Source organism: Haematobia irritans, chromosome 2, assembly GCF_050003625.1.
Source record: "Haematobia irritans isolate KBUSLIRL chromosome 2, ASM5000362v1, whole genome shotgun sequence".
Lineage (NCBI taxonomy): Eukaryota > Metazoa > Arthropoda > Insecta > Diptera > Muscidae > Haematobia > Haematobia irritans.
This window is the reverse complement of record NC_134398.1, coordinates 147,582,146-147,640,961: the sequence shown is the minus strand read 5'-3', so window position 1 is coordinate 147,640,961 and position 58,816 is coordinate 147,582,146. Positions and strand designations below refer to the sequence as shown.

The 58,816-nt window shown below is 32.9% G+C and overlaps 3 protein-coding genes across 5 annotated transcripts; 2 read left to right on the top strand and 1 right to left on the bottom strand.

Moving 5' to 3' along the window:
• The first annotated feature begins 9,237 nt into the window (after window positions 1-9,237).
• Oscillin (glucosamine-6-phosphate isomerase Oscillin) lies at window positions 9,238-25,445 on the top strand. 3 transcript variants are annotated; one of them, XM_075296536.1, is made up of 7 exons: window positions 9,238-9,371; window positions 9,744-9,897; window positions 17,640-17,746; window positions 17,823-17,950; window positions 18,015-18,556; window positions 20,641-20,713; window positions 25,239-25,445. In XM_075296536.1, the coding sequence occupies exons 3-6, from the start codon at window positions 17,649-17,651 to the stop codon at window positions 20,695-20,697; spliced, it is 825 nt and encodes a 274-aa protein (XP_075152651.1). In that variant the 5' UTR covers window positions 9,238-9,371; window positions 9,744-9,897; window positions 17,640-17,648; the 3' UTR covers window positions 20,698-20,713; window positions 25,239-25,445. The 3 variants fall into 3 exon arrangements, with proteins under 3 accessions (XP_075152651.1, XP_075152652.1, XP_075152653.1); XM_075296537.1 differs by lacking the exon at window positions 9,238-9,371 and adding an exon at window positions 9,374-9,494; XM_075296538.1 differs by lacking the exons at window positions 9,238-9,371; window positions 20,641-20,713 and having other exon boundaries at window positions 9,563-9,897.
• A 3,195-nt stretch (window positions 25,446-28,640) lies between these two features.
• On the bottom strand, window positions 28,641-30,071 carry LOC142224199 (uncharacterized). Its single transcript, XM_075293981.1, has one exon. It carries the CDS (start codon window positions 29,996-29,998, stop codon window positions 29,165-29,167), a length of 834 nt encoding a protein of 277 aa, XP_075150096.1. The 5' UTR covers window positions 29,999-30,071; the 3' UTR covers window positions 28,641-29,164.
• A 10,378-nt stretch (window positions 30,072-40,449) lies between these two features.
• On the top strand, window positions 40,450-41,234 carry LOC142225105 (uncharacterized). Its single transcript, XM_075294878.1, has one exon. The coding sequence runs from the start codon at window positions 40,491-40,493 to the stop codon at window positions 41,232-41,234; it is 744 nt and encodes a 247-aa protein (XP_075150993.1). The 5' UTR covers window positions 40,450-40,490.
• Window positions 41,235-58,816: the final 17,582 nt, after the last annotated feature.

Below are 58,816 nucleotides of genomic sequence, written 5' to 3'. Positions count from 1 at the left end.
TTAGCCACCAATTAATCAAAAATATCGATTTAAATCAGAAAAATGTATTAATAATTGCCGTATTTATTCAAAAATTTTAAACCTTCCACCCACAATCAATCAATATCACGGTGCTATAATAATTTAGCAAAAATTTAGCTCAGGAAATTTGAATGCATTGTAGTTTGTTTGTAAGATTGGTTGTACAACTAATACTTACAGAGTCCTTATAAAGGGTGATTCTTTTGAGGTTAGGATTTTCATGCATTAGTATTTGACAGATCACGTGGGATTTCAGACATGGTGTCAAAGAGAAAGATGCTCAGTATGCTTTGACATTTCATCATGAATAGACTTACTAACGAGCAACGCTTGCAAATCATTGAATTTTATTACCAAAATCAGTGTTCGGTTCGAAATGTGTTTATCGACAAATTTTGTCCAGCGATGAGGCTCATTTCTGGTTGAATGGCTACGTAAATAAGCAAAATTGCCGCATTTGGAGTGAAGAGCAACCAGAAGCCGTTCAAGAACTGCCCATGCATCCCGAAAAATGCACTGTTTGGTGTGGTTTGTACGCTGGTGGAATCATTGGACCGTATTTTTTCAAAGATGCTGTTGGACGCAACGTTACGGTGAATGGCGATCGCTATCGTTCGATGCTAACAAACTTTTTGTTGCCAAAAATGGAAGAACTGAACTTGGTTGACATGTGGTTTCAACAAGATGGCGCTACATGCCACACAGCTCGCGATTCTATGGCCATTTTGAGGGAAAACTTCGGAGAACAATTCATCTCAAGAAATGGACCGGTAAGTTGGCCACCAAGATCATGCGATTTGACGCCTTTAGACTATTTTATGTGGGGCTACGTCAAGTCTAAAGTCTACAGAAATAAGCCAGCAACTATTCCAGCTTTGGAAGACAACATTTCCGAAGAAATTCGGGCTATTCCGGCCGAAATGCTCGAAAAAGTTGCCCAAAATTGGACTTTCCGAATGGACCACCTAAGACGCAGCCGCGGTCAACATTTAAATGAAATTATCTTCAAAAAGTAAATGTCATGGACCAATCTAACGTTTCAAATAAAGAACCGATGAGATTTTGCAAATTTTATGCGTTTTTTTTTTAAAAAAAGTTATCAATCTCTTAACAAATCACCCTTTATTTGTTTTAAAACCTATTTTTAATATCCTAAGGCATGAAAACTTCTTATTGAAGTATTTTAGATATTTTTATAATAATAATTTGCAGGCATATGAAAAACGTTTGAATGCAACGCGTTTTCAAATTGCTGTGGCTAAAATCGAACTAACCTACAATAAAATTTGTAAATAACCCCGATTTTAATATGTGAAATCCAACTGGCAATACACGCCTACACCCTCAAAAAAAATCGCTTCTCTAACATATGTTCCAAACCTATTTTGAAGGAAGCACATATATTATTGGATATTGCCGAAACAATATTATATTTGATATGTGTGAACATATTGTGTGTTTGAAAGCATTTTGAGCCCAATAATATTATATGTTTGGAAGGATTTTCTCCTAAAGAAGATTGCCCTCAAAAAAAAAAATATATATATTTCCGCCTAATTGCATATTCCCTCACATCTTTATCACATCCATGAGATTTTTTAGTTCTTAGCGCCTTTTCTGTAATAAAGGGTGATTTGTTAAGAGCTTGATAACTTTAAAAAAAAAAAAAACGCATAAAATTTGCAAAATCTCATCGGTTCTTTATTTGAAACGTTAGATTGGTCCATGACATTTACTTTTTGAAGATAATTTCATTTAAATGTTGACCGCGGCTGCGTCTTAGGTGGTCCATTCGGAAAGTCCAATTTTGGGCAACTTTTTCGAGCATTTCGGCCGGAATAGCCCGAATTTCTTCGGAAATGTTGTCTTCCAAAGCTGGAATAGTTGCTGGCTTATTTCTGTAGACTTTAGACTTGGCGTAGCCCCACAAAAAATAGTCTAAAGGCGTCAAATCGCATGATCTTGGTGGCCAACTTACCGGTCCATTTCTTGAGATGAATTGTTCTCCGAAGTTTTCCCTCAAAATGGCCATAGAATCGCGAGCTGTGTGGCATGTAGCGCCATCTTGTTGAAACCACATGTCAACCAAGTTCAGTTCTTCCATTTTTGGCAACAAAAAGTTTGTTAGCATCGAACGATAGCGATCGCCATTCACCGTAACGTTGCGTCCAACAGCATCTTTGAAAAAATACGGTCCAATGATTCCACCAGCGTACAAACCACACCAAACAGTGCATTTTTCGGGATGCATGGGCAGTTCTTGAACGGCTTCTGGTTGCTCTTCACTCCAAATGCGGCAATTTTGCTTATTTACGTAGCCATTCAACCAGAAATGAGCCTCATCGCTGAACAAAATTTGTCGATAAAAAAGCGGATTTTCTGCCACTGATTTTGGTAATAAAATTCAATGATTTGCAAGCGTTGCTCGTTAGTAAGTCTATTCATGATGAAATGTCAAAGCATACTGAGCATCTTTCTCTTTGAAACCATGTCTGAAATCCCACGTGATCTGTCAAATACTAATGCATGAAAATCCTAACCTCAAAAGAATCATCCTTTATAAACAATGTTGAAGAAATTATTCAATTTTATTAAATTTTACCTTTCGCCTGGACGGAGAATCGAACCGAGGACCATGCTTTTATTTTTGACAGTGTCCGTCAACTCTTCTTCGACTATTATTAATAAAGAGGAACTAAACTTTGTTTTTATAGATTTTATCGTTCAATTTTTCACTGTTTCCCCCTTTTTTCATTTTACTGTCCCAACTCTAAAAAGAGTAACGTGTCCTTTGGTTATTTTTTTTATGAAAGTCCCTTTGTAATTTTTATATATTTTCCACTGTTTTTATACCCTTCACCACTACTGTGGTACAGGGTATAATAAGTTTGTGCATTTGTATGTAACGCCAAGAAATAGTGGCCATAGACCTTTCTTTTAGTATACCGATCGGCTTAGAATTAAATTCAGAGTCGATTTAGCGATGTCCGTCTGTCTGTCTGTCCGTCCGTCTGTCTGTCTGTATAAATATTTCTTTCTCTATACACTCTCTCTGACATTCGAAAATAAATGAAATTAAAACAAGTAAGACATAAATACTTATACTATACAAATTCTTATATTGTCAAAAACTAAGTATTTTACGAAGGTTTACGACGTTTTTGACGTATAGTAAAATACGTCGTAAATGTATGTCAAATACCTTACAGTTTACGACAGACCATCTCTGACCGATACTGATTTCCCCCTCCAAACCAATATTTTCGTCACCATTGATTAACACCTCGCAATAGTGGCAACACTGCTGCACATAAATGTTGAAATCTCTTTATTTTAAATTTCTTTCTCCGCTTCTCTTGTTTCTCTTTTTGAGTTATACTCTAGTTGTTGTTCAATGCAAATGCATGAGATACTTTTTGCCTTTGGGTTGGCATTGTTTTTACCGGCACAAGAGTTCAATCACCTCAACGTATAAGATATTGGAAGCGAGGAATACAATTCCGTAACCAGAATATTGAGTTGATGTTAATTCAATCTCTTTAAGATAATAATTGAATTAATTGAAACAACAAGTGATAACAGTTTAATCAAATTTTGTTTTTGGAAAAGTGGGTAGTAGTGCTTATCAGGTTATCAATTATGCCAAAGCAATCGTATGTAGCAGTTAACCTAGTTATAATCTATTAATTGTATATTACACTTAAGATACACACATTTAGAGTGTCGCTCAAAATAGTTGCAGTTAAAATTGTCATTAAGGGGCATGCATAATAAACATCTAGTTTCTGAATCAGCTGTTCAAGATGGGAGTACAGCACGGGGAACAGGCATACCCGGTTCCAAAGATTTTGTTTTTATTTCGAGACAAAGAAACAATGAATTACACTAAGAATGAATTAAAGTCGCAATTGTTCTTTAAATTTGAGTTTTGCTTAGTTTATATTGGGAAACAAATTTGAATTTATTTGTTCGTTTTTTTTTTGCATTTTTCATCATGTATTTTTTTCTGTTAAATACAATTTGTATGGTAAAATTTAGACTCAACTTGAGTTTTTAGTACAAATTGACCGCAGTTCAATAGAATTTTCTTTTAGGTAAACATACCTAACTCTAAAGAACAAACGCCTTCATTGAAAAGTTGATCGAGTTTTGGTCAAGGAAAAAGATTTTGGATCAAATAAATGCGTCTTCTTCTGTGATAAGGTGAGTATTAAGTTCGAGTTTAGCCGCTAATTTTCACTAAAGTGAAAACTAAATCAGTAAAAAAAAGTTATAAAATTATACATATTTGTTGCAGATTTTATTATAACTTGATGGGGAATATCCCAAAGCAAATTTTCACAAAGTTTGTATTCTTTAAAATGGATTATTAAAGAAAGGTAATCGTGAAAAAATGACGATTTTAGCGGCTAAACTCGAACTTAATATCCACCTATAAGCAAAACTCGCATTCGTATTTTAAGGACATGAAATCTTTGTGCTCAAGACAAAGTTTTTTTCCAGTGCGATCTCTAGGTTTCACTTGGATCCAAAGATTTTGACCTTCCCTTAAGGATTTTGGTATTAATTCCGAGCCAAAGATGCGGCTTCTTCAAAATAAAGACATTTTTTAGCGACCTACCTGGCTTTAAATCTAGGATCAATAAAATTAAAATTAGAATACAGATCTCATTTATCAAATTTTCATTCCCTTTTCGGGTTATATAAATAAAACTATTTATGTAAAAACAAAGTTTAAAAATCCAAATTATAAATTATCACGGCTATTTTCATGTATCTCCGTTAACTCCCAATTAACAGAAAGCAAAATGGCAATATCTTTTCTCCGGTTAACATTAACTGAGAATTTTTCAGCAGTTAAGATCCATGGCATATGGAATATATAAGCAAGATGGCAGATATGTCCATAGGTTAGGTTAGGTGTCAGCCCGATGTATCAGGCTCACTTAGACTATTCAGTCCATTGTTCACATTGGTGAACTTCTCTCTTATCACTGAGTGCTGCCCGATTCCATGTTAAGCTCAATGACAAGGGACCTCCTTTTTATAGCCGAGTCCGAACGGCGTTCCACATTGCAGTGAAACAACTTAGAGAAGCCTCAGAAATGTCACCAGCATTATTGAGGTGGGATAATCCACCGCTGAAAAACTTTTTTGGTGTTCGGTCGAAGCAGGAATCGAACCTACGACCTTGTGTATGCAAGGCGGGCATGCTAACCATTGCACCACGGTGGCTCCCAGATATGTCCATAGTGCGCTTTAAAGTTCGTTAGCTAACGGAGCACTAACGGGGATTCATGAAAATGAGCGAAGGGTGTTTTTGAAGAGTTTTTATCTTAAATCTAAAAATTTAATATTTCAGTAAATTTAAGGATTTTATGTATTTCTTTACTTTAAGTAAAATTTGCCTTGGTCCAGAGTCATACGACTTTAAAGGAGGGGCGAAAATTTCCAAAATTTGTGTCCAAAATTTAATAAAAAATGTAGAAGCTAAGATTATAAACGTTATTTTAATTAAAATTTCATAACTTTAGAGAAATTTGTCCTTAAAATTTTGTAAATTGCGCATCCTAAAATTTCGGTTGCGTAATCTGTAATATAACGTAAATATTATTTTCAGTGTAGGTAGACGGGTACACTCAAAAAAGTTTACTTGCATCCAGCGAGTTTGACCTTCCCTTAAGGATTTTGATTCCGAGCCAATGATGCGGCTTTTTTAAAATAAAGATATTTTAAGGGGCCTGTCTAACTTTAAATCTAGGATCAATCCACACATAAATCATACCCTATATTTGAAGTGTTTTTATCTTAAATCCAAAGATTTAATATATCAGTTAATTTAAAGACGATTTCTTTTAATCAAAAATGTTTCTCTTTACTTTAAAGACAATTCTCCCAAGTCCAAAGGCATACGACTTTAACGGTGGGACGTAACTTTCCAAGATTTGCGTCCTAAATTAATAATAAAAAATTTTATAGCAAAGATTATAAACTGTTTTTCAATTAAAATTTCATCATTTTAATGTGTATATTGCGTAATCTAAAATTTATGTTGCATACTCTTTCATATTGTCAATATTTTTTCAGTGTAGTCGGAAAATATAATACTCGTATCGATTGGTACTTCGATTAGCTCGATTTCATTAAATCAGAGTCTTGCATCTTGATTCTGGTTAGTCTATATATGTTAAATCATCTCACCAGTAATCTAATCTGGCTCTAGCGCACGTTGAGCCACCTCTAACAGTACATAGACATAACATTAAAGTTATTCCCGACAATGAAATCATCAACACCTGATAATGATAAAATTGTTCTGATGCTAAGTGCGGCTAAAACTACATCTGATTATATTACCTACGTCGATAATGTGTATGCTATTTTATATGTTCCCTCCAAAGACCAAAAATTAACTCTGGGTGTAAACCAATGGAGTCGATAATTGAATCAACTAAACCATTCTGAGTGATCATGCCTGACTTATGTAAGTAGGGTGTATGCATCCATTTCGCAACTTGAAGTCAGTATAAGATAAACTCGCTCCAGTAGAGATTGGAATTTAAATATTGGACGGATAAACAATTCAATTGCTTTGCAGCTTCAATATATTTGAAGTGGTATCATGAAACATTGTTTTCCAAAATATAAAATTTTAAAGGCGTTTCTGAGGTGGTTATATTTCGTGTTGGTTGCTGAAATCTACATGAAAATACTCAAGTTCGATTACACTTATAATCCGTTTCGTTTAATTTGAGCTCTCGTTCTAGATTCTAAGAGAAGAATACCCCGATGCCAGTAATTTTATGACAACGCGAAATGCATGGACGGGAGATAATAATCTCTTCAACAAATCAATTGCTTTAATTGGTTATACGTTATAAAGAACAACAAAAATGTTGATTCAATTGAAATTCAAGCTGAATTCTTATTTGGACTTTTGATTAATTTTGGCCAACATAAACTAATCAATCTGCTACCGAAAAAATATTAATAATTCAATAATCGATCTCTTTTTAATAATTTGAAAATTTAACATTTCTAATATCTTTAAACTTTTGTCCATGTGTAAAAATGCCCTTTTTATGAAAATATTATTATGAAGAGCGTATATATCTTGAAAACTGTGTTTGCTAGTCACATCTATATTAACTCAGGAGGCAATTAAAATCAAACGGCTCAAAATGTAACCGCCAAAAAAGCTAAACCGAACATAGTATCCACCTTAAGATAATACCGAATTCGTACTAAAAATATAATGAATCATATATACATCCGAACTCCCATCTCTGATGACATTCGTTTATTCTATATTGTGTTGTTGTCTTATTAATATTCTCCCCATGACAATTCGAGAGTGCACTGTTGCGTTGTGTTAATGTGAGTGTCATACTGTAGTATTGACATTTAAATGGTATATATTTTATTTGTGGGGACATTGGGTATTTTTTGTGTGTGTTTTAAGAAATAATTATTTCATCCAGAGATAATAAAGAATCCAATTTCAACGAGTTTTATATGGCCGTGAAAATAGTTTTGGTTGAAATCATTATTCGAGAGATCGTTTGCATGCCGAGATCATTTCTTTGATAGATTCATTTGGTACACAAAGACAATAATGATAATATAGTTCAAGTATAGATAAAAAATTATATTATATAATAGTAATGATAATGTAGATACATACTTTAGATAACCTATACGGACGAAAAAGTCTGTTTTTCATATGTTTCGATGTAAAAATTACATATTTGGAACTCAAATTTTTAGCATATAAGGCCCAACATGAGACATCTCTCTCTCCCTGCTTGAGCTTAAATAAAGACCAAAGAAAAATACTTTCCTTACACCCAAAGTAATTTGTTAGTAAGGACAACAGAAAAGTCTGCTAAAACAGCAGAAAGTCTGATGAAAAAGAGACAGCAGACACTGTTTGCTGAAATAGCAAACATTTCCTGCTATTTTTAAGCTCGATTACACTAAAACTTGTTTTAAATAAACAAATAAACATGTCAACTTACGAGCTATCCTAACATAATTAAAACAATATTTTATGAATATCTATAGTATTTGAAATATGCTTTGGGAAAAAATTTATAACTTAAAAATTTTATAAATTGTTGTTCATTGGGCCCTGAAGTACAAACATATAACAGCAGACATCGACTGCTATTTTAGCAGACTTTTTTCTATGAGTGTAGAACGAAATTCTCTTTATTTATAAAGTAGTTTCTTTAAAAGCAAATGTAATCGAATTTATTATAAACTTTTACAACAATTGTATCTAATTGTTTATTTGCTTTTAACAATTTTGTTTCTTAGAAAGGATAGGTTTAGATAGTGGCAACTACACTGAAAAAAGTGAACCATATGTTTCACTAAAGACGACTTTACTCTATTTTAGTTCATGGAATTATTACGTTTTAAGAAAGCTTCCATGACTTTAATAATTTTTTGCATACGTTAGTTAAATTAACTAAAACAGAGGAAAAAATTATACACAAGTGAAGTACAAAGATTAACTAAATTCGTGTCTCCCAATAGTTCAGAATTTCTTAAAATTTGTAAATTTTATCAATAATGCGGCCATCATGAACTTCGTATGGGACTAAAGACATTTTTGCAATTTTAAACTGTTTTCTTTCAAACTACGAAATTTTCTTTAAAAAGTGAAAAATAATAATTTTATCCAATAATTTTCCTTGAATTTGTCGAAAATTATTTACCTATTTTTGTGAAATCTGTGTGACATCTGCGCTTCAAATACAGTTTAGTTAGAAGTTTCCAAAATTAACTAAAATTTTCTCTCTTGGTGGGTTCACCGTTTTTCCAGTGTAGTTATTTCAGGTGCACTTCAACTACCCAGTCATTCGCGATGCCGCAGGTGATGAACTGCTCCCTTATCATTAATTACAGCCTGATTTAACGTTAGGTCAATGACAAGACGTGTTACATTACATGAGGAACCACTTACAAAATTTTAGCAACATACAGAAATATCTCAGCATTACAGAGAACAGATAACTCTTTTGGCGCTTGGCCGAAATTGGGGATATTGTGCAAGGACTCCAGAAATTTTTAGGTTATGCTTTGCAACCGCCCCGCCACTCAGCACTCCTAGTTACAAATATGTTCTCACAAATTCTGTTTTAGTCTTGATATTTTATGAATCTGATCGTTGTGGGAAATCGTTTTGCGACCTAATCATCCTTACGCATATCATGCACTATGGATATGTATAATTACAGAATATGGCAACCCTAGAACGAGTGTATCGAAGTCGTGAAACGAATAAAATGCACAGGATTTCCAATTCAAATTTTAGAGTGTATTAACAGTTGTTGTGAGCGGAGGTAATTTTTTCGCTCCAAAATATTTCGTGGCTTTTTAGTTTTAAAATATTTTCGAGATATTAGATTACTAGAAAAATGCATTGATATAAACAAAATACGGCCGCTTTCATTACACAAATACATGTAAATGAATACAACAGATGTTTGTATTTATCTATAACATTGCTTGTTTTGAGGGGTGTATAAAGCGATTGTTATGGTTGGGCTGGCTTATTTATCATTGAAAGCAAACGAACTTTAATCGGTTGTACTGTAATCATCAGTAATGTTAACAAAGAAAATAAAGCATAGAGCTTTTGTGTGTGCACCAAATTAAAGAAGTTATTTAAAAACAAAATTATTAAATAAATCATTGTGTGGTATATTTTACAGCAAATAAAAAAAAACACGAGTGATACAACTACATAAACATCCATACGTTACTAAGGCGTATCTACAAGTAGTCCGTCGAACCTTTAAAACAAACCGCAGGAACTTTACCTCGTGCACTTGCCAACTGAATACCTCCTCTCCGCGACTCATAAAGGTTCGTATATAAATGTGTATATATAAACATAAAAAAACATCAAATACAAATACATTTTTTCATAAATTCCTTTGAAAATTGCCACAAAACGTCGTATTATTTTTGATATCGAGTATCCTGAGCCCGGTTTTTGCTAGTTTGACCACCCGTTGATATCTTAACTGTTCTATTAGCACTTTTGGCATATTTAGTTAAGAAGATCATTTTTTATATTTATTCAATGGCAGACAAAAATTCAACGTTTTTGTCGCAAGTAACTTCGATTCATTCAATGTTATATTCAATTCATTCAATGTTATATTATTGTAGTATTAGCTGACTTTTGAATGTTAAGTGGATCCAATTGAAAAGTTGTTTTTTCACTTTCATATAAAATTGATGAGAAAAAGTTCTTCTGAATGCAACAGTGAGAGATTCGGGGAGAAAAGAATATTTGTATGTTCTCTTAATCCGTCATTTAGGAGCAGTGTTGCCAGTATTGGAGATTTTACCTTAATTGGAAGTTTTTCTTCAGGAATGGGGATGAATTTTTTTAATTGGGGATTTAATGGGGTGTTTTCAGATACTTGCAGAAATGGTCTGTCGTAAACTGTAAGGTATTTGATATACATTTACGACGTATTTTACCATACGTCAAAAACGTCGTAAACCTTCTGAAAATACATAGTTAAGAATTTGCACAGTACACTTGTTTTAGAACCGTTTATTTCGGTCTTTTTTTCAATTTACGATAGGCATTCGTTTCAATAAAAGAAAATGCTAACCTTCGTAAAATACTTAGTTTTTCGCAATATAAGTATTTCTGAACAGTATATGTTTTTTAGAACCATTTATGTTTTACTTGATTTGAAAAATACCTTTTTCCTTATTAAAACAAATTTTAAAGATAGGCGTACTACTTTGGATTTCACATAGCCGCATTAAATTCGGAGTAATTAATAAATTTAAATCTGCGTGGTTGGTATTTGTATTTACGATAGGCATTCGTTTCAATAAAAGAAAATGCTAACCTTCGTAAAATACTTAGTTTTTCGCAATATAAGTATTTTTGTACAGTATACGTTTTTTAGAACCATTTATGTTTTACTTGATTTGAAAAATACCTTTTTATACCCTCCATCATAGGATGGGGGTATATTAACTTTGTCATTCCGTTTGTAACACATCGATATATTGCTCTAAGACCCCATGAAGTATATATATTCTGGGTCGTGGTGAAATTCTGAGTCGATCTAAGCATGTCCGTCCGTCCGTCCGTCTGTTGAAATCACGCTAACTTCCGAACGAAACAAGCTATCGACTTGAAACTTGGCACAAGTAGTTGTTATCGATGTAGGTCGGATGGTATTGAAAATGGGCCATATCCGTCCACTTTTACGTATAGCCCCCACATAAAGGGATCCTCAGATTTGGCATGTGGAGCCTCTAACAGAAGCATATTTCATCCGATCCGGCTGAAATTTGGTACATGGTGTTGGTATATGGTCTCTAAGAACCATGCAAAAATTGGTTCACATCGGTCCATAATTATATATAGCCCCCATATAAACCGATCCCCAGATTTGGCTTGCGGAGCCTAAAAGAGAAGCAAATTTCATCCGATCCGGCTGAAATTTGGTACATGGTGTTAGTATATGGCCTCTAATAACCGTGCAAAAATTGGTCCACATCGGTCCATAATTATATATAGCCCCCATATAAACCGATCCCCAGATTTGGCTTGCGGAGCCTCAAAGAGAAGAAAATTTCATCCGATCCGGCTGCAATTTGGTACATGATGTTGGTATATGGTCTCTAACAACCACGCAAAACTTGGTCCACATCGGTCAATAATTATATATAGCCCCCATATAAACCGATCCCCAGATTTGGCTTGCGGAGCCTCAAAGAGAAGCAAATTTCATCTGATCCGGCTGAAATTTGGTACATGGTGTTGGTATATGGTCTCTAACAACCATGCAAAAATTGGTCCACATCGGTCCATAATAATATATAGACACCATATAAACCGATCTCCAGATTTGGCTTGCGAAGCCTCAAAGAGAAGAAAATTGCATCCGATCCGGCTGAAATTTGGTACATGGTGTTGGTATATGGTCTCTAACAACCGTGCAAAAATTGGTCCACATCGGTCCGTAATTATATATAGCGCCCATATAAACCGATCCCCAGATTTGGGTTCCGGAGCCTCAAAGAGAAGTAAATTTCATCCGATCCGACTGAAATTTGGTACATGATATTGGTATATGGTCTCTAACAATCATGCAAAAATTAGTCCACATCGGTTCATAATTATATATAGCCCCCATATAAACCGATCCCCAGATTTGGCTTGCGAAGTCTCCAAGAGAAGCAAATTTCATCCAATCCGGTTGTAATTTGGAACATGGTGTTAGTATATGATCTTTAACAACCGTGCCAGAATTGGTCCATATCGGTCCATAATTATATATAGCCCCCATATAAAACGTTCTCCAGATTTGACCTCCGGAACCTCTTGGAGGAGCAAAATTCATCCGATCCGGTTCAAATTAGGAACGTGGTGTTAGTATATGGTCGCTAACAACCATACCAAAATTGGTCCAATCACACAAAAATTGGTCCATATCGGTTCATAATCATGGTTGCCACTACAGCCAAAAATAGTCTACCAAAATTTTATTTCTATAGAAAATTTTGTCAAAATTTTATTTCTAGAGAAAATGTTGTTAAAATTTTATTCGGTTCATAATAAAATTTTCGTCATTGTCAAAATTTTATTTCTATAGAAAATTTTGTTCAAATTTTATTCGGTTCATAATCATGGTTGCCACTCGAGCCAAAAATAATCTACCAAGATTTTATTTCTATAGAAAATTTTGTCAAAAGTTTATTTCTATAGAAAATTTTGTGAAAATTTTATTTCTATAGAAAATTTTGTTAAAATTTTATTTCTGTAGAAAATTTTGTCAAAATTTTATGTCTACTTTGTCAAACTGAATTATATACGTATTGGATCGATCTTTTTTGATTTAATATATACCACGTATGGACTTCCATACAATTTAGAAGATGGTGTTAGGAGGTTTGAAGATACCTTGCCATCGGCAAGCGTTACCGCAACTTAAGTAATTCGATTGTGGATGGCAGTGTTTAGAAGAAGTTTCTACGTAATCCATGATGGAGGGTACATAAGCTTCGGCCTGGCCGAACTTACGGCCGTATATACTTGTTCCTTATTAAAACAAATTTTAAAGATAGGCGTACTACTTTGGATTTCACATAGCCGCATTAAATTCGGAGTAATTAATAAATTTAAATCTGCGTTGTTGGTATTTTGCATACCCACACGGACGAAAAATACTGTTTTTCATGTGTTTGGGTGTAAAAATTATATGTTTGGAACTCAAATTGTTTAACATAATATGTTTAAGTGCAAGCATATAATGTTCATAACTAGCATAACATGTTTGCGACATATATGTTAATATGTTAGAACACACTATGTTTGGGACATAAAATGTTTGTAAATATAATACGCTTAGATGTAAACATATATTAATTAAGAAATGGCCTATAACATATATGTGTTTAGAAAGAGAGACCTAGAGAGTATGCTGCAAGTAAAATAATGGAAGTAACCAATTGGCGCCTTAAAAATATATCCACACAAGGAAGATTTCATTAAAAATTTTTTCTACCAGTGTATGCCCTAAGGTGAAACATAATATGTTTGAACAATACAAACAATATTTTGTTTGGACCAATCCTGAAAATATATATGTGCTTGAAGCAAAATGTGTTTGGGGTATATGTTACAGAATCGATTTTTTGAGGGTGCACACGTTGTACCTAAATCCGATTTTTGCTACAACAATTTTCACAGTTTCAGCAATTTGAAAACGCGTTGCATTCAAATTGCATTTGAGTAAAAATTTCAAAATATTATTATAAAAAATTCTAAAATACTTCAATATGACGTTTCTATGACTTAGGATATTAAACATAGTTTTTGAAATCAAATCTAAGGATGTTTTAGGTGTTTTTGACATTTACTACGTTTTTTACGTTTTATACAGGTATATGACGTTTACAACTTTTTGACAGGAAAAAAACTAAAAAAAAATGCTACTTGGACCATCTCTGGATATTTGTCTGTTAAGCTTAGTACTAAAAAACGTTTGGGCGGAATAATCCTTCACTGTTATGTTTTTCATATGTTCCGATATAAACAAAATGTGTTTCGGGCATAATTTTTACACACTATATATTTAAGTGCAAAAATGTAATGTTCCTAAACTAGCATTAAATATTTGGGACACATATGTTAATATGTATTATTATGTATATAAATATTATGTTTAGAACAAGAATGTTTCATAAAAATAATATGTGTGAATGTAAACATATATAAATTTACAAATTTCGAATAAACATATATATGTTGTGATATTTTATTCAGAGAGCCACATAGAGAAAGAGAGAGTATAGAGAAAGAAATAGAGATGGAAACCGGGAGGGTTGACGAAAGATATCAACATAACACAACGAGAGAATGAAAAGAGAGCAATTTCTGTGAAACCGCTTGTATGTTGTTTCGGAAAACTGTTTTATGATAAGGCCAAAAATTTGATATGCTTAAGTCTAAATATTATTTAATTTGAATATTAGAATGAGTATTCGCAGTAAAGAGAATAGACATTCGGAACCAAGAGAATAGAATAGAAAAAAACAACATGTGTTTTCGTCTTGAGAGCAGCATTTTATGTATGTGTGGACATGCCTTTTGTTTATCATTTTGGCATTATGGGCACAATTTTTTTCTTGGTTCGTTAAAAGAAATCAGGGGGTCTTCATAAAAATAACGAAAGGGCACTATACTCTTTTTAGAGTTGGGACACTTTGGAATTATGGGCACAATTTTTTTTCTTGGTTCGTTAAAAGAAATCGGAACGTATGCTAACCACTGCTCCACGTGGCCAACAAATGTATGTTTCTGTTAAATAATGTTATGTTTGCATGGGTTCGTGGGCGCTGCAAGCTATGCTATATAAATGCTATATAAATGTAACGATAATTGTCTATTGGTGACTATAACAGCTACGTAGCCCAGTGGTAGTGTGTTGGTTTACAAATTGCATGGTTCCCGGTTCGATTCTCCGTCCAGGCGAAAGGTAAAATTAAAAAAATATAAAATTGAATAATTTCTTCAGCATTATTTGTATTACAGAAAAAGGAGCCAAGAACTAAAATTTTCGTGGAAGTGAAAATTATGTGAGGGAATGAGCACAATCTTCTTTGGTGAAAATTCTTCCAAGCATATAATATTTTTGGGGTCAAAATGCTTCCAAACATATAATATGGTCACATAAAACAAAAATAATAATGTTTCGGCAATATCCAATAATATATGTGCTTCCTGCAAAATATGTTTGGAACATATGTTAGAGAAGTGATTTTTTTGAGGGTGTTGTTTTGAGTTATTTTCGAACAGATAGTAATTCAATTTTAGCACGAAAAATAGGAAGGCATATTTCTTCACACAAATAAGTTAATAACCCTTTGATTTGGACCTGATACACTGTGATAAATGTTGATATTAGTTCTTCGCATAAATGCATTATAATAAAAATTAAGCATTATAATAAAGAATAATAAATCAAGTTTTTAATATTATTTACATTTACATAATGTGAATACCAAATACTTTTTTTCTACATGCCCAAAAAGTACAGTGAATCAATTAAAAATATAAAAATAACTTTGCTCTTCTTTACACCCTAAAAAAATCGCTTCTTTAACATATGTTCCAAACATATTTTGCAGGAAGCACATATATTATTGGATACTGCCGAAACATTAATATGTTTGTTTTATGTGAACATATTATATGTTTGGAAGCATTTTGAGCCCAAAAATATTATATGCTTGGAAGAATTTTTCCCAAAGACGATTGTGCTCATTGCCTAACATACTCGTAATTTTCACTTCCACGAAATATTTTAGTTTTTGACACCTTTTTCTGTAATACAAATAATGTTGAAGAAATTATTCACTTTTATAATTTTTTAAATTTTACCTTTCGCCTGCACGGAGAATCGAACCGAGGACCATACAGCTGTTATAGTCACCAGTAGATAATTATCGTTATAAGTTACATTTATATAGCATAGAAACATACATTTGTTTGCCGCGTGGAGCAGTGGTTAGCATGTCTGCCTTGCATGCAAAGGGTCGTGGGTTCAATCCCTGCTCCGACCGAACACTTTTTTTTTTTTAATTTATTTATACTATATTAAATTTTTATAATGAAACTTCGAAATGTGGGTTATTAAAGATTTATAGTCAGTAACAGTGCTTGATATAAACGAAATTGACTGATTTTTGGATAAAATATTATTTTTTTTATTGCAAAAATAACAATTTTGTAACAAAAATCTGTTTTTGGTACAAAACTTTAAAATTTGGAAGGAATTCAAAAACTCTAACAAAAGAAGAACGTGGAGTCGAGTATAAACATACATAAATAATTTTATAATATAAACATAAATTTATTTAGGCGTGAACAGTTTTTTACTAGCATTTAACACCATCGCTCTAAAATGCCTTTTATTTTTCTTTAATAATTCATTTTAAAGAAAATAAACTTTTTAAATTGTTTTAGCTGCAAAACTCGAACTTTATTCATTCGCTGTGTTATGTTGATATCTTTCGTCAACTCTCCCGGTTTCCATCTCTATTTCTTTCTTTCTCTCTCTGTCGCTTTGAATAAAATATCACAACATATGTATGTTTAGTCGAAATTTGTAAATTTATATATGTTTGCATTCACACATATGATTTTTATGAAACATTCATGCCCCAAACATAATATATTCTAACATATTGACATAGATGTCCCAAACATTTAGTGTTAGTTTAGGAACATTACATGTTTGCACTTAAATATATTGTGTTTTAAAATTGTGCCCGAAACACATTTTGTTTATATCGGAACATATGAAAAACATATTTTTCTAACAGTGTATGTTACTCCATACAGGATAGCTGATATGTAATGCGACAAAGCAAATCGCTGTACTTTCTCATGGTTTTTAGATTCATTGTTCAAAACCAATATTTTTGGATTCAGTTTAGATTTGTTCGAATTGGCTACCTTTGGCACGAGTTCTTGTCTTCAAAGACCGGCGAAGCGCCTTTTTGAATCAATTAATTTCAAAAGACATAATGACTAAACGAAATGAAGAAATGAAATCAAGGGTTATAAGTGTCGTTCGTGGGCGTGTGAGAGTACATTTTCTCTCGTGAGTGTAATATGCCGTTAATAATTTTAAAACTATATTTCTCTGGATGTAAGTATGACAATAGACTATAGACTCATATAGATGATTTATTTCTCTCCGTGAAAACATGTGTCAGTTCAAAATTTCAATTTTCTGATATTTCGTTTTGATTTTTTCGTATGAGTATTACGACCAGCTCGTACTTCGGAATTATGATGTGTTGAGACCACTTTTATGTCGTATAGTAGGGGTTTTGTAAGAATTGAGATGAAATAGGAATACTGAGACGACACGGAATTCTTAAATTAGATAAATATATTAGATCTACATATATGTCTTTGACGATATAAGATGGATGTAATCTAACTTATCTTCACCATCCCCAAGTCGTTGGATCTTTGTTTTTAGCGGCTCCTAAAGTTTCTGTATAATTATTACTCGATAAATAAAAATTATTATTCAATATTTATTTCGTTTCAGTAAGTCAATATGAGATTAGTAATTTTGGATACCTCTGATTCAGTTGGACTATGGGCCGCCAAATATGTAACAAAGAGAATAAATGATTTTAATCCAGGACCTAATAGGTAATAGAATTTTATATACGATTCAAGAAATTTAACAAATTCTAATGTAAAATAATGTTTTTTTTTTATTTTTTAGATATTTTGTATTGGGTTTACCAACAGGTAGTACTCCCATGGGCATGTATAAAAATCTAATAAAATTCTATAAGGAAGGCAAGGTGTCATTTGAATATGTGAAAACATTCAATATGGACGAATATGTGGGTAGGTATTGCGTTTCAGTGAAAACTGGGTAAACTATAATATAAATGTTCTCCAAAATCCTAAGGTCTAGCCCGCGATCATCCAGAAAGCTATCATTATTTTATGTGGGAGAATTTCTTTAAGCATATCAATATTAATCCTAAAAATGTTCACATTCTCGACGGTAATGCTCCAGATTTGATAGCCGAATGTAATCAATTTGAAGAGAAAATCAAAGAAGCCGGTGGCGTTGAATTATTCATAGGTGGTATTGGCCCAGACGGTCATATTGCTTTCAATGAACCTGGTTCCTCGTTGGTATCTCGAACTCGAGTCAAAACCTTAGCCCAAGATACTTTAGAGGCTAATGCCAGATTTTTCGATCATGATATGAGTAAAGTACCTAAACAAGCGTTGACAGTTGGAGTAGGCACGGTAATGGATTCCAAAGAGGTGATGATTCTGATAACTGGGGCCCATAAGGCATTTGCATTATATAAAGCCATCGAGGAGGGTATAAATCATATGTGGACTGTCAGTGCTTTCCAACAACATCCTAATACTTTGATGTTGTGTGATGAGGATGCCACCTTGGAATTGCGTGTTAAGACTGTTAAATACTTTAAGGTAAGTAATTCTCAAAGTTTTTGTAGAATAATTTTATGGAAGTGGTATAGTAATATATTAGAGATGGTTCCGGGAATATAAATATGGTTCCGGTATTGAACAAAACTCTGTTTATGGAATATGTATTTGCTGTACATACATTTTAAATGCTTCGATACTGCTGTCAGTAGAAAAATATTTTTCTATCTTGGTGATGTGGTTTTGGCTTTTATTTGGTAATTTGATTAACGCAAAGTATTTATCAATATGTATATTGAAGCTTTTCTCTATGAAATATAGATAAATTACTAAAAATGGAACGATGCACTCTTTAACAACGTATTGATTAAATTAAAAAAAATCTCGCTGTTACAGCTCACGGAAAAGTTTCCGGGCCGTCCTCGACCAAAAATTAATCTATACTAAAAATTATGAAAATTCGAATTAACCAACGATGAAACACGTGTATAGTAAGGCTTGTGTAGATTGGTATCAGCCATTTTTTTTCAATAATTTAATAAATCCAATAACTTAATTTTCATTTCCATATAATGTTTGGCACATTTGCTTAAATGTTTTTGGTTGCAAACATATATTAATTTAGAAATTCCATACACTGAAAAAACAGTGAACCCACCAGGTTAATTTAAGAAAATTTTGAATATTTGTAGAAAATTTTAACTAAACAGTATTACAAACGTTGGCATCACGCCGATGTCATAAAAATAAGTAAATATTTTTCCGACAAATTCAAGAAAATTTATTAGACATAACTAAGTTTTTTCACTTGTTAAAGAAAATTTTGTAGTTTGAAGAAAAAAGTTGGAGTTCAAAATTGCAAGAATGTCTTTAGTGACATACGAAGTTCATGATGGACGCCTTTTTGGTAAAATTTACAAATTTAAAGAAATTCTGAACTATTTTGTGGAAGACACGAATTTAGTTAATATTTATGCTTCATTTGAGTATATTTTTTCCTCGGTTTTAGTTAATTTAAACAAAAAATTATTAGAGTAAAGGAAACTTTTTCCAAACATAATAATTCCATGAACTAAGATAAAGTTAAATTGGCTTTTGTGAAATAGAGAGTTCACGTTTTTTTGAGTGTATAAACATATCTATGTTTAGAAACGTCAGAGAGAGTGAGACGTCAGAAGAGTGAGCCATTTAAACAACTCCGTTATCGCTCCGGTCTGCGGCATGGGGACCACGGTTGCCACAGTTGGTAGAATTCTACCAAAAATGGTAGAATTTTTACGTTAGAATTTTTGATGTTTTTGTTGATTTTGTAAAATATTCCTCTTCAACTAAGATTTAATTCATAAATTTTTATAGAAATCAAATTGTCTCTAGAAATAAAAGTTTGCTAAAATTTTCTATAGAAATAACATGTTGACAAAATTTTCTCTAGAAATAAAAGATTGCCAAAATTTTCTATAGAAATAAAATTTTCTATAGAATTTTGGCAAAATTTTCTCTAGGAAGAAAATTTTAATGAAATTTCCTATAAAACCAAATTCTATAGAAATAAACTTTTTACACATTTTTCTATAAAAGTAAAATTTTGACTATATTTTCTATAAAGTAATTTCATCAGTTTTTTTTGAATACAAATATTTTTTCATAATAATCACAAAAAAATGTATACAAATCTGAACGATTTTTTGTATTTGGTAGTTTTTTTTTTTTTTTGGTAAAATTATCTTCGAAATTTGGTAGAATATTTTTGGCTCGAGTGGCAACCGTGATGGGGACCCTTATTATGGATCTTACTATCAATTGTAATATTTTTCCCAAATCGTATTGATTTTTTGTTGTTATTTGAATGAAATCTATATTTTAATATAAAAATATATACATAAAAATCTATCAGATAACAGATTTCTGTAAATAACTTCTTTAAAAATGATGTTTTATTTATATTTAAGTCTACTACTAAAATCCTAGAAATTTTTTTGTAATTCAAAAACGGGCTGGTGACCTTCCATTTTCTTTGTAGCATAATATATATTTGATTTTAGTCTATCGTACTTATATGTAATACACAAACTAAAAATATCTTAAAATCATTTATGTCGTTTATCATTAATGTTATTATAATCTAGGGTATACAAGGAGATTACTCGTCTGCTGAAGCGGAATCGAAACCGATTGAAAATTAATAACATTGATTTATGTGTATGTACAATTAAATAAAAATCGTATTATTTGTAATATTTAGATGTGTTAGGAATTACAATAATTACCATGATGCAACTTCTCAAAGTACTGCCACAAAATCCAGTTACATCGAACATCCAGTTACATCGAACTGGCAGGCACATTAGAGTTGCTCCACAGAGGCAAAAAGAAGATTAGCATTGCTTGCAATATTAGGGGAAGCCCTATTTCTTCTTGTCATCACGAAAATTTTTCCAATTAAATAGGCGATTGAAGTTGAAAAATCAATTAAAGATTAATTAATACAATTAACTTTTAAATCTAATTAAAAAATAAATTCAGTTAAGAAAATGATGAAATGAAATAAATGAAATTATTGTATTTTTAATTAAAATTAATAAAAAAAATATTTCCAATTAAAATATCAATGACAATTTTGTTCGGAAATTATTAGATTCGCACTATTCTCAATTAAAAAATTAAATCTAACCAAAATCAATTAAATTTTTAATTGAACCAATTAGAAAATGAATTGAAAGTGCTGAATAAATCAATTAATTGTTTACTTGATTTCGAAGATGATTGTTTATGACTACCTGTACTAATTAGTACAGGAAGGCAAGGCCGTATTCAGGGGGGGGGATGAGGGGGATCAAACCCCCCCCGAAATGAATGAATATTTTTATATAAATAAATATATATTTTTAGCTGCATAGAAAAATCTTATCGAAGATGTTGAAGAAAAGCTGGAGGTTTTATTTTGAAAAATGCTTACCTATAAAACTTGCACAAATCATAGAATACTAGTTGAAAAGCCCGTCAAACGATGGTAAAAAAACAAATTGTTTTTGTTCTCGCACCACAAATTTGGTTTTTGGAAAATGTATTTCTGCTTTTTATATGTGTTTATTGTTCTTTTTGTGAACATGACTCGCTTTGTTTGGCCATAGCAACAACAACGAAACAGCCAAACACACAAGTGTAAATGAAATGGCGCAAAATCTGCGAAAAAACCTGCCTAATTCAGCGATGGAAGCAATAAAGAGATATTTCCAAACGTGCATATTCTTTTAAAAATTTTTGGCCACTTTGCCAGTTACTCAGGGATGGAAAATACAATTTTTAAGAAAGTACAAAAAAGGTATTTTTTGAGCGGAACGATTATTGTCAAGAGACTGAATTTTAAAGAAAATAAAATTTTGACAAAATTTTCTATAGAAATAAAATTTTGCAAAAATTTCCTATAGAAATAAAATTTTTACAAAATTTTCAATTGAAATAAAATTTTGACATAATTTTCTATAAAAATAAACTTTTGCAAAAATTCTATATAGAAATAACATTTTGACAACATTTTCTACCGAAATAAAAAATCGATAATATAGAATCGCATACTTTTTTCGACTAAAACTTTCTTTAAGTTCAATAAAATCCTATTTTTGACTATGTCTTACAAAATCGAGATTTTCTTCCCACATGAACATGTCTTTTTTTCCATATTTGTAAAAGACTATTAGCAAATAAGGTTGATAAAGACTTTCTCAAAATATTAAAATATTTTGTCAAAGCTATTGTACCATAAATCTGATATCGACTCAAAAATGTCTACACAAAAGGTACTAAATCATTCGCGGGGGTACTACGGTACTGACCGGGGTGAAAAAGGTTTGAAAAAAGTACTATAGTACTGCATTTTCCATCCCTGCAGTTACTACACAGAAAAAATTTTCACGAACATTTTTCCAATTAAAATCTTAATTGAGTTTTAAAAAATATTCAATTAAAAATTTAATTGATTCAACAAATTTTTTAATTGAAATAAAAATCAATCACACAAATTAATAGTATCAATTAAATATTTAATTGGATCAATTAATTTTTTAATTGACTGTCAATTAATTTTTTAATTGATACTATCATTTCTGTGATTGAAGACATTTCAATTAAAAAATTAATTGGATCAATTAATTTCGTGATTGAATCAGAAAAAATTTTTTTTGTGTGTACGTGCTCATCCGAACGTTCATTTTCAACAATGAAGAGATTAAAGACGTATCTAAGAAATTCGACTAGCGAGAGTAGACTCAAAGGATTGGCATTAATGTCGGTTCATCGCCGAATAAATGTGCCGACTGAAGAAGTCATTGATTTATTTGCTGCCCAAAAAGCCCGTCGGCTCAATTTAATATTATAACCAGTGAGTAAAGTAGAAAGTCGGACGGGGCCGACTATATCAAACCACCCCTACTGAATTAGTAAACATAAGCATTTGTGGGGTATCATTGGTATAGGTTTTGGAGAACATAAAGGGGGGTACATGTTTATGGGTGTCGTGTCACAATCTGCGCAGAAATGTCTAATATTAGGAGCTATAGTTTATTTTGCACCAAAAGAGTTAGTATGCCACTAATATTGAGCCCATTATTAAAAAAGAGAAAATCGTTCAATTAGTGTGGGTAATAACTCCAAATTTGTAAAAATCGAGCAATATTCTTATGTAAGAGCTACAAGTACGTATAAATACGATCGGGTAGTACATCAAAATTTAAAATTTGAGTAACATTGGTTAATAAATAAGAGTACTATGGCCAAATTAGGGAAAATAGAGCGATGCATATATATGAAAGCTATATTTAAATCTGAACCAATTTGCATAATATTTTGCGGGTTTGATTATCATCACAAAAGGTTATCTTGTGCAAAATTTGAGAAAGATCAGTTAAGAAATGATGCCTCTACGGTCAAAAATAAGGTTATTTGGGGCGAATTTTTCAAAACCGGGCGATACATATATGGGAGCTATATCTACATCTGAACCGATTTTGATGAAATTTTGCACATACCGTTAGTACTATAGTGGACTGGATCTAGCCAACTTTGAGTAAGATCGGTTAGTAAATAAGGGTTCTATGGCCAAATTTGGGAAAATCGGGCTATACATATATATGCGAGCTATACCTAAATCTGAACCGATTTCGATGATATTTCGCACATATAGGTAGTGCTATAGAAGATTACATTTAGCCAACTTTGAGTAAGATCGGTTGATAAATAAGGGTTTTATGGCCGAATTTAGAAAAATCGGGCGGTACATATATATGGGAGCTATAGCTAAATCTGAACCGATTTCGATGATTTTTTGCACATATAGTTAATGCTATGGAAGATTACATTTAGCTAACTTTGAGTAAGATCGGTTGATAAATTAAGGTTTTGTTGCCAAATTTGGGAAAATCGGGCGATACATATATATGAGAGCTATATCTAAATCTGAACCGATTTGGATGAAATTTTGCAGACTTGAAGGGCGGTAAAGAAGATAACCTTTTGCCAAATTTGGTGACGATCCGTTTGAAAAAAAGCACAACGTGACCGAATTTGTCGAAATCAGGCGATACATATATGGGAGCTATATCTAAATTTGATCCGATTTCTTCCAAATTCAATAGCGTTCGTCCTTGTGCCAAAAAACTCCCTGTACCAAATTTCATCAAAATCAAATAATTGCGACCGGAATCCTGTGAACAACAAATACATGGACGGACGGACGGACACCAAGCGCTAGATCGACTCAGGAGGTGATTCTGAGTCGATCGGTATATATTTTATGGGGTCTAAAATAAATATTTCTGGTAGGCACATTTTTTGGCAGATCAAACTTATTATACCGTAACCACTACGTGGTTTAGGGTATAATAACCCCTATGTAGTTTAGGGTATAAAAATATTGTATACATACCTATGCATAAATAAAATTTTCTACACATGAGATTATATGAATATTTTTTTTAAAGTTGAACCCCCCCCGAATTAAAATCCTGGCTACGGCCTTGCAGGAAGGTATAAACCATCTTATTTGTGAACATATAAATGAAAGATTTATGCATGAATAAAAGTAAAAATAGTGCACAGGGGCCTTACCACCCATCGGAGGGTTAATCAAGTATATACTCGTATACTTTTAATTAATTCTTTGACTGATACTATCATGATCCCGATTGGAGAAATTTAAAAAAAAAAATAATTGAATCCGTTTCCACCCGATTGCAATATCTTCAATCTTCTCAAGCTTGTGTTCTAGATTAAGTGTTAAGGTTAATATAAAGCTTAGGCTAGATTTTGGAGTGTAAATATCAATGAGATTGAATGACAATGCACTCATGAGGCCCAAGAAATATGGAACGCATGTGGGATCTACAATTAATATTGTGTCCATTTTCCAGTAATCCAGAGGGATTTCTCTAATTTTATCTGGGAATTCATCTCTGACTGACAATGTCACACCACCTGTGTATGCTACAAATTTTCCCCTTTTTTAAGGAAAGCAAAAAAAGTGTTTGTAGCAACATTTACAAGTAAAGGCAATATAACTCCTTCTTGGGGATTGGCCCTGTTCACATACCATACAATGTTTGTTTACAATAGACTGGAGAAAATACGTGTCTTCATATTTATAATTATTTAGGTTTAATATAAAAACTTTAATATATTTCATTTAAAATACGACCACGATTTATTTAATTTCCTTTTCACATTGTTACAGTGCCTGATGGATGTCCATATGAAACTTATCGATGGAATCTAACCCTCAAAATACTGGACCACAAAAATTAGATAAATAAATTAAACTCGTATGTTTTTTTTTTTAATTTTTAAAATTGTCTTGTTTTAATAGAAATTAAGTTTTACATATGTTTTTATATAATACATACAATAAAATATATATTTGTAATTGTCAAAATATGAAAAACGTTTTATTTCTTGTTATTGGCGAATATAGTATTAATTAAATAAAGTTTAAATACCAAATCAATGCTTGAAATCAATATGTTTTCAAGGAATAATTTCGTACATTGTTTGTATTTTTTAGAGTGCGAGATAAATATCCACATGAAACTAATCGATGGTATATAACCCTCCAATCACTGGGCCACACAATTTAGATAAATAAATTATATTTAGGTTAGGTTAGGTATAGTGGCAATCCGTTATTCCAGGCTCACATAGACAATGATAAGGGACCTCCTTTTTATAACCGAGTCCGAACGACGTTTCACATTGCAGTGAAACCACTTAGTGAAGTTTTGAAACAGCATTACACAGAAAACATTTTCACGAAAATTTTTCCAATTAAAGTTTTAATTGAGTTTTACAAAATATTCAATTAAAAATGTAATTGATTCAACAAGTTTTTTAATTGTAACAAAAACAATCACCAAAAATTAATACCATCAATTAATTTTTTAATTGGATCAATTAACAGGGTATCATAAGTTAGTGCATATGTTTGTGGAACAGGGTATTATAAGTTAGTGCATATGTTTGCAACACCCAGAAGGAGACGAGATAGACACATGGTGTCTTTGTCAAAATTGCTCAGGGTGGGCTCCTGAGTCGATATAGCCATGTCCGTCTGTCTGTGAACACATTTTTGTAATCAAAGTCTAGGTCGCAGTTTTAGTCCAATCAACTTCAAATTTGGCACAAGTATGAGTTTTGGCTCAGAATAGAACCCTATTGATTTTGGAAGAAATCGGTTCAGATTTAGATATAGCTCCCATATATATGTATCTTTCGCCCGATATGGACTTATATGGCCCCAGAAGCCACAGTTTTACCCTAATAGGCTTAAATTTTTACACAAGAAAAACAATTAGTACTATAGTCAAGTGTGCCAAATTTTATTGAAATCAGTTCAGATTTAGATATAGCTCCCATATATATCTTTCGCCCGATATGGACTAAAATGGTCCCAGAAGCCCGAGTTTTATACCGATTTGAAATTTTGCACTAGGAGTACAATTGGTACTATAGTCAAGTGTGCGAAATTTTATTGAAATCGGTTCAGATTTAGATATAGCTCCCATATATAACTTTCGCCCGATTTACACTCATATGACCACAGGGAGTAGAATTAGCATTGTAGCTATGCGTGCCAAATTTGGTTGAAATCGGTTCAGATTTCGATATAGCTTCCATATATATGTTTTTTCGATTTGGGCAAAAATGGCCAAAATACCAAAATTTCCCTTATAAAATCGCCACTGCTTATTCAAAAAATTTGAATAGTGACTCAAATTTTCCTTTATTTCTAATACATATCTATCGACCGATAAATCATATATACATAAATGAAGTTGCCTCAAAATTGGTTCAGATTTAAATGTTTCCCATATTTTTTACTAACAAGTTGACTGATAAGTCCCCAGTCTAACAAAGAAAAACACATTTTTTTATTTTATTATTCAACATAGTTCCCTTCAAGAGCGGTACAACGATTATAACGACCTTCCAATTTTTTGATACCATTTTGGTAGTACTCCTTCGGCTTTGCCTCAAAATAGGCCTCAGTTTCGGCGATCACCTCTTCATTGCAGCCTTTTGAGGTCTGAGAACAAGAAAAAGTCGCTGGGGGCCAGATCTGGAGAATACGGTGGGTGGGGAAGCAATACGAAGCCCAATTCATGCATTTTTGTCATTGTTCTCAATGAGTTGTGGTACGGTGCGTTGTCTTGGTGGAACAAACACTTTTTTCTTCTTCATATGGGGCCGTTTTGCCGCGATTTCGACCTTCAAACGCTCCAATAACGCCATATAATAGTCACTGTTGATGGTTTTTCCCTTCTCAAGATAATCGATAAAAATTATTCCATGCGCATCCCCAAAAAACAGAGGCCATTGCTTTGCCAGCGGACTTTTGAGACTTTCCACGCTTCGGAGACGGTTCACCGGTCGCTGTCCACTCAGCCGACTGTCGATTGGAGTAGTGTAGTGATGGAGCCATGTTTCATCCATTGTCACATATCAACGGAAAAACTCGGGTGTATTACGAGTTAACAGCTGCAAACACCGCTCAGAATCATCAACACGTTGTACATTTTGTCAAATGTTAGCTCGCGCGGCACTCGTTTTGCACAGAGCTTCCGCATATCCAAATATTGATGAATGATATGACCAACACGTTCCTTTGATATCTTTAAGGCCTCTGCTATATCGATCAACTTCATTTTACGGTCATTCAAAATCATTTTGTGGATTTTTTGATGTTTTCGTCGGTAACCACCTCTTTCGGGCGTCCACTGCGTTCCCCGTTCTCCGTGCTCATTTCACCACGCTTGAATTTTGCATACCAATCAATTATTGTTGATTTCTCTGGGGCAGAGTCCGGAAACTCATTATCAAGCCAATTTTGGGCTTCCACCGTAGTTTTCCCCTTCAGAAAACAGTATTTTATCAAAACACGAAATTCCTTTTTTTTCATTTTTTTCACAATAACAAAAGTTGCTTCACAAAAGACGCTCTATCTCACAAAGTAATCGACTTACAGATGTCAAATTTTGACACGAATCATTTGAAGGTTGGTACTATATAAAATAATATGCATTTAATACTAGCGACGCCATCTATGTGTCAGACCGGGGACTTATCAGCCAACCTGTTAACATTGTGTTCCACCGCAGGGCATTAGCCGACTTAAATTTAAAGTTTATAAATATTTTAGAACTCTGCCCAGATCTGGTCAGATTTAAATATATGTATATGGGAACATAAACTTTTATATAAAGCACCCAACACATTAGACGGATTTGATATGATATCAAAAATGTGGATCTACAAAGTGGTGCAGGGTATAATATAGTCGGCCTCGCCCGACTTTAGACTTTCCTTACTTGTTTTTTAATTGACACTATCATTTCTGTGATTGAAGACATTTCTATTAAAAAATTAATTGGATCAATAAATTTCGTGATTGAATCAGAATTTTTTTGTGTATACTGAGAGGGGATAATCCATCGTTGAAAAACTTTTTTGGTCTTAGATTCGAAGCAGGGATTAAACCCACGGCCCTTTGTATCAAAGGCGGGCATGCTAACCATTCCACCACGGTGGCTCCCATACTGGGCCACACAATTTAGATACACAAAATATATTTGAAAGAGTTTTCTTTATTTTTAAAAATAATTATAAAATTATATTTTCCTTGTCATATATAAAATTAAATAATTTTTGGTTATAAAATATTTAAAACTTTTTTTCTTAAATGAGAAAAAGTACATACATTAGATAAAAAAGTCACAAAACACAAAACATTTTATGTACGTTTGAATTCAATATGATTTCAAGCCATAACCTCTGAAGTTAATTTGATCATTTCGTTTCTTCTTTTTTTGAATATTTTCTATTTATCAAATAAACTTTATATGATTAATGTTTTTATAAAGTTTATGATTTTGTTTTTTACCACACAAACTCTTATACAATTATAAACTAAAAGCTATTTTTATATAAAAACTAAATATAAAAAGCTTAGCTTCAAATGCAATTTGTGTAGTGTTGTCAATACACTAAAAAAACTCTCCTAGAGGATCACATGCGAAATATAGTATACATACTCCTTATATTTTTAATATAAAGTGTTTTTTGTTAATTTATCTTAAAGATAAATCAGTGTGCTACTTATATTTTTTTTTAAATATAAAGATTACGTTCATCCTGAGGCAAAGCGCCGTTTACCATGAGACCCATTAATGCTTTCATATATAATATGGAACGTATCGATGCCTCTAGGATTTTCTCATTAGCCTGCAAACGTTCACGATATTGTTGTTCGACCAATACTTCTTCTAATTTTTTGGCCCGACGACTAAGACGACATGCTTCCGTATTGCGTTCTCGTTTCAATTGCTCTTCCAAGGATCGTTGCCGTATGGGTTGTTGGCGTGCCATATTGCCATGATAACGACACACTTTATTGATGATTTGTTGTGATATTTGAAAGTTACCTTCCTTAGAGGATAAATGTAGAGGTTCTTCTTCATGTTTACGTTTCAAATTTGGTTTAAGCTCTGAATAAATATTGCGACGGGCTTGATCCAAATATGAGCGACGTATTTTTCTTATGCCGATTTCATTGCGTTGATGTTTATAGTAGAAGGCTTCAGTTTCGGTTATAACATTATGCATAGGCTTTTTATATTTCCTCTGTTTCTGTTTGGGTTCACGAAATAGTTGACGTTTAACCCTTTGTACTGAAGCCTGATGATGAGACATTTTTTGTGGAACCATTAATGCGTTTAAAGTGTTCCATATATAGCTACGATTAAATTCCACTGGTATGGCCATCATTGACATATCACTGCCATGTAGGATATAAATTTGCCTTATGCATTCATTGAGAAAAGAACGTTTTGTGGGACTCTTAAAATTGCTCTCATAGAATCCATGATGGCTATAATAACCGTGTGGATCACATACATCTATGGTTTCTTTATCGACAACAACAATTTCATTTGTATCACTCATTTCTTGTTATAAAAATTTTATTATATTAAATTTTTTTGAAAAAATCGCGCGCGTTTCAATGTGCGTTCTCTAAGAAAACAAGCCTAAAACTAATACAGCTAAGATTCAAGCATTACCTTTTTATACGTGGCGTTACTCTATACTGGACCCATGGTCTTAATTTGTCATCAGGTAAAATAAATTTAGCATTATTGTTGTCCTGAAAAATGGAAAATATTTAGTATTCGAAGAATCCCAAAATGTGTTAACCTTTTGTCACAGGTAAGTTTTTTGCGTTTATTACCAACGATTAACGATTGTTTTTGACAGGTAAAACTCATATTTAGTAGATTTCTTTATCACACTGGGAAAGTTCTAAGCTAGCTGTTCATATCCTGCCCTTATATCGATAGGATATCTGATTAGAAATCGGCGTTAGAACATATTTATGAAATTGGATATCTTAGGAAAATAATTAATCTCTTTAAAATTAAAATTTTGATTGCTGGGACAAAGTATAGGAAAACGATCATCTCCTACCACAGCTACATATACCATTATAGATGGAAAATTATTTCAGGCGACCTTAGTTTAGGATAGTTGTATGTATGGCAATCCGTTATTTCAAGCTCACTTAGACTATCCAATTCACCGTGGTGAGCTTCTCTCTTATAACTGATTGCTGCCTGATTCCACCCACAGAAAAATAGTTTTTTGTCTTCAATCACGAAATTAATTGATCCAATTAATTTTTAATTGAAATGTCTGCAATCATAGAAATTAAAAAAATAATTTGTTTCAATTAAAAAAAAAATTGTTACAATTAATTTGATTGATTTATGTTTCAATTAAAAATTGTGTTGAACCAATTAAATTTTTAATTGAGTATTTTATAAAAAATCAACTTTGATCTACCAAACAATGTGCCTACCAGAAATATTAATTTTAGACCCCATAAAATATATACCGATCGACTCCTGAAGTCTTGAAGTCCGCCCGTCCATGTATTTGTTGTTCGCAGAATTCCGGCCGCAATTATTAACCGATTTTGATGAAATTTGCTATTGAATATCGAAAAAATCGGATCAAAATTAGATACAGCTCCCATATAACAGGTTGGTTGATAAGTCCCCGGTCTAACAAAGAAAAACACATTTTTTTTGTCAAAATTCGTTTTTATTATTCAACATAGTTCCCTTCAAGAGCGATACAACGATTATAACGACCTTCCAATTTTTTGATACCATTTTGGTAGTACTCCTTCGGTTTTGCCTCAAAATAGGCCTCAGTTTCGGCGATCACCTCTTCATTGCAGCCAAATTTTTTCCCTGCGAGCATCCTTTTGAGGTCTGAGAACAAGAAAAAGTCGCTGGGGGCCAGATCTGGAGAATACGGTGGGTGGGGAAGCAATTCGAAGCCCAATTCATGAATTTTTGCCAATGACTTATGGCACGGTGCGTTGTCTTGGTGGAACAACACTTTTTTCTTCTTCATATGGACCGTTTTGCCGCGATTTCGACCTTCAAACGCTCCAATAACGCCATATAACTGTCACTATTGATGGTTTTTCCCTTCTCAAGATAATCGATAAAAATTATTCCATGCGCATCCCAAAAAACAGAGACCATTACTTTGCCAGCGGACTTTTGAGTCTTTCCACGCTTCGAAGACGGTTCACCGGTCGCTGTCCACTCAGCCGACTGTCGATATATATATATATATATATATATATATATATATATATATATATATATATATATATATATATATATATATATATATATATATATATATATATATATATATATATATATATATATATATATATATATATATATATATATATATATATACGTCTTTAAATTTATATATAAATAAATCAGTGATAACTTTAGTACCATTGTCACATATCGACGGAAAAACTCGGGTGTATTACGAGTTAACACCTGCAAACACCGCTCAGAATCATCAGCACGTTGTTGTTTTTGGTCAAATGTGAGCTCGCGCGGCACCCATTTTGCACAGAGCTTCCGCGTATCCAAATATTGATTAATGATATGTCCAACACGTTCCTTTGATATCTTTAAGGCCTCTGCTATCTCGATCAACTTCATTTTACGGTCATTCAATATCATTTTGTGGATTTTTTTGATGTTTTCGTCGGTGACCACCTCTTTCGGGCGTCCACCGCGTTCACCGTCCTCCGTGTTCATTTCACCACGCTTGAATTTTGCATACCAATCAATTATTGTTGATTTCCCTGGGGCAGAGTCCGGAAACTCATTACCAAGCCAAGTTTTTGCTTCCACCGTATTTTTTCCCTTCAGAAAACAGAATTTTATCAAAGCACGAAATTCCTTTTTTCCATTTTTTTCACAATAACAAAAGTTGCTTCACAAAAGACGCTCTATCTTACAAACTAATTGAATCATTTGAAGGTTGGTACTATATAAAAATAATATGCATTTAATACCAGCGACGCCATCTATGTGTCAGACCGGGGACTTATCTGCCAAACTGTTATATGTAACGCTCGATTTTCGTTCTTTATCCTTTCTAGTCCTTTATCGAGTCTAGCGTTCAGTGTGCTTTACGTGACCTCCATTCACGAGATATTATCAAATCTTTGAGTATTTCATTGCTAACATACGCCGACGAAATTGTTGTAGATTTAGTTCAGCTCTAGACTTTTCGGGTCATCACCATAACGTTTGGCAACACTTCCAGTATTATTTAGATAATTATGGTGAGATACACAAAAATCACAAATGGTCACTTTGAGATGTTTGTGCTCTCCAACAGTAGCCGATTGTGATATACCATCCAAAACATTAGTATTAGTACGCTTGAACTTCATATCGAATATCTTTCTTTTGAAATAAACTCAAATGTATATGCTATTCGTGTATTGTAAACCATATAATGAACTGTCAATAAAATAAATGTGAATCGCAAGCTATTATTTCTGGTTTGAAAGATATCACAGTGGAACTTGCTAAAACTTCGTATCAGTTACTCTGAACTCGACGCTAAGGCCGAAATTTCAATCAGATCGGACAAGTAGTTTTGATTTTGTAGAAGCGGAAGAATTCTTCGAATCCTACAGCTAGTTTCAACATGATCGACAGTCGGTTTTCGATGTGCCATGAAACTCGATAAAGTGATAAACATTTTCGATCTTTTATAAGTGCGACAATAGAAGGTTCACAAAGTATTTAGGACAATAGGTGTTTTAAATGATCGCATCAGATATAACCTGCACGAAATTTATAACATGAGGCCAATGGATTCCGCGTCTGCTCATTCCGTGAGGTCGTTTTCAGACAGTTTCTGCGAAGTATTATGTCAGTCGACGAATTCGACTCTATTCGTCGATCCAATTCGACTCTATTTGGAGAAGTGTAAAGTAATCATGGGGATGTACTACCCCCAAACTTTTGAATTTAAGCGATGCTGAATGGAAGAAAAACCGCGAAAGAAAAAGTACTCCTCAATCAACTATATTTCTTCCTCTGATTTGGTCCAGTTCGACTTTTTTGTTACCATACCCAGAGAAGAAATTTGATCACCTCAACTTTATTTCAAGGGCAAAAGGTTATGGACCGGCCGTAGTATTCAGCTACGCTTCATATCTACCGCACAATGACCACCAAAATCTCCGGAGCTCAATCCGCAGAGCCACTTGTGTGTAGCGTTTGATGGATTTGTCTGGCGTTTGAAGGCTATAATTCATACCAAATGTAACCAATTCGAATAATCTAAATTGATTGTTACATTACATATCAGCCAACCTGTATATTTTAATTCCCTTTAATGAGAAGTTCAAATTTAAATTCGATTTAAGTATAAGAAAAATAAACTAATGGGATTTCCTATTCCGAATATCGGAACATGGGGGAGTAATTTCGGTCTGGCGAAAACATTAAGAAAAAGTCGCCCATCGAAAAGAGTTGTCATCTGCCCTATCTGGATTACTCCAACAGTTGTCCCGATGCTCTGTTTTCTTGTAATGCAGAAGTGCAAAGTACATCCCTGTGAACATTCTTCATGAGTTTCCATATGAAGTGTTTTATATTTGTCGGATCTTCTTTTTCTGGGCAGTTGTAATGTTGATATTTCCTTATTAAGCGATTACCTGTTAATATATAGCCCCACTGTAGATAATTAAATGACCACAAAGTCCAAAGACCCTTCGAAAGGATAAGTTATTTTTTAATATACATTAATTTTTATATTATATTTAGAGGTTAAACGATACCTTTTCCATACCGTACCGTATATACTGCTTTTCATTCGTATATGTGTGTGTGTGTGAATTGAACATCCCTTTTTTCTATATAGGGAAACGTTTATTGTATAATACTTTATGGGGGAGATTAAGTATTTCAAATTGTGCAATTCTTTGATCCCACTACAAAAGTACCATCTACCCATTTTGATAATATGTTATATAATTTTGTATCCTTCTGAAGTTAGAAGGTAGAATTTGTGCAATACGTAGGTGATCCCAGAAGCATTTAGCCTAAAAAACGGAGGTCATCAACTCCTCTATCGATTGATAATTACAGTCAGTCAGTGACTTTAACTTTGGCAACCAAAAGACTCGGGGCAAAATTTGGAAAATACAGGCAGTAACTTGAATGCAGCGAGGCATGAGATATGCTCTGGTGAATCCTATGGAATATAGGCAAAAGTTTGGCAAAAAATTTAAATTGATTGATTTTATACGACCTTGATTGTTTATTATTTTGGATTTTCTTATAACAGTTCTAAACCTGGAGAAGATCCAACGTTACATGTTCATGGGAAACATAGAAAATTTTTTATCGCAAACATATTGTTTTCTCGATTTTTCTAAAATTAAAAATCAATTCGGAAACATGTACAGTCAGTCGTGTATAGCGATATTCTTTTCAGTGACTCTATTGAGTTCTTTAATCTTCTTTGTCCATAAAACTCGAATAATAATTAATTGTAAATTATATAAAAAATATTTCAATACAAAAATATTGTTGAAAAATTGTGCTCAAATCCCAAAATATTTTATAATAGAAAAATATATAAGAAAGCTATTATTTGCCGCTTTCTTATATATTTCTACACTCAAAAAAAGTGACCCCACCATGAAAGATAATGTAGGTTTATTTTAGAAAATTTTCACTAAAATAGGTATATAATAGGTATACAACATGTTATAAATAAATTGAATAACTTTTATTAAAAATTATTATTTTTTTCTGTTGTTTAAGAAAATTTCATATGTTAAAGAAAAAATTGGATTGTTAAATTACTTATTCATTTGAGAGACTTGAGAGACTAAAACAATTTAAGCAAACATTCCCCATTTCAGGAAAATATGAACTATTTTATGTTTTAGTAAAATTTTGCGTCGTTAAAGTTCGCAAAAAATTATTGCAAAAAGGAACATTTGCGCCCCCTTTTTTGAGTGTACAAAGGAAAGAAAATAAAGGTTAATTTTTATAACATAAACTTTTAACTAAACTTTATTATTTATTTAAATCCCGAAAGTAACCACGAAAATAAGTAAATATTTTCATATTTCGTATAGTGAAGGGAAAAATTGGAGCTACACCCTCAAAAAAATCACTTCTGTAACATATGCCCCAAACACATTTTGCTTCAAGCATATATATTTTCAGGATTGCTGCAAACAAAATATTGTTTGTATTATTCAAACATATTATGTTTCACCTAAGGGCATCACTGGTAGTAAAAATTTTAATGATATTTTCTTTGTGTGGATATATTTTTAAGGCGCCAATTGGTTACTTCCATTATTTTACTTGAAGCATACTCTCTAGGTCTCTCTCTAAACACATATATGTCTGTAGGCTATTTCTAAATTAATATATGTTTGCATCTAAGCATATTATATTTACAAACATTTTATGTCATACATCCCAAACAAGTTATGCTAGTTTATGAACATTATATGCTTGCATTTAAAAATATTGTTTTAAAAAATTTGAGTTCCAAACATATAATTTTTACATCCAAACATATGAGAAACAGTCTTTTTCGTCCGTGTAGATATTACAAAAATGTGCTTTCACAGATTTGTTATACAGAAAAAAAAATAAACTGTTTTTATGTTTAATTTTTTATGGGTAAAATGAACTGATTCGTGCGAAAATTGAACTCCACATTTTGAGATTTCCACAAAACGTTGTTAACTACAACTCAGCCACAATGGTGCAATGGTTAGCATGCCAGCCTTGCGTAAACAAAGTCGTGGGTTCGATTCTTGCTTCGGCCGAACACCAAAAAGTTTTTCAGCTGTGGATCGGGTAGCACTTAGTGTTAAGAAAGAAGTTCACCACTGTGGTACCACAATGGTCGCCAAATCATGACCATTTTAACTATACAGTACTTCATTCTTGTTTTTGGGAATCGAACGAAAATTTTCTTTTGCTTTAGTTCATATTGAACTTATGTGTAGGGTCATTGAACTTTATACCCACGTTTAGTTCATAATTAAAAAGGAAAATTTCATTGGAAAATTTCGAAAAAATAATAAAATTTAGCTAGAAACAAATAATTTTTTTTGCAATAAAAATAAGCTTTATTTAGCATTAGTTTAACTACGGATCGGTGTATGGATTTTAGAGTTTAAACTCGAACTTAGAACCTTAGTGCTACATCGAAAAAATCATTAGTTATACTAATGCTAATTTTACTTATTTTTATTGCAAAAAATATTTATTATACCCTCCACCATAGGATGGGGGTATATTAACTTTGTCATTGCGTTTGTAACACATCGAAATATTGCTCTAAGACCCCATAAAGTATATATATTCTGGGTCGTGGTGAAATTCTGAGTCGATCTGAACATGTCCGTCCGTCTGTCGACTTGAAACTTGGCACAAGTAGTTGCTATCGATGTAGGTCGGATGGTATTGAAAATGGGCCATATCGGTCCACTTTTACGTATAGCCCCCATATAAAGGGACCCTCAGATTTTGCTTGTGGAGCCTCTAACAGAAGCATATTTCATCCGATCCGGCTGAAATTTGGTACATGGTTTTGGTATATGGTCTCCAACAACCATGCAAAAATTGGTCCACATCGGTCCATAATTATATATAGCCCCCATATAAACCGATCCCCAGATTTGGCTTGCGGAGCCTCAAAGGGAAGAAAATTTCATCCGATACGGCTGAAATTTGGTACATGATGTTGGTATATGGTCTCTAACAACCATGCAAAAATTGGTCCATATCGGTCCTTAGTTATATATAGCCCCCATATAAACCGATCCCCAGATTTGGCTTGTGGAGCCTCTAAGAGAAACATATTTCATCCGATCCGGCTGAAATTTGATACATGGTGTTGGTATATGGTCTCTAACAATCATGCAAAAATTGGTCCACATCGGTCTATAATTATATATAGCCCTCCATATAAACCGATCCCCAGATTTGGCTTGCGGAGCCTCAAAGAGAAGCAAATTTCATCCAATCCGGTTGTAATTTGGAACATAGTGTTAGTATACGATCTTTAACAACCGTGCCAGAATTGGTCCATATCGGTCCATAATTATATATAGCCCCCATATAAAACGTTCTCCAGATTTGACCTCCGGAGCCTCTTGGAGGAGCAAAATTCATCCGATCCGGTTCAAATTAGGAACGTGGTGTTAGTATACGGTCGCTAACAACCATACCAAAATTGGTCCAATCACACAAAAATTGGTCCATATCGGTTCATAATAATGGTTGCTACTAGAGCCAAAAATAATCTACCAAAATTTTATTTCTATAGAAAATTTGGTCAAAGTTTTATTTCTAGAGAAAATTTTGTTCCGTTCATAATAAAATTTTCATAATTGTCAAAATTTTATTTCTATAGAAAATTTTGTAAAAATTTTATTTCTATAGAAAATTTTGTTCAAATTTTATTCGGTTCATAATCATGGTTGCCACTTGAGCCAAAAATAATCTACCAAGATTTTATTTCTATAGAAAATTTTGTCAAAAGTTTATTTCTATAGAAAATTTTGTTAAAATTTTATTTCTGTAGAAATTTTTGTCAAAGTTTTCTTTCTATAGAAAATTTTGTCAAAATTTTTATTTCTATAGAAAATTTTGTGAAAATTTTCTTTCTATAGAAAATTTTGTTAAAATTTTAATTCTGTAGAAAATTTTGTCAAAATTTTATGTCTACTTTGTCAAACTGAATTATATACGTATTGGATCGATCTTTTTTGATTTAATATATACCACGTATGGACTTACATACAATTTGGAAGATGGTGTTAGGAGGTTTTAAGATACCTTGCCATCGGCAAGCGTTACCGCAACTTAAGTAATTCGATTCTGGATGGCAGTGTTTAGAAGAAGTTTCTACGCAATCCATGATGGAGGGTACATAAGCTTCGGCCTGGCCGAACTTACGGCCGTATATACTTGTTTAATTTTAAAGAAACTTTCCACAGCCTAATGAAATTTTCTTTATTTCAAGTATGCCTCAAAATTTTATGAAAACAAAATCAATGATCATACAAATAAGTTATGAGCTAACTGAAGCAAAATTGTCTACACTTCTCAAAAATAGGCTTTTATTCCTTAAATGGTAGTTAAAATTCAAAAGTTTACATTATTTTATTTTAACAACTCAGTTATTTTAACAACTCAGTATGGAAATCTAAAAAAAAAGAAAAAAATGGAATACACATTAGTTAAATTTTCGCACCAGGCAGTTCATTTTACCCATAAAAAATTAATTTTTTTCTATGTGCCTTTTAATTTTTAGTCAAGGAATATTTTCAGATATTTAGACATGGTTTGAATGCGAAAATTCGAGACTTCATTCGCCTAATGGTTTCATGTCTTATTGCAGTTTTAGGACCACCACTATAGCACTTCACACCGCTACCAATATCGTAATAACGATTTATGGTGCGATACCCAAACATTTCTTTCATTTTGAGGTGTTTGAGTAATCACAGAAAAAATATCACCAAAATATTTTAAGTTAAAAAGTTGATTGATCGAGTTTTAATTTAACTCGGAAGACTAAGTCACTTAAAAAAGCAATCGAAATTTTTTAATTTTTAACTAAAAATCTATTTCAAACAATAAATTTTTTAATCAAACTAAAAACACTAACCCCCATTTTCAGGAAGCTCCGTTAGTGCTACGTTAACTAACGTACTTTTAAACCATACTATGGACATGTCTGTCATCATGTCTATATATTCCATATGCCAGTTAGGAACTTAACTGCTAAACATTTTTCAGTTAAAGTTAACCGGAGAGAAGATATTTATATTTTACTTTCTGTTAACTGGGAGTTAAAGTTTAACGGAGATACATGAAAATGGCCGTAAGTCATAAGAAAGTAATTGAAAATAGTTACGTTTTTAATGAAAAAATTAATTGAGTTTTGCATTCAACATCAATTTAAAATTGAATCAATTAAAAAATTAATTGAAAATTGCTAATGAAATCAATTAATTTTTTAATCAAGTATTTTTTTTAAATTTCCAATTAAAACTGTGTTTGATACTATCATTTTCGTGATTGAAGACATTTCAATTAAAAAATTAATTGGATCAATTAATTTCGTGATTCAAGACAACAAATATTTTTCTGCGCGTGGAATCGGGCAACACTCAGTTATAAGAGAGAAACTCACCTCTGTGGGGGGAGTCCCCGATGTTCCGAAATTGGGAATCGCAAAATTTTCGTTTGGCAATAATTTCTTAACGATACATTTCTCTTTAATGTGAAGTTAAAATTAAAATTGTATTTGAGTCCGAGAGTATCTCTATTTTTACGTTACAAGAAAAATAAATTCTTGCGATTCCAAATTTTCGAACATGGGGGACTATCAATTTCGTAATTGAAGAAATTTCAATTAAAAAAATAATTGGATCAATTAATTTCATGATTAAAATAGAAAAAACAATTTGTGTGCTCCAACATTAGCCCCTTGTGATTTTCCAATTAAGTTCTATCGCTCATAATATTCTTAAAAACACGCTCACACAGACCCAAACGCTTTTGGTGGCTTGTAAACAAAGAGACAGCTGTCATTTCTAATTTTACAGGTATACCAGTGCAAACTTTGTAACATTTCGTGTGATCTTCCATGTATGTTAAAAAAAAAGGTTTCCATTTGTCTTTCCGAGGTAATCAGAGTTTTATGGCTCAGCCATATCTATAACATCTTGCCCATACAAGCACGGATTTATTTTCTTATTAAAAATCCACAATTCATAGGATTTTCTTATGTGGAGAGTACTTCAGGGATTTCCAGGTGTGCGGAGGAATTATGGAATTTCCAATGTTCCTCAGGTAGAAAAAGATTCATAAATTTGCCAGGCAAATTTCAAAACCCGCTTGTGTTGTTATGTCTGCTGAAGTAATATCGTCATAATCACAGTAGCCAGCCCGAGAATACACATTTTCCACTAATTTCAAATCATCTACTAATGATAGGAATTTTTGTTAATTCTAAGAATATAAAAGGCTGCTCATGTACAGGAATGACATATAAATGCAAATTTTCTATAGACTATCAACATAAAGTAGTCAACAGACAAGCTGTGAAGATCTACTTAAATTATCACTCACACAAGAATCCTTATGAAATAATGGGTAATTACATGGATAAAGGATCCCATACATTTGAAGAAGACGAAGAAAATTTACGTCCTGAGGAGCAGGAAGGACCAAATGAAACATCATTGCAATCAACACATATTGATCAAACTTTATCGAATAGCACCACTAGCATTGAAGTGGCCCAAGAGGCTGGAGAAAGTATAGATTTTCACATATTCTCCTATAAACAACATATGCCTTTCAAAACGCGACAAGTTTTCAAATGGGCTGCCGCCAAATTAGCACTTACCGAGGAGCTGATACGCACCAATCAAATACGTTGCAATCAAATAAAGCAGGTCTCATATCTGGAACCAGAATCGGATTATTTGAGTGATGATGAAATGGATGATACCCTTGACCGGCAATTACATTCTCTGGAAAAATATCGCACAGAATTGGTACAGTTATTGGGGCGATTGTCCTTGAATGCCAGATCTAAGACGAAACGAAAAAAGAGTAAAAAATTTAAACGTCGCAAATTAATATCAAAATGTAATAATAAAATCGAAAGTGATTGTGATTACGATTCGGAAATGTCGGATAGTACGAAAATTACATTTAATATAAACGTGAATCGTGATAAAGTCATTAAGAGGACACCTTTTAAAGTTAAAAATTGTTAGATTTTATTTGATTTTTAAAATCAAACAAAAATGTCTCATATTTAATATGGATTAGGGTTTTGGATGAAATTATAAATAAATTTGTTTTTCTTATGTAATAAATTTTTAAAATTTACTTGCAATTAGTTTTTCTTATGTATTTAAGTTTCAAATAAAGTTATGTTATTTAACATACTTGCATTAAAAAATTTAATTTCTATTTTCAAAATATGTATACACAGAAAAAATATCATCTACATATTTCCAATTAAAAAGTTGATTGAAACTGACAATTAAATCAATTGAAAAATTTACACGGTATTAACACTTTAATCAAATTAAAAAATAAATTCTTTTTAAAAAATGATTCAAAATGATGATTTAATTATACCAATTTTAATTTAAGTTTAATTTAAAAAATTATATTTCCAATCAAACTTATTGCAAAATAATTATACTTTTCACCAGCCGAATCAGGCCCGCTCCGCTGCCTTCTTGATTTTGACTGTCAGATTATTTATTAAATAATATCGCATTTTTAAGGAACATTTTGGCTCATCCGTAGACTTTTGGAATTTGGACTTTTGAAAAAAATCTAAAAAAAGAAGTGCTGCAGAATCTGGCAGCACTTATAAGATAACAAAATAAAAAATTGATAAAATATGAATTCGGAATTTCGAGGTAACATTGTTCCGACAATACGTTACCCAGTTTTCAATTTCAAATTTCTTGGCTCTAACAGTAAAAGATATACAGAATTATAACAAATAAGGAAAGTCCAAAGTCGGGCGGGGCCGACTATATTATACCCTTCACCAATATCAATACCAACATTTTGATACCATTTCAACAATTTCAAATTGGTTAGGAGCCATATAAAGGTTTATATTCTCATATACAAATATTGAAATATGAACCGATTTGGACAAAACTTTTTAAACTTTCACAAAATGTCTAGACTCAAAATTTAAATTGGTTAATGACCGGGACGGACCACAATGTTACTAAAAAATATTGGAAACATTTAAAGTGCACAAAATTTCGCAAATCTACATTTATGATTTATAGGTCGACATATACGAATTGGATTATAGGTAAATTTGAATCATTTTTGCGAGTTTTCGACTTAACAGTGACGATTTTACAAGGAATATGTCGGTATTTTGGCCATATTTGCTAAAATCGGAAGAACATATATATGGGGACTTTGTCTAATTCTGAGCCAATTTTGATAAAATTTGGCACACATTGCTAAAATTTTAACTGAACTCTTCAAAATTTTCGAAATGAAACTTTGGCTTCGTGGTCATATGAATCTAAAGTGGCCGAAATATATATATATGAGAGTATATCTAAACCTGAACTGATTTTGACCAAATTTGGCATGTGTGTGTTAGTCTTACTCTCTGTGCAACACTTTGAGTAAATCGGAGTGAAAGTTTGACCTCTGGCACCATATAAGTGCGTATCGGACGAAAAATATATATGGCAGCTACATTTAAATCTGGATCGATTTCAACTAAATTTGGCATGCAATGTAAAAATGTTATTTCCATTCCCTGTGCACAATTTTAAGTAAATCGGAGGGAAATTTTGATCTACGGTGGTAATATGACTCTAAATTGGATGATATATATATTGAAGCTATAACTAAATCTGAGCCGATTGTTCTCAGGGGCCATAGGAGTGTAAATCGGGCGAAAGCTATATATGGGAGCTACATCTAAATCTGAAGCGATTTCAACAAAATTCGGTGTGCATATTTATAATGTTAATTCTACTCCCTGTGCAAAATTGCACGTAAATCGGAACAAAATATTGGCCTCAGGGCCAATAGGAGTGTAAATCGGACGAAAGCTATATACGGGAGCTATATCTAAATCTGAAGCGATTTCAACCAAATTCGGTGTGCATATTTATAATGTTAATTCTACTCCTTGTGCAAAATTTCACGTAAACCAGAACAAAATATTGGCCTCTGGGGCCATAGGAGTATAAATCGGGCGATAGCTATATATGAGAGCTATATCTAAGTCTGAACCGATTTCAACAAAATTCGGTGTGCATATTTATAATGTTAATTCTAGTCCCTGTGCAAAATTTCGCGTAAATCGGAACACAATATTGGCCTCAGGTTCCATAGGAGTGTAAATCGGGCGAAAGCTATATGTGGGAGATATATCTAAATCTGAACCGATTTCAACCAAATTCGGTGTGCATATTTATAATGTTAATTCTACTACCTGTGCAAAAATTCCGTAAATCGGAACAAAATATTGGCCTCAGGGGCCATAGGAGTGTAAATCGGTATGTCTGAATCTGAACCGATTTGACTAATATTCTGCAAAATTTACGAGGCTCATAAAATATTCGATGATACGAAATTGGAAGAAGATCGGTTGATAAATACGTCATTTATGACCAAATCGGTTCCAAATATATATGGCAGCTATATCTAAATCTGAGCCGATTTCCAAAATCAATAGGGATCGTCTTTGAAAAATAGCCCTATGTCAAATTTGAAGACGATCGTACTAAAACTGCGAGCTGGACTTTGCACACAAAAATACATCAACAGACATACAGACGGACATGGCTAAATCGACTCAGAATTTAATTCTAAGCCGATCGGTATACTAAAAGATGGGTCTATGGCTACTTCTTCTCGGTGTTACATACAAATGCACAAACTTATTATACCCTGCTTCTCTAAGTGGATTCACTGCAATGTCGAACGCCGTTCGGACTCGGCTATAAAATGAAGGTCCCTTGTCATTGAGCTTAACATGGAATCGGGCAGCACTCAGTGATAAGAGAGAAGTTCACAAATGTGGTATCACAATGTACTGAATAGTCTAAGTGAGCCTGATACATCGGGCTGCCACCTAACCTAACCTATCCTTATACCCTGTACCACAGTAGTGATGAAGGTTATAAAAATCGTGTAAGGAGAAGGTAGAACTCCTCAGCCATATATCGAAAAATCACGTACCCATGTAATCATCTTCTTCCACATTCCCTGTAAATTCAAAGTAAGTCGGAGAAGTTTAGATTTGGCTCTATTGTTTTAAAGGAGGTGCGTCCTCTATCCCGATCAAATATCGAAAAATGAAGGGTTTTACGTCCAGAGACAACCCTAGGTTAAAGTGGCAACCCGATTAAGTTTCAGGCTCACTTAGACTATTCAGTCCATTTTGACTGAATAATCTAGTACTCGACGCACAATTTATATGAGCTATCCAGAACACCATTGCACTGGTTTTAAAATTTCGATGTGTTACAAACGAAATGGCAATTTTATTATGCATCCTATGGCGGAGGGTATAAAAATGATTGTTTATGATATAAATATAATGTGCTTGTGAACCATTGTCGTTAATTAACCATATGCTTCGATGGAAAAATATTAATGTTGAAACTTACAACAAATAGTTTGTAGTTTTCGGCAAAATATGTTACCAAATATATTGTTTGGGTGAAATTACTATCAACATATTAATTCTTCACATAAAAAAGCATGGTCTTCAATCACAATGTTCTTTAACAAAAACAATACTATTAACATATACAATTAATTTTTCTGATTCATTTTTGTCTTAAATAAAAAATTTGTTCAACGAATTATAGTTGTAATTATCGAATGAGCACTCAAAACAAGTTTAGTTGGATCCAATGATTTTGGCAATCCTTTAGGGGTTTTGTTATCGATTCCGAGCCAAAGATGTTAGGTCTTTAAAATTAAGACATTTTTCGGGAGCTATATTAGCTTTAAATTTAAGCTATATGAAATTAAAACTGGGATATAGATCTCATATATCTTTTTGAGATGTATTAACACAGTATTAAATATACATTATAAGAGATACTTCAAAGTAAAAAATATTTTCTTAATTAAAATAAAACAAACATGCAAAACTCTAAAACTAAAATTAGCCTATATTTGTTAATCCAAAGATTAAATATCTCTGTTAAATTAGAGATTGTTTCTTTAAATCAAACATGTTTTTCTGTACTTCAAAGACAAATGACGCTTGTCAAAGATTCGTATCTTAATTTAATAATCTTTAAATCAAAGATTATGAACTTTCTTTTAAATAAAGTTTCTTTATTTTAATGAACATTTTTCTTAATATTATGCGTGTCCCAAAATTTAGGTTGTATAATCTTTCATATTAGTTAAATGTTAAATACAAGTTTTATTTTTTCATTCAGATTACAATATCTTCATTGGTCTAGGATTTGTCTGACGAAATACTCCTGATTTAATGAATTTAATGATTTCAGCTCAAATATTCGAAACGTAAATGATATACCCAATGTACATGAAATAAACCGCAATTATATCAGTTACTGGGTTGTTGGTGCAACAAACATCAACATTTAATTGGTGGTCAATGGCTGATTAATCATTTCACAGCTCATTCGTATACACTGAAAAAACAGTGAACCCACTAGAAAAGTCTTTTGGTTAAGTTTAGAAAATTTTGAATATTTTTAGAAATTTTTAGCTAAACAGTATTACAAACGCTGGCATCACGCCGATATCACAAAAATAAGTAAATACTTTTCGACAAATTCAAGAAAATTTATTAGACATGAATAATTTTTTTCAATTGTTAAGGTGAGTACTATGTTCGGTTTTTCACCAAAACATTAAATTAAAAGTACAAATATAATTATGAAGACGATTATATTTTGATCGAGTCTTGCCAAATAATGGATGGAAAAATATTATTAAATACTTGATATATTAACAAACGATATGTATATAATGTAATATATTACTGTTAGTCTGTAAGGGTTTAATCCATAGATGAAAATAATAAAAAAAAGATCCAAGGAATTGATTGCAAATAATTTTATATTTCTAAATTAAGCTTGAAAACTGAACATAGTACTCAGCTTTAAAGAAAATTTTGTAGTTTGAAGCAAAAAATTGAGTTCAAAATTGCAAGAACGTCTTTAGTGACATACTAAGTTCATGATGGACGCATTTGTAGTTAAATTTACAAGTGTAAAGAAATAATGAACTATTTTGTGAGATATACGAATTTAGAAAATCTTTATGAATAATATGTGTATAATTTTCCCCGATTTTCAGTTCATTTAACTAACCTACGCAAAAAATTATTAGAGTAAAGCAAACTTTCTCCGAACATAATAATTCCATAAACTAAAATAAAATTAACCCTCTAATGCCCAATCCCGCCTTTAGGCGGGCTTCATTAAATAACGAAGCTTTTAGTAAAACACACCTTAAGACAACAAAAATGTGTAAAATAAAAAGAAAACTTAGGTGAAACTGTTCAAGAGGCTTTGCAGCATATACTGAATTTTACCGAATAAATTTTTCTTGTTTACTTTTCTTGTTTCTGTGTCGTTAAAATTTAATATTTAATCAGATGGCAAAAAAAAATGGGGGCATTAGAGGGTTAAATTGGCTTTACTGAAATAGAGAGTTCACTTTTTTCAGTGTAAAAGCTAACTCCAGAGATGACCGAACATCAAAGGAATGTGTAGATGGTGCTGCTTATATTGTGACCATCAGAAGTAAAGAAATAGGTAATGAATGTCATTTGGGATGCTTTAATTATTTACGTTGAAATGGTCTGTCCATTACCACCCACCCATCCAACAAAAGGTCTGTGACTTAACTTTGAACTATTTCCTCAGAACATTGAACTCCCTCACGGAAAATATTTTAAATAATTGAAATACAATTGAATTGGAGTTGATATTTTAAGGCAACAGCGATGCAATTAATTTTGGAAAGTATGGAGAATGTCCAAGCGGCACTGGGGCACTATTTTAGGTAAATGAATTAATATTGTAATAAATGTATTAATAAGAACAAACTTGTTATGTGTTATCCTACATTAAATATAGTACAGGGTGGCTGATATGGAATGCAAAAAAGTAAATTGGCACTTTTTTTATAAATTTCATTTTTCTAAAGCAAAAAATGCCGGAAATAACATCAAATTTTAAAATCAGTTTAGATTTGTTCGAATTAACTACACTAAAAAAGTGAACCCTCTATGGCACTAACGTCAATTTAATTCTAATTTAGTTCATGGTGTCATTATGGTTTGAGAAAGTTTGCTTGACTTTAATATATTTTTGCGTACGTTAGTTAAATGAACAAAAAAAAACAAAAAAAACTATACACAAATGAAGCATAAAAGAGTTCAAGATTTCTTAAAATGAACTTCGTATGTCACTAAAAACATTTTTGCAATTTTGAACTCCAATTTTTTCCTCCACACCCAGAGAAGGAATATGATCACCTCAAACATATTTTAAGAGCAAAATGTTATTTTTGGGTGGTGACCATGTAACATGGTTTTCGCAACCATGTTATTTTCTCGGAAATCATGTATCTGATTTCGGCAAGCAGGTTATAATTGACGAGAAAATAACATTTTAGTGACAAACATGCTACATGATCACCACACAAAATAACATTTTGCTCTTGAAACATGTTTGAGGTGATCATATTCCTTCTCTGGGTGTGGAGGAAAAAATTGGAGTTCAAAATTGCAAAAATGTTTTTAGTGACATACGAAGTTCATTTTAAGAAATCTTGAACTCTTTTATGGGAGACATCATCATGCTACGAAATTTCCTTTAATAAATGAAAAAAATTATGTCTAATAAATTTTCTGGAATTTGTCAAAATCATATTTACTTATTTTGTGAAATCGGCGTGACATCTGCGTTTGCAATCTGTTTAGTTAAAATTTTCTAAAACTAATGAACATTTTTTTAAAATTTCCTTTCTGGTGGGTTTACTGTTTTTTGAGTGTAACATAGTTGTGGCACGACTTATGGCCTTCAAATGGACGACAAAATCATCACATGCTGCCCGAAAATGGATCTGCGCTATTTTGGCTCATTCTCTGCGAAGCGCCGTCTTGAGATAACAGGTTGGCTGATAAGTCCCCGGTTTGACACATAGATGGCGTCGATAGTATTAAGTGCATATTATTTTTATATAGTACCAACCTTCAAATGATTCATGTCAAAATTTGACGTCTGTAAGTCAATTAGTTTGTGAGATAGAGCGTCTTTTGTGAAGCAACTTTTGTTATTGTGAAAAAAATGGAAAAAAGGAATTTCGTGTTTTGATAAAATACTGTTTTCTGAAGCGAAACAATACGGTGGAAGCAAAAACTTGGCTTGATAATGAGTTCCCGGACACTGCCCCGGGGAAATCAACAATAATTGACAATTGGTATGCAAAATTTAAGCGTGGTGAAATGAGCACGGAGGACGGTGAACGCAGTGGACGCCCGAAAGAGGTGGTTACCGACGAAAACATCAAAAAAATCTACAAAATGAGTTTCAATGACCGCAAAATAAAGTTGATCGAGATAACAGAGGCCTTAAAGATATCAAAAGAACGTGTTTGTCATATCATTCATCAATATTTGGATATGCGGAAGCTCTGTCCAAAATGGGTGCCGCGCGAGCTCACATTTGACCAAAAAAAAAAACAACAACATGTTGATGATTCTGAGCGGTGTTTGCAGCTGTTAACTCGTAATACACCCGAGTTTTTCCGTCGATATGTGACAATGGATGAAACATGGCTCGATCACTACACTCCTGAGTCCAATCGGCAGTCGGCTGAGTGGACAGCGACCGGTGAACCGTCTCCGAAGCGTGGAAAGACTCAAAAGTCCGCTGGCAAAGTAATGGCCTCTGTTTTTGGGGATGCGCATGGAATAATTTTTATCGATTATCTTGAGAAGGGAAAAACCATTAACAGTGACTATTATATGGCGTTATTGGAGCGTTTGAAGGTCGAAATCGCGGCAAAACGGCCCCATATGAAGAAGAAAAAAGTGTTGTTCCACCAAGACAACGCACCGTGCCACAAGTCATTGATAACAATGGCAAAAATTCATGAATTGGGCTTCGAATTGCTTCCCCACCCACCGTATTCTCCAGATCTGGCCCCAGTGACTTTTTCTTGTTCTCAGACCTCAAAAGGATGCTCGCAGCGAAAATTTTTGGCTGCAATGAAGAGGTGATCGCCGAAACTGAGGCCTATTTTGAGGCAAAACCGAAGGAGTACTAGCAAAATGGTATCAAAAAATTGGAAGGTCGTTATAATCGTTGTATCGCTCTTGAAGGGAACTATGTTGAATAATAAAAACGAATTTTGACAAAAAAAATGTGTTTTTCTTTGTTAGACTGGGGACTTATCAGCCAACCTGTTAATATTTACTTATTTTGTGAAATCGGTGTGACATCTGCGGTTGTAATCTGTTTAGTAAAAACTTTCTAAAACTAATCAAAATTTTTTAAAATTTCTTTTCTGGTGGATTTACTATTTTTTGAGTGTAGCTTTGAAGCGACTTATGGCCTTCAAATGGACGAAAAAATCATCACATGCTGCCCGAAAGTGGCTCTGCGCTATTTTGGTCCATTCTCTGCGAAGCACCGTCTTGAGATAATCGACATCTTTGTTTGTCTTTTTTTTGTGCCAATCTTACTCTCTAAAATGCTCAAGTCAAACAGATTGAGATCCGGAGATTTTGGAGGCCATTGTGCCAGAATCAATGAATTGAACCATTCTTAGCTGACGCATCCTGAGTCCTCCTGGAATATCCATAATATGTGGCCGAAACGTTTGTCTGCCCAAGGCTTCTATACTGTCTTTAAGACATTTTCCCGATAATATTCGACATTTATTTTAACCACACGGTCGAGGAATACGATCGGGCCGAATCGTCAACATTTAAAAAAAAGAAAACTTTGCTCTTCGTTATGAAGCAAAATGGGCTTTCGGACTAGAAACGGACACAGGATTTTATTTTGGAGGCCCAAAATAATTTATAATTTTACTCAGCTAGACATTTTTCTACAATTAAGAAATCATTTCTTGAGGATTCGGGTCTAAATGTTGCCCCCACATCAGTGTTCATCGCTGATTTTGACAATATATCCCATAAATATAGAAATGATTTTTATTACTTGAGCATTTAGAAGGAAAATGTTGGTTCATTCGACATTGTGGCCGAACTCACATTTTCATTTCTCGAGCATTTGGAAAACTCTCGCCACTCTCCTAGTTTTGTGTTTCAAAATCTTGATCTTATTGTAGCCCTCAAACTGGTGTGAAAAAAATATTACATTTTTTTAATTTTTAATTTCTTTCTTATTTTTATACCCTTCACCACTACTGTGGTACAGGGTATAATAAGTTTGTGCATTTGTATGTAACGCCAAGAAGGAGTAATCATAGACCAATCTTTTAGTATACGGATCGGCTTAGAATTAGATTCTGAGTCGATTTAGCGATGTCCGTCTGTCTGTCTGTCTGTTGATGTATTTTTGTGTGCAAAGTACAGCTCGCAGTTTTAGTCCGATTGTCCTAAAATTTCGTATAGGGTCCTGTTTCGGCTCAAAGACGATCCCTATTGATTTTGGAAAAAATCGGTTCAGATTTAGATATAGCTGCCATATATATTTTTCACCGATCTGGTCATAATTGGCGTGTATATCAACCGATCTTCCTCAAATTCCGTACATCCGAATATTTTATGAGTCTCGAAAAACTTGCAAAATATCAGCAAAATCGGTTCAGATTTAGATATAGCTCCCATATATAGCTTTCGCCCGATTTACACTCATTTGCCCACAGAGGCCAATTTTTTGCTCCGATTTAGTTGAAATTTTGCATAGGGAGTAGAATTAGCGTTGTAACTATGCGTGCCAAATTTGCTTGAAATCGGTTCAAATTTGGATATATCTCCCATATAAAGCTTTCGCCTGATTTACACTCATATGACCACAGAGGCCAATTTTTAACTCCGATTTAGTTGAAATTTTGCACAGGGAGTAGAATTAGCATTGTAGCTATGCGTGCCAAATTTGGTTGAAATCGGTTCAGATTTAGATATACCCAGCAAAAACTAGGTAACCACATCTCATTACAATTGACATTACCAGGAGTAAAGCTGTCATTACACGTTGCATTACATTGCGGCGAGTTATAATGACTAACTTGTAATGACAAAAATAAATACTTCTCGGTAATTTTCGAATTGTTATTCTCAAATTTTTAGGCAGTTGTAGTTAATATAAGTATTCACATAATCGAGCACAAAAGAATATGTAATGTAACGGTAATTCTGAAGATTTTTCCGTTAAGATTTTTTTATCACAAATATTTCATAATACTTGTGTTTAATGACATTGTCATATTATGTTTTAAATAAATGCTTTCTTATACCTCATGGTATAATGCGCTTAAACTAAATTTCATGCGCTTAAACTAAATTTCAAATGCCATTTGCCTTATAAAAAAGAGACTTAAAATCCACTTTTAGTAGATTTCGAACCTTATGTGAATTGGCTATTGGATATATTATAACGTAATTCACGAATCCAACTCCCTTAAACCTACATTTATTTCTATTTTAAGTGTGACATTAATTTGATCGGCGATAGAAATCAATATATTCGAGATTTGGTTGCCTGAGACAATAAGTGGCTATTTTGCAAGCTTTGGTGTATCTACGAATAAGTCATTACATATTAGGTGATTATATGCTTTAAATGCACTACTTATTTTGTGGCCGAAAGTATGCCTGGGGAGAAGTACTTTCCTCCTAGGACATGCTTATATAAATGTAATCCGAAGCGATGCTAATTAATAAGTGGTTATTAATTTTTAAATAGGCTTATCTACAAGATTACCGGGTAATGAGAGTTTTTGCTGGGTAGCTCCCATATATATGTTTTTCTGATTTCGACAAAAATGGTCAAAATACCAACATTTTCCTTGTAAAATCGCCACTGCTTAGTCGAAAAGTTGTAAAAATTACTCTAATTTTCCTAAACTTCTAATACATATATATCGAGCGATAAATCATAAATAAACTTTTTCGAAGTTTCCTTAAAATTGCTTCAGATTTAAACGTTTCCCATATTTTTTTACTAACATTGTGTTCCACCCTAGTGCATTAGCCGACTTAAATTTTGAGTCTATAGATTTTGTAGAAGTCTATCAAATTCTTCCAGATCGAGTGATATTTAAATGTATGTATTTGGGACAAACCTTTATATATAGCCCCCAACACATTTGACGGATGTGATATGGTATCGAAAATTTAGATCTACAAAGTCGGCCCCGCCCGACTTTAGACTTTCCTTACTGGTTTGTTTGTAAAAACGTGTCCAAAATCTATGAGGATTTTTGTGAGGAATTTTAATTTAATTTGGGAATTTTTGGGGACAAATTTGGGGACAAGAGTCAAAAAAATATTGGCAACACTGTCTGCGACGATTGAGTTCGAAGGTGTAAACTTTCAGCTGACCTCTTTGGCAAGTAAAACATTTTGTATTTTCACATCGGAGACACTACATTCGTGAAAGCGAAGCTCTTTTTGGAGCTCTTGCACTTTTTAGAACTTTAATGGCTTTAGTTTAAGCTCAGCTCACGAGCAAGTTTTCTACCACTGCGGTGTGTATTTCGATCAAATCTTGTCTTCTCTTTTTCGGATAATTTCTGGTGTTGTTACGAGTTTTTTGTCCACTTTTTGGACGCGATACATGTACCCCGTGAAAAAGTAACATGGTGCACAGAAAAAAATGTCCGTAGTTAAACTAACGCTAAATTTAACTTATTTTTATTGCAAAAAATTATTTGTTTGTATATAATTTTTATTATTTGTTGCTAAATTTTCCACAGCCCAATGAATTTTTCTTTTTTTTTTAGGTATGTCTCAAACATTTTATGAACTAAACGTGGGTATGAAGTTCAATGACCGTACACATAAGTTCATAATGAACGGTTCGTACGATTCCCAAAAATAGTAAAAATGAACTAATGTATGGTTAAAATGGCCATGATTTGGCGCCAATGATTTTCTTCTTTACTTTTAGTAAATTTTTTCTTCTATGAGAGGGTATAATTTCGTGAACTGCACACTGAAAAAACAGTGAACCCACCAGGAAGAAAACATTTAGTTATTTCTAGAAATGTTTTAATATTTTTAGAAAATTTTAACTAAACAGTATTACAAACGCTGACATCACGCCGATATCACAAAAATAAGTAAATATTTTTCGACAAATTCAAGAAAATTTATTAGACATAATTAATTTTTTCATTTGTTAAAGAAAATTTTGTAGTTTGAAAGAAAAAATTGGAGTTCAAAATTGCAAGAATGTCTTTAGTGACATACGAAGTTCATAATGGACACATTTGTAATAAAATTTACAAATTTAAATGAATAATGAAGTATTTTGTGAGAAGTACGAATTTAGTAAACGTTTTACTTCACTTGTGTATATATTTTTCCCGTTTTTTAGTTCATTTAACTAACATACTCAAAAAATTATTAGAGTAAAGAAAACTTTCTCCATATATAATAATTCCATGAACTAAAATAAAGTTAAATTGGCTTTAGTGAAATAGAGAGTTCACTTTTTTTTGAGTGCAGTGTGCTCTTGAAATATGTAACACATCGAAATATCGATTTCCGACTATATAAAGTATATATATTCATGATCAGGGAGAAATTCTAAGACGATATAACTATGTCTGTCTGTCTGTCTGGATGTCTGTTGTAATCACGCTACAGCCTTCAATAATAAAGTTATATTGCTTAAATGTTGCGTTTTTTATCTCCAAGAAGGTCAAGATCGAAGATGGGCTATATCGGTCCATGTTTTGGTATAGTCCCCATATAAACCGACCCCCCATTTAAGGTCTTAGGTTTCTAGAAAACGTATTTTCTAACCGATTTGCCTGAAATTGGAAACCTAGAGATATTTTAGGACCATAAATAATAGGTTGGCCGATAAGTCCCCGGTCTAACAAAGAAAAACACATTTTTTTGTCAAAATTCGTTTTTATTATTCAACATAGTTCCCTTCAAGAGCGATACAACGATTATAACGACCTTCCAATTTTTTGATACCATTTTGGTAGTACTCCTTCGGTTTTGCCTCAAAATAGGCCTCAGTTTCGGCGATCACCTCTTCATTGCAGCCAAATTTTTTCCCAGCGAGCATCCTTTTGAGGTCTGAGAACAAGAAAAAGTCGCTGGGGGCCAGATCTGGAGAATACGGTGGGTGGGGAAGCAATTCGAAGCCCAATTCATGAATTTTTGCCATCGTTCTCAATGACTTGTGGCACGGTGCGTTGTCTTGGTGGAACAACACTTTTTTCTTCTTCATATGGGGCCGTTTTGCCGCGATTTCGACCTTCAAACGCTCCAATAACGCCATATAATAGTCACTGTTGACGGTTTTTCCCTTCTCAAGATAATCGATAAAAATTATTCCATGCGCATCCCAAAAAACAGAGGCCATTACTTTGCCAGCGGACTTTTGAGTCTTTCCACGCTTCGGAGACGGTTCACCCACCGGTCGCTGTCCACTCAGCCGACTGTCGATTGGACTCAGGAGTATAGTGATGGAGCCATGTTTCATCCACTGTCAAACGCTCCAATAACGCCATATAATAGTCACTGTTGATGGTTTTTCCCTTCTCAAGATAATCGATAAAAATTATTCCATGCGCATCCCAAAAAACAGAGGCCATTACTTTGCCAGCGGACTTTTGAGTCTTTCCACGCTTCGGAGACGGTTCACCCACCGGTCGCGGTCCACTCAGCCGACTGTCGATTGGACTCAGGAGTATAGTGATGGAGCCATGATTCATCCACTGTCACATATCGACGGAAAAACTCGGGTGTATTACGAGTTAACAGCTGCAAACACCGCTCAGCAGCATCAACACGTTGTTGTTTTTGGTCAAATGTGAGCTCGCGCGGCACCCATTTTGCACAGAGCTTCCGCATATCCAAATATTGATGAATGATATGACCAACACGTTCCTTCGATATCTTTAAGGCCTCTGCTATCTCGATCAACTTCATTTTACGGTCATTCAAAATCATTTTGTGGATTGTCCGGAAACTCATTATCAAACCAAGTTTTTGCCTCCACCGTATTTTTTCCCTTCAGAAAACAGTATTTTTTTAAACCACGAAATTCCTTTTTTTTCCATTTTTTTCACAATAACTAAAGTTGCTTCACAAAAGACGCTCTATCTCACAAACTAATTGACTTACAGACGTCAAATTTTGACACGAATCATTTGAAGGTTGGTACTATATAAAAATAATATGCATTTAATACTAGCGACGCCATCTATGTGCGGAAAATGGTGCCTATCGGCCCATGTTTTGGTATAGCCCCCATATAGACCGATCTCCCAATTTTACTTCTTGCGCTTCTAGAAACCGTATTTTCAATCAGTTATTTTAGGACCAAAAATAGGTGTGTCGAAAATAAGGTGTATCGGTCCATGATTTGGTATAGCCCCCATATAAACCGACCCCCCGAATTGGGGTCTTGGGCTTCTAGAAACCGTATTTTCAATCCGATTTTCCTGAAATTAGAAATCTAAAGGTATGTTGGGACCACAAAGCAGGTGTGCCGAATATGGTGTGTATCGGTCTATGGTTTGCTATAGCCCCCATATAGCCCGATCTCCCGATTTTACTTCTTGAGCTTGTAGAAACCGTAGGTTTTATTTAATTTGCTTGAAATTTATAATCTAGAGGTTTTTGAGGACCATAAATAGGTGCTCCCAACAAATTGTGTATCGGTATAGATTTTGATATATCCCCTTATAAACCCACCCTCCGATTTGGGGTCTAAATTCTGTAGGTTTTTCAGCACCACAACTAGGTGTGCTGAATTTTGTGTATCGTAGTTTTTATCCGATTTGCTTGAAATTGTAACGGATTTAGTTTTTATCGCTCCATTTGGTAAGGCCTCCATATAGACCGATTTCACTTCTTGAGGGTATAGTAGGCGCACTGATCATGAAAGTTGCTTGAAACTGAAAGTAAAATTTCCCGCTATATATTATCAAGTAACACGCTACGACGAAGAGTTTTCAAAGGTATCTGTTATATTTGATTCATGGTGGTGGGTAATTAGGATTCGGCCTGGCCGAACTTACTGCTGTATATACTTGTTATAGTGTTAAAATGTAGTTTGGTTTGGTCGGTCATATCGATGAGAGATTTGAGGAAGTCTACTTGACATACATTTTCCTGGAAATCAATTCACCCATGATAAACTTGTGTGGGAATTATACCAAAATATTCAAAATAACAAAGGAGTCTACGGGAATTCGCGTTAGCCAGCAATGAAACACATGTCTAGTTAGACTTGTGGAGATTGGTACCTGGCATTTTCTTTTCAATAATTTAATAATACTAATTCCTTAATATTCATGTTCAATAAGCTCGTATTATAATTGTATTAATATGTAAAATAACAAAATGATTTTAAATAAGGACCTCTGATAAGGACAATATTTTCAGTTCCCCGGCTTGTTGCAATTACAACGAAGAAATTAAAACGGCGACTGACAACGTACAATGTCTATATTGTATAGTCCAAAAAAATGTCATTTGGACTCGATTAAAAAAGCCACTCATTAGAGCTTTACGAGTATTATATTATATCCTTAGCTTAAGTTTGAAATTCACCAAAGCAAAGTAATTCCGCTTTGGAATGCATTAGCACATTTTCTCCTCCAGTCAGTTTTCCTGGTATAGTAGTGAAGATATTTATGTCGTCATAACTAAAGGCAATGCTAACCCTTCGCAAGTATGGGACTGTCATCATACATCCTTGCTGCCTTTGTTTGTGGGTGGCAAGTGTGGAATTCATGTTACCAACAGCAGGGTTCCAATGTAATACGAGCAACTTCAATAGAACAGTTCTTAGTTGGCGTTCATATTAAACGGTTGTTCTTTGATTTCTCGCGCAAAAGGACAATGGATATTACAATGACTTGTTCTACTCAAAGAGCGTAAAGAGAGTAACAAGTTAAAGACACTGGAACTGTTGAATACAATAGAAATGGAATTCTAAACAAACCGGGAACTATTTAAAACAAAGCCTTTAGTCTTGCCTCCTGTTGTATGATTTTAACGCTTCCGTGTCGGGACATTTTAATTACAATTGTTACCATTAAACACTACATCATCGTTGCTAAAATATGTGAATAATTTTTTATGGTGAAGTGAAGGGAAACATTTTTTTGGAATTTGAATTTTTGTGCGAAATTATGTTTAAATACTACAGCAAATATTCACAAAATCTATTAAGTAAAAAAAATATCTTTTTATATTTGGTTCTAAATCTTGGATTAAAAGTGTTGAGAGTGTTGTTTCTAAAGTGTAGTGAATTTCAAAATTTTAGATTTCGTTAATGTTTTAATTTATCGATTGCTACACCCAGAAAAAAGGGGCTCTGATGCCAACTGAACTTTATTTTAGTTCATGAAGATTAGTTGATTTTAGTTAAATTTTGCACAATATGAGTAAATGTTCCTTATTTGAATAATTTTTTGCTAACTTTAATGACGTGAACTAAAAATAAGAAAAAAAAAGTTGTATACAAATATAGTGCACAATTTTACTAAAAAATAAAATAGTTCATATTTTCCTAAAATGGCAGAAGTTTGCTTAAATTGAGTTCATAAGTCTCTCAAATGAGTACGAACTTCGTACAGCGCTAAAGACATTTCAACAATTTTTAAATCCAATTTTTTCTTCCAACATATGAAATTTTCTTAAACAACAGAAAAAAATAATTATTTTTAAAAAATGTTCTTCAATTTGACAAAAAGTATTAACTTATTTGTAACATGTTGCAATTGGAAAACTATTTTAGTTAAAATTTTCTCAAATAAACCTACATTTTCTTCCACGGTGGGGTCACTTTTTTTTTGGGGTGTATGGTGTTTACAATAAATGTAATATTTAGTATTCTTATGATAAATATTAGTTAGCTGAATTTGAAATTGAAGGAAATGCGTTAAACTCTAGACCCGGGAATTAACAATTTAAAAAATAATAAATTTAAACATAATTGTGAATATCATTCCCCTACATCAACGATATGGCGACCGCACCCTGCCGATTGAAAATTTTAATTGCTATCATAGTATTTACTGGAGATTATGGCGATAACAAACGAAATAAGTGTGAAGGTAGGTTTTTAGAAAATTTTGAAATATTTTTTCGTAATTTGGTACACTAATATGTTAGCACGTATTGATCCGATTTTATTACAGTTTTATCGAAAATATCGCTACTTATTAATTAATTTAATTTACACTCAAAAAAAAGTTTACTTAAATCCAAAGATTTTGACCTTCCCTTAAGGATTTTGTTATTGATTCCGAGCCAAAGGTGCGGATTCTTTAAAATAAAGAAAAATAGCGACCTATCTGGCTTTAAATCTAGGACAAATAAAATTAAAATTAGGGTACAGATCGCATTTATCAAATTTTCATTGTCTTTTCGAGGTTTATTAATAAAGGTAGTCACGTACAAATAAATGCCAGTTTAAAAATCCGTATTATAACGGATACTTCAAAGTAAAAAATGTTTTCTTAATTCCAAAAAAAAAAAAAAACTTTAAACCAAAGACGCTAAATCCTCAAAATAAGTCTTAGCCTATATTTGAAGCATTTTTATCTTAAATCTAAAGTTTCAATATTTCAATAAATTTAAGGACAATTTCTTTAAACCAAAAATGTGTTTCTTTAC

What these genes read in the sequence shown, in the direction of transcription:
- Oscillin (XM_075296536.1), top strand. Translation starts at nt 17,649, where the DNA reads ATGAGATTAGTAATTTTGGATACCTCTGATTCAGTTGGACTATGGGCC. An exon ending in CAATATGGACGAATATGTGG is followed by an intron (nt 17,951 to 18,014) that starts GTAGGTATTGCG and finishes CAAAATCCTAAG; the next exon opens with GTCTAGCCCGCGATCATCCA. An exon ending in AGACTGTTAAATACTTTAAG is followed by an intron (nt 18,557 to 20,640) that starts GTAAGTAATTCT and finishes ATTATAATCTAG; the next exon opens with GGTATACAAGGAGATTACTC.
- LOC142224199 (XM_075293981.1), bottom strand. Translation starts at nt 29,998, where the DNA reads ATGAGTGATACAAATGAAATTGTTGTTGTCGATAAAGAAACCATAGAT.
- LOC142225105 (XM_075294878.1), top strand. Translation starts at nt 40,491, where the DNA reads ATGACATATAAATGCAAATTTTCTATAGACTATCAACATAAAGTAGTC.